The sequence below is a fragment of the Crotalus tigris genome, unplaced genomic scaffold (assembly GCF_016545835.1).
Source record: "Crotalus tigris isolate CLP2741 ecotype Arizona unplaced genomic scaffold, ASM1654583v1 scf7180000017814.3102382, whole genome shotgun sequence".
In the NCBI taxonomy this organism is placed as follows: Eukaryota; Metazoa; Chordata; class Lepidosauria; order Squamata; family Viperidae; genus Crotalus; species Crotalus tigris.
The window spans coordinates 1,909,893-1,963,985 of record NW_024096652.1 but is presented as its reverse complement, the minus strand read 5'-3'; the positions used below and the strand labels follow the sequence as shown (position 1 = coordinate 1,963,985).

The 54,093-nt window shown below is 40.5% G+C and overlaps 1 protein-coding gene across 2 annotated transcripts; it reads left to right on the top strand.

Moving 5' to 3' along the window:
* The first annotated feature begins 7,180 nt into the window (after positions 1-7,180).
* FDXR (ferredoxin reductase) lies at positions 7,181-52,924 on the top strand. 2 transcript variants are annotated; one of them, XM_039342885.1, is made up of 12 exons: positions 7,184-7,339; positions 16,132-16,226; positions 27,763-27,858; positions 28,831-28,953; positions 31,292-31,405; positions 32,468-32,569; positions 33,759-33,866; positions 35,432-35,516; positions 39,381-39,580; positions 40,221-40,392; positions 40,754-40,927; positions 51,938-52,924. In XM_039342885.1, exons 1-12 carry the CDS (start codon positions 7,261-7,263, stop codon positions 52,063-52,065), a joined length of 1,476 nt encoding a protein of 491 aa, XP_039198819.1. In that variant the 5' UTR covers positions 7,184-7,260; the 3' UTR covers positions 52,066-52,924. The 2 variants fall into 2 exon arrangements, with proteins under 2 accessions (XP_039198820.1, XP_039198819.1); XM_039342886.1 differs by lacking the exon at positions 40,754-40,927 and having other exon boundaries at positions 7,181-7,339.
* The last annotated feature ends 1,169 nt before the right edge of the window (positions 52,925-54,093 follow it).

Sequence of the window (54,093 nt, the reverse complement as noted above, 5' to 3'; positions counted from 1 at the left end):
CCAAAACTTACCTGCATTAAAAAATGACAACTATAAATTATCATGTCTTTTCCTTGCTGACTGAGGTGGAGTTAAGGTAGCTTTTCTTGGCAAGCAATCAAACAGAAAAAACAGAACAAAACAGACATTTTTCTCTTCAGGCCTAAAAATCTGGGCAGAATCATATGGGAGAAAGGCACTTTTTCAAATAGTCTCTTTCCAAGTTGTGTAGGGCCTTGTAGATTATAGCTGGCATTTTGAATGTTGCCCTGAAGCAGACAAAATTTGATTACCTAATTACAAACAGTAGTAATCAAAGGTAAAAAAATGCTTCTTATCAGCAACCTTATCTTGACTTTCTGGACGTTCCAAACACTTTTCAAAGACAATTTATCTACAAACTGTGTGTTACTAAAAATCCAAGCAGTTGTATGTATGCGCTAAAATGGCTAGAGCTTCAGGAACAGGCCTAGCTAAGGCAGAGGCAGGAACTTTATTTGTATGAATACATTCCTCTAGGGAAATTTTTTGAGAAGAGAAACACACTCAATTCATGAATCTGATTTTTCAAAGAGTGTACAACCCTATTTGATGGAGGCCAAATCCTTTTGCCTGGCCTTCATTTTGCCTGAACAACAACAACTGCTGCTAAAGCAAAGACGCTAATTTTACTATTGCTCAAGTGGACGTTCATAGAATTGCCTTGAAGATCATATTGTTTAACACCGCAAGGTCAAGGTTTTGGGGACAAGGCCAACACCCCGGAACACAGTGCCCTATCTTGAGCATGAACTCTCACATATATAGAGCACACAAGGAGGACTTCAGGGAACTGAACTGTGGAGAAATGAGGGCAGATGCAATATTTCTTTCTCTAGTATAGGGGTAGTTAACCTTGGCTCTTTTATGACTCGTGGACTCTTTTATGACTCAGGAATTCTGGGAGATGAAGTCCATGAGTCATAAAAGAGCCAAGGTTGACTACCTCTATACTAGTACAATTACCGGTAATCTATTGCCAGCGAATACATCAGCAATCAATTCATTATGCAGCATTGTATAAAGCTATTGCTGTCAGCTAGTCCTTCACAAAGGAATCAAAGGAGAACAAAAGCATATCTCAATGTTTCTCAACCTTAGCTGTTTTAAGAGGTGTGGACTTCAACTCCCAGAATTCCCCAGCCGATGCAGTCTGGGAGATTCTGGGAGTTGAAGTCCACATTTCTTAAAGTGGCTAAGATTGAGAAACTCTGGCATAGAATTATCTCACCATATCCTGATTATGGGATTCCCACAAACAGCTTGGTTGCCTGCATGCTACATCAACTAGGTATTTGGATTCATCTAACCTTGTTATGCCAGCAGTCCTTAAGAATGCCAAGGTGCAGTCAGTTTGTGGAGAACTCTTCCTCCATCATTTTAAGGTACATCCATATACAACTAGTCCTTGATTTACAACAATTTAATGACCATTCAAAATGACAAAGTGACTTATGACCATTTGGATACTTGCAACCATTGCAGCATCTCCATGGTCATGTGATCAAAATTGGATGCTTGGCAACTGGCATGTGTTTATGACAGTTGTACTGTCCTGGGGTCATGTGATCACCCTTTGTACATTCTCCAGCCGGCTTCTGACAAGCAAAGTCAATAGGGGAAGCCAGATTTGCTCAATGACCAAATGATTCACTTAACAACTGTGGCAAGAAAGGTGATAAAATGGGGCAAAACTCAGTTAACGTCTTGCTTAGCAATGGTAATTTTGGGCTCAATTGTGGTCTTATGTTGAGGACTACCTGTAATTAAAATTAGTGCTCAGCAGTTATTTGATGACGCCAACATACGTTCAGTGTTTAGCCTTCAGAATTGTTACATTATTGTTGAAAGAATAGAGTCAAGGTGTTTAGGAAGCGGATTGTTTTGCTGCTTATGCACATAATGAAGCAATGACCCCACAGCCACTTTAAAATACAAAATCGCTGCCAACCTTTCATTCCTATGAATTTTGATGGGAAATGTAATTATAACTAATTTCTTGACTTTCTATTATAGTCAGCCTGCATCTATCACATCTAACAATACTGTCAATTTGGTGAGCAATGAAAACAAATATGTGCACAAATCACCTTAAGATTAAATGTCAGTTGAAATCCAAGTTTAATCATACAAGGTATTTGTAGTTTGCAGCACAAAACAGATTGTTTTTAAATAAAAGTCTTCAGTTTTCCCAGCTACTTAATTAAGCAGAAAGCTGACAATGTCAGGGCACCACAAACTGTGGTACATTTTCAATTATTCCTATAGAAGTTATAAATACGCATAATTCTGCAGATCAAAGACCACCAGATGACATATGATGTGGCAACTATGCAATATATTTTTAAAAGATAGTTTACGTAGCCTTGCTTTATTTTTCCATGGATGGCTTATCTAATGGACCTTTTAGGAAGCAGATATTTTTGGCTTCAAGGTCTTTAATAAATAGCTTTTAGAAAAAGCCATAGTCTAGAAAAAAGAATAGTTCTGAGAAGGGTACAATATCCTTCAACATAGGAGCCTTCCCCAAACTGGGGTGCCTCGGAAATCTTCAACTACAACTCCCTGAAACATGGCTGTAAAGGAATGATTGGAACTGCAACCTCATAACCTCCGCAGGGCATCATGCTTGTAAAGATTGATATAACAGATGATTGCCATGTGCTGTTGCCTTATTTTATATTTTTAATTTAAAAACAGAGATGTATTTTCAAAAAAATATAATACCTACAAACGAACAGGTAATTACTGAAGCTATACAATTTACGTTCACTAGAACATCAGCAAGAAGATTCCAAGCAGAATTCATTTTGTTTTCATAATTTGAAAAAATAAGTACACATAAAGGTTCGACCTTCATGCCAAAATTCCCATTACGTTATTACAGGTAGCCCTCGACTTAGTTCTTTGTTTGTACAATAGCACTGATAATAATCACACAGGACTGTTGCAGCATCCCCATGATTCTTCCTGATGTGCTTTGAACTGTTAAAAGAATTTCCAGAATAGAACTGGGAGGGAAATGGTGGAGAGAAGTAAGAAAAAAGCGGAAATCCATTTGTGTGCTGACAAAATTCACAGATAGGTGAATTCTGATATAATATTAAGCCAAGATTTTAAACTACAGCTAGTCCTCGACTTATGACAATTGAGCCCAACATTTCTGTTGCTAAGTGAGACATTTGTTAAATGAGCTTTGCCCCATTTTGTAACCTTCCTTGTCACAGTTATTAAGTGAATCACTGCAGTTGTTGTGTTAGTAACATGGTTAAGTGAATCTGGCTTCTCCATTGACTTTGCTTGTCAGAAGGTCATAAAAGGGATCACATGACCTCGAGACATTGCAACTATCATAAATATGAACCAGTTGCTAAGCTTCTGAATTTTGATCACATGACCATGGGGATGCTGCAACGGTCGTGTGAAAAATGGTTAAAAGTCACTTTTTTTGTGTGCCGTTGTAACTTTGAATGGTCTATTGTAAGTCGAACTATTGAAAGTGGAGCACTATCTGTATTATAATTTGTTGATCAAGCCATAGTGATCCGGTTTACAAATAAAGTTAAGCAAAAACAAATTGCATTATGATTTAGCATTCTGTACAAAGCAGAATATAGAGGCTTCAATCCTTATTGTAGCTAACTCGAAAATAAAATGACAGTTCTTAAGGGAACTCCCAGGTAAATATCAGACTGGACATTTTGATGGATTTAATGAAAGTTACCATTGGCAAGTTTTGTACAATTCTAAGTACAATGGTACCCTGGTACTCAGCTGCTTTGAAACTAATCTAATTTGGTACTCAGTGCATTTTGATGTGAAAATTTTGTCCCGGTACTCATCATTTGTTTGGTATTCAACATGTAAGCTACAACTTGTCAGTGTCAACTGCCTTGTGACGCACTACATTATTCCTTATGGGAAAAATCTGTTTGGTACTTATTGTTTTTGGTACTCATCGCACCTCTTGGAACCAGTTAACAATGAGTACCGAGGTACCACTGTATACTTAAAGTAAACCAAACTATAACTAATGTGAGCTACTTCTGATCAAAGAAATTTGGGAAGAGAAGGAAGTACATTCAAGCAACATTCAGTAGGGTTTGATGTTGTATTACTAAGCTGAAGTAAAATAAGTTGAGCTTGATTTCTGGTATATCTGTCCATGTAGTCTTCTTGACAATAGTAATAAAGTAGCTTGTCACTGTCTTTTGGGATGTTTTAAAATTAGAGCCTACAGCTATAATATTTCTGGTAAGTATTTAAGTATTAACCACGATTAACAGTGCTAAGCTTCTGTCCACAGAAAAGGTGGACTAGGTTCTCCACCTGATGACTAAGGAGAGACTTGATAAGTAGTAAGCTGTTTCTGTATTTTTCATATTTTCAACATTTAATATGGAGATTGGAGCCAAGAGACTCCAATGAAGAATTCACTGAAATCATAAGAATTATAGAATCATAAAGTTCAAAGAAGCCATTTGTTTGGTTAAAGCCAACCTGCTACTAAGTGCAAAAATCCAAACTGAATATAGTTGTCTAGTTCCACTTAAACACATTCAGTGAAAATGAGTCCATCACTTCTCTAGGTAACTGGATCCACTGCTGAACAGTGTTTATTGCTAGGAATAACATTTAACATTCAATCAGACTTGCCTTTCTGTAACTTAAATCCATTATTCCACATCTGGCATTTGGAACTAGGTTATGATCTTTTTTCCATGACATCCTTTCAAGTATTTGAAGACAGCTATCGTCTCACACGGTTCTAACCTTCTCTTCTCAAGGCTAAACTTGCTCAGCTCAATCTTTTTTCACAAGCCTTTTTTTCCTAGTCATCTAGTCTTTCTCCCTGCTGTTCTCTGAATTTATTTCAGTTCATCTGAACCCTTACAGTGTAATGCTCAGAAGTGACTAGATCCAGATGGGATCTAAACAAAGCAGATCTATGTTTTTTATTCAGCCTCAGGGGACTGTCAAACAAAAAGCTTTTGGCACAGTTATATAAAATACAGCTGTTTTTCTTTTGAATAGATTCTCAGAAACATTTTTTTATTTGCACAATTATATTAAATATAGCCTAAGATAGGTTTCTTATCTGGGCATGCTTTCCATGTTTAGCTAAGGTAGAAATAGCAAAGGAAAGAAGGAAAAAAAATAATGCACAAATTGTATGTAAAGTTATGAGAGAGTAGTATGTTGCATCGGACAGAATGTAGCCATGTTCTGGAAAACTGCATACTTTTCCAAGTCACTTTTTTCTTCTGTATTATTCCCACTTGTTAACCACTACTCCCTATCACTAGGTTCACCAAAGCTTACTAGATGTCTGATAAAAGGACACATCTTCTTTTTTGTCCTCATGTCTTCAGTTTGGGAGGCATAGCCTTAAAATTAAATACTCTCTGGCATTTTGAGTGTCTTGGTTTTGCTTTAAATTGGTCTGTTTCATAGCAGAGTCATTCAAACATTCATGTACTGTGACTTTATAAATTATCTGTTCTTTCCTTGTTCACTGACAGATTTGACAGCCTAGATCCATGGTGGCGAACCTATGGCAAGGGTGCCACAGTTGGCACACAGAGCCCTCTCTGTGGGTACCCACACCATTGCCCCAGTCCTAGGCCTTCAGCTGAGTTTTATAAAACCTTTTCGCTTTAGGCCGCTGCATGCAAAAAAAAAAAAAAAGGTTCAATCAATCAATTTCAACTTCTTGCAGGAAAAAAAAATCTCACAAAGTTGGAATTGATTGATTGAACTTTTTAGTCTCACCCAGTCTGCTATTACCACCGAAGCCATGCACACCCAATGGGCCATGCCCACTCAACGGGCCACACCCACCCAATGGGCCACGCCCATCCAGCTCCTGACGATACATAAGTGGGTTTTGGGTTACAGTTTGGGCACTCAGTCTCTAAAAGGTTTGCCATCACTGGCCTAGATTAACCACCTCCCCTCAAATCTATGAACATGGTAGTTTGTAAATCATTATGACTCCTCATACCTTTCCATTCCAGGTGCTACCACAAAGAAGAGGGAGTCAAGCTATTCTCCAAAGCACCTGAAGGCAGGACAAGAAGCAACGGATGGAAACTAACCAAAGAGAGAAGCAACCTAGAACTAAGGAGAAACTTCCTGACAGTTAGAACAATTAACCAGTGGAACAACCTGCCTCCAGAAGCTGTGAATGCTCCAACACTGGAAGTTTTTAAGAAGAGACTGAACAGCCATTTGTCTGAAATGGTATAGGGTTTCCTACCTAAGCAGGGGGGGTGGACTAAAAGACCTCCAAGGTCTCTTCCACCTGTTATTCTATTCCATTCCATTCCATAGTAAAATTTGAAATGTAAGAAAGAAAGCATGTTGCCATTACTTCTATATTGTTAGCAAGTTATTGAGAATAAAAAAACGTTGGGAAACACTGCAGTTGAATAACCAGTAATTTTATATCCATGTAGACCTAACTACATTTCTGGCAACACTTTGCTATAATTTTGGACACAGAACCCAGAAAGGTGAACATACAGTGTGTTCTCCTTTCCCCCATTTATTCTCCTTTCCAATTGTACACGTCCTCCTTTGACATCTGGTAACCCTAAGTCAGGGTTAGGGAACCTTGGCTTGTGACTTGTGGACTTCAATTCCCAGAATTCCTGAGTCAGCATGGCTGGATTAGGAATTCTGGGTATTGAAGTCCACAGGTTATAAAAAAGCCAAGGTTCCCTACCTCTGCCCTAGGTTAACTATCAAAGCCATAGTTTAATATATCATAACTGACTACATATTCATAGCATGTTAGGTTAGTTTATAGTTCAGTTCATTGTGGGAATCTAATAAACATGTTATTAAATCGTTATGGTTTAGCTCCATGTGCAAACCCAGTTTATGCAAATGAAATATCTAAAGTTACTGAACCTACGTTTTATATTAGTTTCATTGAGTGAAGTGAAACACCATAGAATTTAACACCACTACTATCGTAAGAGCAGAGTACATCCTACGTTTTTTTTCGTAGAGCCTTGATTTCTGCATTGCTCAATATGGTTTCACAGCAATCGACGTGATAGGCATTTGACTTGATCGCGGGGCGTGGCAAACAGAAGTTTTCCGGTGACGCGTGGGCGGATCTATGTTAATAAGATATACTTTGCTTTCCGTGATTGGCTCCCTTGCATTCTGATGAAAGCCGGGTAAAGCGGCAGGGTAAGCGCTGTGGTTGGACGCTGTCACGCCGTTCTCACGATGAGCCGTACCGGGGGGATCCTTGGCTGTGCCCGTCTTTCTGCGCTCGGTGTCTTGCAGCCCAAGAGTCCTCTAGCTGGTGAGCGATCTCTCATTTTTCTGCAGATTGTGAATGCAGCTGCGTAGCTGAGGGTTTTGCGGAGAGATTTGGCGATCCAGGAGCAAGCGAAAGGCAGGGAGACTTAAAAACAGTGAGATTCAAAAGGGGCGGAGGAGCGCGGGCTAGAGAACGATAGAAAGATATCGGTGTAATCCCATCTCCTTGTCTCTGCAGAAATATTAAGAAAAGATAATTACAGTAGAAGGAAGGGGTTGAGTCTGGTTTTCGGGAAGACTGCCCAGATCAGTTGCACCGTGTCTCCCATTCCCGCTGGAAAAAGCACTTCTCATTGGCTGGGACCGGTTGGCTGGGACCGGTTGCATTTATAATCCAGTTTATTTGAAGAAGACCAAGTCGAGGAGGTTGGTCCAAATTGGGAAAAAGATAAAGGGGAAGGCCCAATTTAGCGTTTCAGATGATAAAAGGAGAGATGAGCATAAGGTAATGATGATGAGCCCTTGATGAGACAGGCTGCAATATCTGGACAAAAGAGATTTTATAGGATGGTGCTCTCATGAAAAGAAAAGGAGAGTCCCATTTCTCCCTTTAGGCCTTTATACACATTTTCATCTGAGCATTAAAATTTTGTAAACCAGGAGACTGGAAGCATAGCATGGTGCTGCTGCTATGTCTTTTGCACATATGCATTTTTGCAATGTCATTTTTTAAGCAGAATGCTTGTTTGCAAATTAAAATATGCAGCCAGCTATTCAGAGGCTCTGTATTATAATGCCTTCTTCATAATGCTGGCATTATAGTCCTGGGCCAGGATAGTGTTGTCACAGTTATGCAGTGCTGCTGATGAGTATTCATGAAGTTTCTTGCAAAGGTATAATGCAATTTATTCTTTGACAAAGTGACTAAATTAGTAGACCAGCGAAATGCTGTGGACATAGTATATTTAGACTTCAGCAAGGCATTTGGCAAAGTGGACTACAACTTACTTCTTGGTAAGCTAGAAAAATGTGGTAGTGACAGCATTACCCCCAGATGGATTTGTAACTAGCTGACAAATTATACTTAAAGTGTAGTCTTTAATGGTACTACATCCATATGGAGGGAAGTAAGCAATGGAGTACACAAGGTTGTGTCTTAGGCCCAGTATTCTTCAATATTTTCATAAATGACTTAGATGAGGGAATAGAAGGGGATCTCATCAAATTTGCAGATGACACCAATTTGGCAGGAATAGTGAACACCCAGAAGACAAGCTCAGAATCTAAAAAGATCTTGACAAACTTGAACAATGGGCCCTATCTAACAAAATAATATTTATTGTGGAGAAAAGCAAAGTTTTACACCTGGGCAGATACAACCAAAGGTGCAAGTACAGATTAGGCAAAACCTGGCTCCAAAATAGTAACTGTGAGAGGGACCTTGGAGTCCTAATGGACAATCAGTTAAACATGAATCAGCAGTGTGTGGCAGAAGCCAAAAAAGCTAATATAATCCTTGGTTGTATAAAAAGAGGCATAGAATCAAAATCACATGAAATATTAGTAGCACTTTATAAAGCCTTAGTAAGGCCACATCTGGAATACTTCATCCAGTTTTGGTCACCACATTACAAAAAAGATGTTGAGACTTTGGAAAAAGTGCAGAGAAGAGCAACTAAGATGATTAAAGGCCTGGAGACTAAAACATATGAAAATAGGTTGCGGGATTTGGGAATGGTCAATCAAGAGAAAAGAAGGACTAGGGGAGACACGATAGCAGTATTCCAGTATTTGAGAGGCTGCCACCAGGAGGAGGGGGTCAATTTATTTTCCAAAGCACCAGAAGGTAAGGTAAGAAACAATGTATGGAAACTAATCAAGGAGAGAAGCAACCTGGAATTGAGAAACTTCCTATCAGTGAGATAATTAACCAGTGGAACAGCTTGCCTTCAGAAACTGTGGGTGCTCGAGGTTTTTAAGAAGACACTGGACAACCACTTGTCTGAAATGATATAGAGAGTCCTGCTTGAGCAGGGGGTTGGACTAGAAGACCTCCAAGGTCCCTTCCAGCTCTATTCTGATTGATTGAAACAACTGTTCTTTATATACACATTAGTTTCTGAACAGCAGTTAATTTAATAAACCATCAATATAGGTACCCTTAAGATAAAAGAAGAAAAAGCCTAAGAGGCAATGTTGGATTTAGATCAATTTTGTTGACAAAGGTTTGGTAGGAGTCATTTGCACATGATCTAGGTGACTTTCAGATCAGGCACAGTGTAAAGTGATGGTTATGATTACCAAAACCATGGATAAATACAAGAATGTTCAAAGATCACATACTTGCGTTAGACCCTATCAAAAATTCAGGGGCCCTTCTTTCTATATCACTTCTATAGGAAGTATATTTGGAGAATATATAAGAAACGATGACTCTTCTGTGTCTGCACTCTGTGTAAATCTTGCCACGGAATAACATACAGGTAATCCTCGATTTACAACCATAATGGAGCCCAAAATTTTTGTCTTGTTGCTAAGTGAGACAAAACTCATTTAAGTGAGTTTTGCCCCATTTTATGATCTTTCTTGTCACAATTGTTAAGTGAATCTCTGCATTGTTAAGTTGGTATCATGATGGTTAAATGAATTTGGCTTCCCCATTGACTTTGACTGTGAGTAATATAGCAGTGAGAACATCAGGCGTATAATCCCCCATTTGATTAGCTCCTGCCAGTATTTAGCCAGTATTTAATCCTTTCTCTTCTGAAATAATTAGTTTCCTGGGAACTACAGCAGTTGTTGTGCAAACTATCTGAAGGAAACTAATATTGTCCTGTTATTTCCAATACTTTGTGACTCAATGGACATTATTTCTCCAAGATAGTCTGTCAGTAACTCTCTTTTTTAAAATTCCTTTAAAATTCTTTTAAATTCCTGCTTGTGAGTTCACTGATTGTACCCAGTCATCTAATCTTCTCTCAGCCTTCCATTTTTCAGAAGTACCAGGAGTCTTCTCCAATGACTTTAGTATTGCCTTTGCATCATGCGTCTAAAATATTTAAACTTGAGCTTCATTCTAGTGCTTCCAGCAAGCAGTTTGGATTTACTTTGTCTATCATGGAATAATATGTTTTTCTTGCAGCCCAAGTTTTTCTCAATACTTTTCTCCCACCAACATAAAGGTGAATGAAAGTTCTAAAAGGAGAGAGACTGAAAAGATTCTTAACCTAATTTATACATTCAGATCAAAATGGTTTTTTTTTTTACCAAAGAGACAAATTAAAAATAAGAGTAAAAATGGATGTATTAAACTATTATGAGTTACATCCAGGGAAACAATTGGCACTAATATTTTTAGATGCCAAAAAGGCATTTGATAATGTTTCCTGGCAATTTATGATTCAACAATTACAAATAATGAACTTTGGACAAAACTTTATAAATATGATTAAAACAATATACAATAAACAAACAGCAAAAGTGATTGTGAATGGAGATTATACAGAGAACTTTGAGATAAGAAAAGGTACAAGGCAAGGATGTCCATTATCTCCATTGTTATTTATTCTGACCTTGGAAGTTTTAAATAGAAATATTAGACAAGATACAGAAATTAAAGGACTAGAAATAAAATGTGAAACATACAAGTTACAAGCATTTGCTGATGATTTGGTATTTATCATAATAATATAATAATAATAAAGTTGGAAGGGACCTTGGAGGTCATCAAGTCCAACCCCCTGCTCAGGCAGGAACCCTACACCATTTCAGACAAATGGCTGTCCAGTCTCTTCTTAAAAACTTCCAGTGTTGGAGCATTCAGCGCTTCTGGAGGCAGGTTGTTCCATTGGTTAATTGTTCTAACTGTCAGGAAGTTTCTCCTTAGTTCTAAGTTGCTTCTCTCCTTGATCAGTTTCCATCCGTTGCTTCTTGTGCTGCCTTCAGGCACCTTGGAGAATAGCTTGACTCCCTCTGAGATATTGGAACACTGCTATCATATCCCCCCTCGTCCTTCTCTTCGTTAAACTAGACATACCCAATTCCAGCAACTGTTCCTTATATGTTTTAGCCTCCACTCCCCTAATCATCTTTGTTGCTCTTCTCTGTACTCTTTCTAGAGTCTCAGCATCTTTTTTACATCTTGGTGACCAAAACTGGATGCAGTATTCCAAGTGTGGCCTTACTAAGGGATTGTAAAGTGATATTAATACTTCACGTGATCTTGATTCTATCCCTCTGTTATTACAGCCCAGCACTGTGTTGGCTTTTTTAGCAGCTGCAGCATACTGCTGGCTCATATTTAAGTGATTGTCCTTTGGAGATGATTCCTAAACTACTGGGAAAGATAGAACAGTATGGAGAAATAAAAGGGTAGAAAATAAACAGAGAAAAAACTAAAGTAATAGTAAAAAAATCTTTCAGATAAAAAAAAACACCCAAATGCTGTTAAGTATATTCCCAGTATATCTGGGAATATACGTAACAGCAAGATGTTCAATGATAAAAGAAGATAACTATACAAAACTATTGAATCAAATAAGAGTGGATTTGGAAAAATGGAAAAAACTTGCAATTGTCACTATTAGGAAGAATTGTTACAGTGAAAATGAATATATTACTGAAAATGTTATTTTTATTCCAAACAATACCTATAAAACTTGAGAAAAAATTCTTTGAAGATTTAAATTCATTAATTTTGAAATTTTTTGGGCAAGGAAAGAAAGCTAGAATTAAGATGAAAATGTTACAAGATGCCAAGGAAAATGGAGGTTTGGGTTTACCAGAATGGGTTTCATATTACCAAGCATCTGTATTAACATGGGTAAAAGAATGGATAAGTCTTAGAAACAAAAGGTTGTTATATCTGGAGGGACATGATTTACAGTTGGGGTGGCAAGCTTTCTTATGATATGGGAAAAATAAAATTCATAAATACTTCCAAAATCACCATATAAGAAATGCATTATTAACAACATGGGAAAAAATAAAATGTAAAATATATCTGAAAATTCCGTGGTGGTTGTCAACAATGGAAACATTTGTACACCCAAATTTAGTTGACTTTGAAAACATCTGGGCATATAGAGATATTTTAAACTCTGAAGGGAGTTTAAAATCTAAACAAGAAATGGAAAATCAGGGTATTAATTTATCATGGTGGGCACATTTAGAAATGCAAACTAGATTTGATAAAGATGTTAAATTGTATGGTTTTTATAAGGAGCAAACCTTGTTTGATAAAATATTGTTAACTTCTGATGAGAAACTAATTAAGAAAATTTATAATTTTTAATTAACTTTGAAAATAGAAAGCGAACAAGTTAAAGAAAAAATGATAAGATGGGCAAATTTTTTTGGATATAATATAGAATTAGAAAAATGGCAAAATTTATGGGAAAGAAATTATAAACTGACAATGTCAACTTCCTACAAAGAAAATTTATATAAAATGTTTTATAGATGGCACTTGCAAAAATGTTTAAAAACATGTCAGATAGATATTGGAAATGCAAACAGAAGTCAGGCACTTATTACAATGTTTGGTGGACATGTGCCAAAGCAAAGAGTTGTTGGAAAAAGATCCATGCTTGGCTAGAAAAGATGTTGGGAGAACACGTAGATTTTAAACTTAAACTTTTTTTATTAGGTATAATGCCAGAAAAGACTGGTAAACCTATATTTGACTTTGCATGTTACAACAGCAGCAAGAATTATATTTGTGCAATATTGGAAAAATGAAGGAATACCATCAGATGAAGAAATAATTAAAAAAATATTAGAATGTGCGGAGATGCATAGACTAACTCTGAGACTGAAAGAAAAAGAAGAAACGGAATATTATCAAACTTGGGACTTATTTTATTGATGGCTAGAGGAAAGAATAAAGGATTAGGAACTAAATATGTATTAGCGAATGTAAACTCAGACAGCATGTTTGTTGAATAAATACTACTGAATGTATGGAAAAAATCAATAAAAACCTTTTTTTTTTTAAAAAAAGAAAGTTCTAAAAGGACTTAAGCTCAAGTAACAAGTAAAGATTATATGTGAACTATTTTTTTCTCCCATGACATCATCAATTTGATACTCAGAGCCAGAGAATGAACAATAGAAGGAGTATTTGTAAGATTCTTTTTTTAGCAACATATTTGGACAGTTGTTTTTTTTTTAAAAGAAAGTTCTAAAAGGACTTAAGTCCAAGTAACAAATAAAGATTATATGTGAACTATTCTTTTCTCCCATGGCATCATCAATTTCTTGATACTCAGAGCCAGAGAATGAACAATAGAAGGAGTATTTGTAAGATTCTTTTTTTAGCAACATACTTGGACATTTCTTTGCATGTTATAGTAAAAAAAAACCTCAATAAATGTCAAGGTTGTTGCACTGGAAAAAAAGGCTGTCATGTTTAGACCTTCACTTCTCTGATTAACTCAATGATTTCTGGCCTCTGGATTTTTTTTTTTTTTTTTTTTTTTTGCTATAATGATTGAAAGATTTTATACCAGAGTAGTATTAGTGTTAAAGTATACCATAAGGAGTATGATTATGAATGAATTTATTGTCATAGATAAGCACATTGCCAAGGAATTTGCAGTGCATTAGATAATGTAAACACCAGAGTGTAGTCATGCAATGATACAAAATAGTAAGATGATCATTCAGATGGATTTCATAACAGTTAAGTAGCAATTGGTGTTCCAAACTTGTGCTAACATTTTATTTAAATGTGTAGATAGCATTTTTAGAGATCTTAGATTGTATATTTTGATTTATATTTTATAATTCAGAACTTTCATAATGATTTAAAATGAACCAGCTGACATTTTTATCCTATCTTTCTGTTTCTTATCTTTTTCATTTCTTGTTTATAATATAAAACTATGCAGAAATATAAATGCATTTCAAAAGTCAAACCAATAGCTAAATATTACATGATGGGAGAAAAAGAGCAGTATGGAATTGACTCTCATTTACTTATTGCAGGAATTGTTTCAAGGCTGTATTGGCAATCACTAAAAATAATACAAAAGCAAGAATTATTATATAAGATGTGATTTTTAGAAAAATCAAAAGTAGTATTAAAAGAAAAATCTGCTGAACTAAGGTCTGTTAGGTCACAAAGTTGCAAACAACTGAGCAACAATTGCCAGAAGACAGCTGCACAGATAGTTCTTGGGAGCCCCAGGCTGCTGCCACCCAGATCTGAGGCCAGGGGACACTTCCATGGCCCGATCCGGGTTTGGTGGCCCATTTCCGGGTAGCAGCAGCCTGGAAAAGGCCTCCAGAGCCTGGATCAGGCCTCGGGGAGGGGGGCTGCAGAAGTGTCCCCCGGCCTTAGATCTGTGTGGCAGCAGCTTGGAAAAGGCCTCTGGAGCCCAGATTGGGCTGTGGGGGGCCACGGAAGCGTCCCCCGGCCTCAGATCCTAGCGGCAGCAGGAACCACAGCAGAGAGGAGACAGATCTTTTCCAGGTGAGTCTGGGAAGGTGAAGCATGAGGTATCTTAGTGGATCAGGGAGGCCTTGGGGGCCTTTTCCATCACTAGGCCCTCCATGGCCTTCCCTACTCTGAGATACCTCATGTTCACTTAACGAGCCACATGCATTTTAATGAGCAAGGGAATGATCTGTTCGAGGTAGAAGTTTTTGAGTTAATGAGTGGAATGGGCAGGCTCCATTACACTTGTAACTTGAGGACTACACCTATGAATCCTAGCATTCATAAGAATTATTTTCCTGGTGGTAAAAATTTACCAGGTAATAAGAACAGAATTGTAACTGCTCTGATCTGATGCTTTTCTCTTAAGATACCAGTTTCACATCACCACAGTCAGTCTAAACTTGTATTATAACAACAGGTATATCAGTAGTCCCTGCAGATAAGATGGCAAAAGTTTTTTTTGGGGGGGGGGGAACCTAAGTCAGTCACAACATCTGTCCCATTCTAATTGGAACTGTTGAGACACTCAAAATAATATCATTTGAAACAACAAAGTTTTATTTCATGCTTGGTTCAGACTTTGAAACATCCTTGAAATACATGTTTTGGCGTCATGCTCAATAATGCTCAAAAGGAACCATTTCACATAGAAGCATCTTTATATTTTTAATGTTAAAGCCAAATCATAGAAAATCATGTCTGATGCATTAAGCAGACCAAAGACCATGTTATCTTATGATGGCAAGATAGATAAGATAATCTTTATTGCCTTTTTTTTACTGTGGGCACATTGGCTTGTACCATACTAGTTTTTTCAGTTCAAGAAACTTAGAGAATCAGAGGCAGTGGGCCATTGTTTTAAAGATATCTTCTTCCTGGCTTACTCTTTTATCTCATTCTCTCAGACTTTATCTTATTTTTCTGGTAGATTATTCCAGCAGCTTCCAGACTGAACCTGGAGGACTACAGGTGTCCTTGATTTACGACCACGATAGAGCCCAAAATTTCTGTTGCTAAGCAAGATAGTAAAGTTAGTTTTGCCCCATTTTACGACCTTTCTTGCCACAGAGGTTAAGTGAATCACTGCAGTTGTTAAAGTTAGTAACAGTGTTGTTGTTAAGTGAATCTGGCTCCATTGACTTTTTGTCAGAAGGTCACAAAAGATTGTGCAACGAGGTCAGCGCAACCATCATAAATATGAAGTAAATTGCCAAGGTTCCAAATTTTGATTATGTGACTGTGGGGATGCTGCAATGGTCATGTAAGTGTGAAAAATGGTCATACGTCACTTTTTTTTCCAGTGCTGCTATAACTTCAAACGGTCACTAAACAAAATGTCAGTCAAGGACTACCTGTATGTAATGTCTTCTCTTTTTTTGCAAATCTGTTCTCAGGTATCAAGCGGCTTTCCACAGCTGAGTTCAGACCTCGAATATGTATTGTAGGCAGTGGACCAGCTGGATTCTACACAGCACAGCATCTCCTGAAGGTAATGGGCACATTTATAAGGACAAACACCTGGGTTCTTATCTGCCTGCTAGTTTAGAGCCATTGAGAGCCTGCAATGAGTTTTGGAAGACAAAGTTTCCTTAATGTAGGTCTAAGCAAGTTTTGACTTCCGTCACTCCTGTCATTATGGAAGTGCAAAGAATTCTTAGAGATACAATCCACATTCACTGTTTATGTCTTTTTGTGTGCTTTAATAGAATTTAGACATGACCGGAGATTCTTGAATTATGCCACAATCAATCATTGGCATTAAAAAAACTGGTTCCAAGGCTGAATATTAATAGTAACATCTTATTTAAATTTGGATGCCTCCCCCCCAAAAAAGCCTTCAAGACTTGGTTCTTCCCTGGGCATTGGGCCAAGGTGTTGGATGAGCCCATCTTGCAATGGTTTGGGAACATAAAAAAATATTATGTTTTGGTTCAGGTGCATTTATTGTTTTTACTGGTGTTGGTTCTTTTTTTGTTCTCTTAAAGTAAACCTTTTGCAAGTTGCCCAGAATGGCAACTGTGAGTTGGGTGGCCACAGAAACATCTTGAATGAATGAATGAATGAATGAATGAATCAATCAATCAATCAATCAATCATATCAATCAATCTCTATTTCCAGGAACCAGAGTACCCCAGAGAGATAGGGTTTGATAAAGGAAATGAAAACAAAATACTTTCACTTGATAATCAACATTAATATGGCAGATTTTGAGGGAATATTAGAGCTGTACACTAGACTGGGAAATTGAAAAAAGACACACAGACCCAAAAGAGCAGCAAAGCACTTGTGCATTGCGGCCATTTTAAATTTGGGTGCCAGCATAAAGGATCCTGGTGAGAATAGAATGCCTTTGCATCCTGCTCCTATCTATCCTTGGATTTCCCTGTTTTTATCCCAGAAGAAGCATAGTTTGTGTGCATATCCTTTTAAAATGAACAACAAACAGATCCCTCCTTATCAATCAGCAAAAGTCCAGTAAGGGCTAACAGAAATATTCATTTAAGCAGATTCCCTCTGACCCGTCTCTTCAAATAATCAAAATCCAATTACAATTTTTTAAAAATTTTATTAATTTATTTGTTTATTTGTATTTATTGTATTTGTATTGTATTTATTTGTATTGTATTGTATTTATTTGTATTCTACCTTTGTTTTTTTTACAAGTAACTCAAGGCAGCAAGGGCTAGTCCAGTAAGGGCTAACCTTCCTCCTTTTATTTTCCCCACGATAACAACCCCATGAAGTGGGTTGGGTTGTGAGAGGATGACTGGCCCAAAATCACAGAGTTGGCTTTCATGGCTAAGGTGAGACTTGAACTCACCCCCATTTTCTAGCTTGCTATTACACAAAACAGCCTTACAATTTAATCCATTGCATCCAATTAAACATTACCAAAAATAACTATCATTATGTAATTCCAGTAAAAAAAAACACTTCTTGATTATATACCATAGATAGTTAGCCATTATTTTAACTGTAATCAAATAAATCAATGTTTTTTCTTTTTTCTGCTACCAATCTTTAAGTCCCACAAATAACATTCTAACTTCTGCTTTCTCTTTTCTCAAAATTCTTGCCATGTTTATCAAAGTCCTTTTGTAGTTCTAGTGAAGTAGTATAGCTCCAGAAAATGCCTTATAGTCCGTTATATTTAAAAGAAAATCCACATGATTCTTTGGTTTATTATTTGCATACCTTTTTTTACATTTTTAAGTTCATGATTCAATTCCATTTGAAAATCCAATATCTACCTGTCTTTCGTGTTAGTTGAAAATTTTAAATTCACCTTAAAATCTTAAAAAGCCGGGCTTTTTCCTCTTTAATAACTTTTTATTCTATTATCAAGTTCAATAACTTGAGATACTCTTGTACCCAGGTGTTAAACTTTTCATTTAAATTAGTTATTGGTGCTCTCTCTCTGTTGAGAGGAGAGGGGATAGTTCTACACACATGGCGGGCAAACACACGTGTGCAGTTCCATTTGCCTAAATGGCATGCATGCACACCCACCACTCACACAAATGGAGCGCACACGTGCTCGCTCACTGCTTCCAATAGTGGCTCAAGGCCACGGCCCAGGGGTTGCGGACCCCTGCTTTAATCTGAATTTTAAAATGTTCTAAAATCCACACTGTAATTGCTCTTTTTGTTGTACATTGTGAAAAAGAAACTCTTAAAAGTATCTATATAAATGTAAATGTTCGTTTGTTCAAAATCTTAAATCTCCGAAAGTTCTTCACCGATTGCTTTGAAATTTTGACACAATGTTGCATTCGAATACACGTGTGTTTTTATATACCTATATTATATAGATGTCACACCTGTGACAGGTAAAAACATGCTTTTTTTGAAAATCAGCGCCATCTGTTGGACATAAAAGCAACACACGCTACGATTTCAGACAATTTCTATATCTGTACAGACAATGGAACAACAAAAAATATTGTATACCCACAAGCATTGTGAAATTAAACATATTACAAATGTGCGCTTTCTCTTTTCTTTCTTTTCCATTTAACCAGACTGAGCCACAGCAATGCGTGGCTGGATACAGCTAGTAGATGTATACATTTCTCTAGAGATGTAAATGGCTTGAAGAGAAACTCCCCACAGAGTGCCAGATGTGTGGTTCTGAAGGTCTGTCAATCTGTGACAAACATTTAAGAAACAAAAGTAAGCTCCCAAATGATTTAAAAAATGAAGTTTTGTTGAATTTTGAGTCTCCCTCCACCCCAAAGGCTACATTAATGGCTCAGAGCATAATGGAATCCCACAACGCCCAGCTGACCGCAAAAATATCAGTTTCTGCCATGTATTTCAAGCAGCTGTCCAAAGTACCTTTTGGTGATCTCAAGATCTCTCCTTCATCGGGAGGGTTTTGGCAGTCTGGATCCAATAGCCAACCGTAATGTCTTCTTTGATTTACAGCAGTGTTTCCCAAACTTGACAATTTTAAGGCATGTGGACTTCAGCATTGCTGGCTGTGGAATTCTGGGAGTTGAAGTCCTCATGCCTTAAAATTGTCAAGTTTGGGAAACACTGATTTACAGGATATCATTTCATCATTCCTCACTGAAAGTGATTTCATAACTTTATTTTGTTCAATACCCCACAACCTTTCAAAACAATGTTTTCCCAGGCAGGCTTACAGTGGTCTAAAATGACATTTTTTTTAAAAAAAAAAAACCCTAAAACAATGTTTTAAGTTTGCAACATACAATAGATTTGAAAGCTGAATTGAGTTGGGTTGGCATCTTTTGAGATTTTTAATAAAGGGGCCCCATCCAGGGTTTTCTTCGGGAGGTGGTGGTGGTACATTTTATGATTAGGCTCAATTATGGCCATAATCCACGGACTACCTGTATAAAGAAATGTGCAAGTCATGCCCTTCAGGTTTGTGTGATGGCAGAGGTCCAAGTTTCAGAATAAGAGAGAGGAGAGTTGGAAGGAACCTTGGAGGTCTTCTAGTCCAACCCCCTGCTCAGGCAGGAAACCTTATACCATTTCAGACAAATGGAGCATTCACAACTTCTGGAGGCAGGTTGTTCCATTGATTAATTGTTCTAACCTCTGAGTTCTAGGTTGCTTCTCTCCTTCTCTCCCTCTTCTTTATGGCAACCCCTGATACAAAAGAACACATAGAATTTCCAGACTTAATTCTGGATGGGAAGTCTATGTTCCATCCCATGAGACTGCAGGGATTGAAAGAGAAGGATGATGACATAGCCAGTGTCAAAACCAGCAAATAGAGATCTAGAGCCAAAGGCTTAGACAAGTTGCGCCATGGATCTGAAGCTAAGAAGCACTGCGTAATAGAGAAGATTAGAAGAATAGTGAAGATCTAAGTTAAGCTTGATGTATCCAAGAAAGCAGTTCAGTCACAGGTTGACACAGGTGAGGTTGGAAGACAGGTTAAAATGTATATTGTCCCCAGCCTGATTATGTTTTATAAAGTTTCCAAAAGTTTACTGCCATGCCCACTTCCCACCTCGGCTAGCGTTCTTCATAATTCTGATGCTTCGGAAAACCTGATTCTGCAGTTTGCCAGTCCTTTTACCCTTCAAAGTACTCAACTGCTAATATACTGCTTGGGATTCAGAGGCTACAGATCAGAGACTGGATCTGCAAAGTCTGAAGGTGTTGAAAGGAATCGATCTCTTGCTTCTTCCATGTGAGCTCTTGGGCCAGTGACTGGGCAAGATAGAATTTATGGCTCTAGTGCAGAGGTCTTCAGACTTGGCCCTTTTATGATTTGTGGACTTCAACTCCCAGAATTCCTCTGCCAGGCACACTGGCAGAGGAATTCTGGGAGTGGAAGTCCACAAGTCATAAAAGGGCCAAGTTTGAAGACCCCTGCTCTAGTGCATTTGGAGAGAGCCAGATTGTGGAAAAAGGACTGAAAGAAAAGGAAGGAAGAAGCCGATGTCTGAAACGTGCAGCATGTAAACATTTGTTTTGATAATGGTGAGGAACAATTTGGTCTGCTTTCAGGGAGTAAAATATCTTGGGAATTATAATTAATATAGCAGAGAGTAACAGGCTAGGAAAAGCCGCTTTAATAGAATTTCCCTCAAGAATGACAATTCTGTGAAAAGTTAATATTAATGAAAGTTCTATCATTGGCAGGAAAACATTTTTCTCCTTATATTTTACCAAAGGATGTGGTGTTGTTCAATTAGGATCTCTCTCTTCTTCTTTTCTCTTCTCTTTTTGAATTTCAAAGCTCGACCTTGGTTCTAGCAGGGAAGATGGTATTGCTGTTGCTGATTGTAGAGAGCCATGACAGATAATCCTGAAAGAAACAGGCTGATACTAGGGAAGGAAATGGATGTTGTGGCTCTTCTCCAGCTTTCAAGGACATTGTATTCTTTGCTCAGGGGGGGAAAAAAAACCCTGCAACATGGTTTTTTTCCCCTTATTGTTAGTTTGTCATCCCTTTGTAGAGCATTTACAAAGTTCTCTGCATGCACAACCATACATGACTTAAAACATGAATATCTGATGGAGTGCTGAACTCTTATGTATCTGCCCATCAATTAAAGATTCAATGGACAAGCTCCCTTGAGACTAATACATCTGCCAGAAGTGCTCTGCTCAGCCAAAGAGACTACAAGCTCATTTCCATCTCCCTGGCTGTGGAATTTCCTTCAGCCGGCCCTGAGCTTTATCAGCTTTCAATGCCAACAAATATCCCTTCGCCCAGATCCCTGTCCAGGCTGAAGTTGCTGAGCCATCTATTCAATCAATCTGTTCCAATTTATCATAAATGGCTTTTTAATGGTTCCCTGGGGATGTGCCTTTAATGAGGAAAGAAGACAGAATATGTTACAAATGTAAACAATGAAGGCCTGCCCTGGTGTTTGAAATCATCTTCCCCCACATTTTTGTTCAAGAAGGATCTGGAGGCCTCATGTTTTATGGTGCATCTTTCAAGATGGAATGATTCAAAATAGACCTGGGTACATCTGCATTCAAAAGGTCACATTTTGAAAACCAAATAAATCTATTCATAATAGAAAAAAGCTAACTATTTTAAATGCTGAAGGTTAACTTCCACTAAAGTAACACAGAACAAACATAGAAAAGAGAAAGAGAAGCCAAACCTTAGACACATACAAGTAAAAACAATCATAATAAAAGAAATAATACTAATGAACCCCCTCCCCATTACCATACCCCAGCTTCCAGCTAAATGAGTATAAGCTTGCCTTTCCTCTCCATAGTTGTCTATGGAGGGAGAATAATGATGAAAGCTATATTTTTGCAGTATTTTTTTTTTTACAAAAAATAGCTATATATTGTCCATCCTGTACAAACTTCAGATCTTATTGCTGGATTTGCTGGATCCAGACAAATAAACATTGTTTTGTGTTTTTATCTATCTGTCTATCTGTCTGTTTCTCTCTCTCTCTGTCTGTCTCTTTCACACAAACACACACATGTTATATGACAGCTAGTTTGGTGTAGGGGTTAAGTCAACAGGCTAGAAATCAACAGACATTGAGTTCTACTCTTGTCTTAGGCAGTGGGTGATTTTGAGCCAGTCACTGTTTTTCAGACCTAGGAAGCAGGCAAACCACTTCTGAAATCTCGCCAAGAATAGGGCAAAGACCAGTCCAAACAGTTTCCAGGGTTCGAGGCTGACTCAAAGGCATGGGAAAAAAAAAGGTATGTGGATAACTGATATAGTTTAAGCATACTGACAGTACAAAAATTTTCTTTGGACAGCTTTTTACTGCAGAAGGCCTGCCTGTCTTCTGAATAGTCAGGAAAAAAAAATATCTGAGAATGATGGGGACTCTGTATTAAGCTCCCTATGTTCACAAGCTCATTAAAGGAAATCTTTCTTTGTTATACATTTCAAGAGCTTAACAGTAAACACCCGAGGTTCTTACAATTCTGTGAAAAAAATATGCCCCTTTTTGAATTTTCTGAATTCTTGAACACCTTTGCTATTTTGGTTCATTGATACTTGTTTGGACCCATGCCCAGAACGAAACAACCTTGTGTCATTTGAAGTACAACTTCTCATACAGATTTGAGCAGGGATTTCCTGAAAGCTGTTTCACACAGACAACATTTTGCCTATCCCTGATTTTGGTACTTCCCTTATTGCTACCCATAATAAATTGTAGGGAGTTCCAAATAGAAGGAAATAAAGGCATTGATTAATGGGTGTAAGTCTAAACTGGCTTATTTTGTTTCAGGAAGTTCTAATGTCATCCATTCAACTGATAAAAAGGAATTCTGTTTTGCAGTTGCCGTTTTATCAATATCAGCCAATCAAGAAGTTTTATACCCCTAATTTTGTTAAACTGACAAATAGTGCATTCTTTAAAAATATCATGCTTGTGTAATGTCTCTGCTTCATGAGCTGCACTGGTTGCCAGTCTTTGTTCGCAGGTTCAATTCAGATGCTGGTGATGTAGCTATGCTGCTAAAGGCATAGGGCATGTTACTCGGAGGACTCCTCTTTCCCAAATTTGTGTTGGGCTGGCGAGTACCAGCAGAGGTGGTGCACTCCAGGTCTATCCAGTTAAACAATGTTCATTCATTCATTCATTCATTCATGAGCCATGGTGGCGCAGTGGTTAGAATGCAGTACTGCAGGCTATTTCTGCTGACTGCCGGCTGACTGCAGTTCGCCAGTTTGGTTCTCACTGGCTCAAGGTTGACTCAACCTTCTACCCTTCTGAGGTTGGTAAAATGAGGACCCAGATTGTTGGGGGCAATATGCTGACTCTGTAAACCACTTAGAGAGGGCTGTAAAGCATGATGAAGCTGTATATAAATCTAACTTCTGTTGCTATTGCTATTGCTATTCATTCATTCATTCATTTGTTTGTTTGTTTATTCGTTCACTCATTCATGTCCATGCAGTTTCCTTGGCAAGTCATTTTGGAAGTGACTTGCCACTGCTTCCTTATTAGGGCTGAGAGAGTAATTAATCCAAGATCACCCAGCTAACTTTGTTTCTCATCAGGACTAGAATTCACAGACTTCTGACATCTAGACTGGTGCCATAACCAAAGTATCTCTCAGCATCTTTTATTGATACCTTAGAATTGTGTCTTCTCTGTTATGGTCCCTGACATTCAGAATGAGATCCTCCTGAAATCTATGTGGCTCCCACTATGTTGGTGTTTTGTAAATATTGAAGACCTGATTGATCTCCCAGGATGAGACAAATGGGGCCCCTGGATGTTTTTTTTAAAAAAATTTGTTTTCTGTTTATATATTGTGCCCAGATGCCATTATGCTTTTGGTTGTTATTGGTTTTTACAATGTTATTTGTGAACTGCCCAGTCTCGGTTAGAGTCAGGCAATGTCCAAATATAATTAAATAAATAATCTTAAATATTTCATATATTTGAAGATGCAAAGACAATAGGAAAAATGTAATAAAGTATTGATAGAACTGAATGCTAGAATGTTTTATTTAGAATGCCAATTCTATAAACCTTGCAGAAGAGTCATTTATGTGAGATGGGGGACAAAGTAAATAGATTGAATAAAATAAATAGTCCACTTAAATAATTCAGTATAATATGAAATTATATCAAAACAATGGTACAATTGTACTGTCATATTCTTTCCATATAGTAATCCTGTCTTGATGATATGAAAGAGATTTGGTTGATGTGTAACACCGAGGTCACCTAAAGGCTGTGAAATCTTATGAGGGTCAACTGTCTCCATTACTGTATGCTTGAATTGTGTAAGAGAGCAAGTTAGTAGAGAGCATTTTTTATTTCTGTCTGGTTCTTAAAGAACAAGTCTCTGCAGTTTTCCTGGAAAAGTTTTTTGGAAGTGGTTTGCCATTGCTTCCCTCCTGGGCTGAGAGAAAGGGACTGGCCCAAGGTTACACAGTTGGCTTCATATCAAAGGTGGTCTAGATATCACAGTCTTTTGGTTTCTTGCCTGATGCCTTATTCAGAACACACAACTAGTTGTCCTGAGATCATGTAATCATAATTAAAAGTAAAGAGGCCCTGAAATTGGGGATTTATTTATTTATTTGTACTTCCTTATCTAGCTTACAGTCTTAGGCTATCGTCTTCCTTAGTAGTTACCTTGTTTAGCCTCAGCAAACGTTGCCCAGATTTTGACCACTGCAATGATTACCGTGTTAACATTAGCAGACTCCCAATCATGAAGGTTTAAAGAACTGAAACATTATCTATTATGGTGCAAAATGCAGGTGGTCTTTGACTTACAACCATTCATTTAGCAGTAGTTTGAAGTTACAGTGGCACTGAAAAAATGACTTACGACTGATCCTCACACATTCCCATGGTCACGAGATCAAAACTTGGATGCTTGGCAACCAACATATGTTTATGACCCTTGCAGCACTCCGTGGTTACGTGATCATCATTTGCAAACTTCCCATCTGACTTCCGACAAGCAAAGTCGGTGGGGTAAACCAGATTAGCTTAACAACCATGTGAGTCACTTAACAACCAGGCCATAAAAAGGACATAAAATCGGGTGCGAGTCACTTAACAACCACCTGGCTTAGCAATGGAAGTTCCAGTCTCAAATGTGGCAATAGGTTGAAGATTACCTATAATGTACATTTATTTCCCTCTCTTCTTTCAGAAGGACCCAGTCCGAAAATTTCATTTCTATTTTCTATCTACTACATGTTCCAAACCTGGGCAAATTATCTATGGATATTTCTGAGGGACCAATTAAAAATTCTAAACTTGGTTTATCGCCTTGGTTTAGTTTCCGGAGCTATAATTAATGCAAATCACACAATCAGGTTCACAGCAATAAATAATTGATAGTTAAAATGGTCATAAAGCTTGTGATTTCTTTCTCATAGCTGCAACAAGGGAGCAGGTAGGGAGAACACCTGCAGCTATTAATTGATTGATTGATTGATTGATTAATTCAGCCGATCATCTTCTAACCAACTCTGCGCAGCTCCCAATCAACAGTTTAAACAACAAATGAAACCATATTAAAACTATAAATCTGAACACATTAAAACATTAAAAACAACAAAAAACAGCTTCTAATGTGCTGTCATCCAATCTTATCCCAGCACTTGGGGGGGAAAGCCAGGTCTTGAAAAGAAGGCTAAGAGGGTAGAGACCTGCCTAATGTTCAGGCAATACTGGACATTTACCACAACATCTAAACTAGATTGCAGTCATTTTGCTTTTGTAATAGGGATCAATAGAGACGGAAGCGTTTGGTAATTCATAGTTCACATCACTGTTGCACACTTGTCCTATTTAATACTATGATTTTGTTAATGTAAATTCAGTTACCTTCCTAAAATGCATTGAACAAAACATGTACACCAGGTCCAACAGGATGGGTATGTTTCTCTCTTTACGCACTTTTGCCTTGTTGAATCCTGTATAAGTGTGGATTTGGACCATATTTTGGTTAAAAATGGGGGTGATTTCCCGGGCAGTGACTTAATGACGCTGGAACTGCTGGCCAAAAATGGTCTACACTTCAGTGGTTCAAGCTCGGCTCCGTGAGATGGAGTGAGCTCCCGTCGTTCGATCCCTAGCTCCTGCCCACCCAGCAATTCGAAAGCATGCAATGTTGCGAGTAGATCAATGGGTACCACTTTGGTGGGGGAAAAAACCTAGCTGCATTTGTGTGTGCAGAGAGTGGAAGCCAGTGCTGGACCTGACCAGAGATAAGGCATCATGACACGAGGCAAGGTGAGGTGAGACTGATGGAGGAGACTGGAAGAGCCAGCAACCTGAGTTCCACTAGTTAATTGGTGTAAAGCTAGGTTGCCCCCCCCCCAGTGCATCAAGGATAGACATACAAGTTCCAAACGGAACGAACTAGCAATCTAGGTTGTCAGGAATGCATTGTATCTGACATTGTATGCCATTATGAGCCGAGGTGGCGCAACAGTTAGAGTGCAGTACTGCAGGCCACTTTAGCTGACTGTGTTCAGCAGGTCAGCGGTTCAAATCTCACCGGCTCAAGGATGACTCAGCCTTCCATCCTCCGAGGTAGGTAAAATGAGGACCCAGATTGTTGGGGGCAATGTAAATATATATATACATTGCTTACTGGTGTACACCGCTTAGAGAGTGCTTGCACTTAAAGTGGTATATAAGTCTCATAAATAAATAAATAAATGTGCTAAATAAATAAATGCTACCCACTAGCAGGAAGTTCAGCAATTACCATATTTTCCGGTGTATAAGACGACTTTCTAACCATGCAAATCTTCTCCAAAGTCAGGGGTCATCTTATACGCCGAGTCGTCCTATATGCCGGAAAATACGGTACTCCTTTTATGCTCTGCATCTTCTTGAGGGCTCCGTTGCTCTGCAATTGTGGCTGCCACAGATGTATTGATTTAATATATGTGCATGAGTGCTTTTTATTCATTTATTTGAAGTATACTTATACAACTTTTCTGTGTATTTTTTAAAATGAGAGAGAGAGAGAGAGCCAGGCGAAGGGAAAGTAGAGGCAAATGTTACATTTTTTCTAAAAGCTGGATCCAGAAATTTAGAATCTCAAATAAGCCTCAAATAATTTCTCTTTGTCTTTTAATGTAAGAAATATCTCTTGGTTTCAGCAGAAAAGTTAGATTTGAGATAATCCTTGACTGTGATAAAAGAGCATAATATTCAGGAAAGTATTAAGTGTAAAAAATATATTGATTTCCAACACAGGTTTCTGCTTTGATAGGGCATCAAATTCAGTGATTGCGTGAATGCTAAAATTGTGGAGAATCTGCTGTGTGGAGAGGATGTAGAGCAGGGGTTTTCAAACGTGGCCCTTTTATCACTTGTGGACTTCAGCTCCCAGAATTCCTCAGCCAGCGTGCCTGATGTGGAGATACCTTCCAGTCCATTTGTGAATATATGCAGCTGTGGCAAAATGATAGTCCTGCATTCCCTTTTCAATTGTTTGAAACTTGGAGAGTTAGATTTAAAGGAGGGTTTCATTGTTGTTAAATGACCCAATTCAACACATTCTTTTTATTTTTCCTTAAATGCATTATAATGATTTGGGATGTCTTCTCCAGCATCACAAACAGACTCAGGTGGATATTTATGAGAAGTTGCCAGTTCCATTTGGCTTGGTTCGTTTTGGAGTGGCTCCTGATCACCCAGAAGTCAAGGTTGGTACTAACTTTCTTTTCGGTATTAGCAGTCACAAAAGGGATCTACTAAAGTGGGGGCAGGGGAGGAGCTCCTGAAATTATTTCCTTTCTTCTTCTCGCCACCTTCTTTTCATTCCATTTTTGTCTTGCCTTTTGATCTCATATAACCTTTAGAAAATATGAGATATCTTGTGGGGGATAACAGCATGCTATGTAAGCAAGATTTGGAAATACGTACTAGGGGTGTGCAAAGCATTCAGAAGAGGTGTTTTATGATGCACAGTACTATGAAAGAAACGCTCTCTGAATTGTGAAAGCAGACGTGCCTTTTGCCCACTTTGTGCAGCTGCTTCCAAAGCTGTCTTCTTTTCTCCCAGTACAATATACTTGTGTGCCTACAGCCACTTTGCTTCATGGGTGGCCTCAACAGAAGCTTACACAGACCTCAAGGAACAGTTTTGGAAGACACCAAAAGAGTCTTCCAAAAGACACGGCTGCTTTAACAGTTTGAAAAGAGGAACGTTATTTGCCTTAACATTTTTTTTTTGCAAAGCACCTCTTTTGAACACAGCCCTAATATTTCATGGCATTCTGTGGATGGGGTTTTTTTAATACCTGATGTCTTGCTTTTGTCAGATGGAATGGACCAGTAATTAAGATCACTTGAGTTTGGACAGGTAAACCTGATGATAATGCACGGTGTTTTCCCGTAAGCAAGATATGACCTTGTCTACAACTAGAATGTCCACCGCTGGCAATAGGCCATATTACCTTCTTCCCGTGACTGTATCTGGAAGAAAAATGTGCTGTTTTAATGGAGCTGACTGGCCTGGTGCCAGCCTGAATCGCAAAGTGAGATGCTGCTCGAGATGCTGCAAAGTCATCAGACCTGGCCTCGTTCTTTTTGCTGTAGCCTCCTGCTTGGGCGCTTAGCCACTGGGGACAAGGAGATGGCTTTCAGATGGAACCTCTTTTGACCTCTCTCCCCAGAATGTGATCAACACATTTACCCAGACAGCCCACTCCGACCGCTGCTCCTTTTCTGGGAATGTGACTGTGGGGAGGGATGTAACGGTGGCGGAGCTGCAGAAGGCCTATCACGCAGTGGTCCTGGTAAGTATGTTCTTGTCTGTGATTTTAATAGGCTCAAGAGAAGGAATAGCATTTGTGAGGACAGGAAGGTATGTCAGGAGTGATACATCAGAGCATATGTTGTTTTTCTTTATATAGCAGTCCTCAACTTGCAACATTTGGTTAATGACTGTTCAAAGTTACGACACTAAAAAAAGTGACTTATGACCATTTTTCACACTTATGGCCCTTGCGGTATCTCCATGGTCACGTGATCAAAATTAGGACGCTTAGCAACTGGCATGTATTTATGACGGCTGCAGTGTCCCAGAGTCATCTGATCACCTTTTGCGACCTTCTGTCAGGCAAAGTCAATGAGGAAGCCAGATTCACTTAGCAGCCGCGTTACTAACAACTGCAATGATTCACTTAATAACTGTGGCAAAAAGGTCGTAAAACTCAGTTAACGACTGTCTCGCTTAGCAATGGAAATTTTGGGCTCGATTGTAGACATAAGTTGAGGACTACCTATATTCCAGGAACAGCTGGAATATATTTCTGTCCACATATTGGGGCCACTATCATAGGTAGTACAAGAAATCAGTTGTATTAGGTTTAGCTTGTTATGCTTTGTTCATGGTTTTGGGGTTTTTTCCTTTTCTGCCACCCATTAGGATTAGGCACGTTAGCAATGTTGTTAAATAAATACATACACCAGGATTGTAAAATCCTGGACCATCTTCCCATGAGATGTCAGACTGAGTTATTCACCTCCTTTGAATTCTGATGTTTGGATTTGGCCGAAATGGGCCTACTAAGCCTGGTTCACATATCCTGCTAAGCTGTGATGTGTTTAATTTGATTTAGGCTTGAGTTGCTTTGTCCTTGAATTGTTGGCTGAGCTCACAGATTTTGCCTAAATGTAATTTTTTTCACTAATGTTTCTTCACCAACTCGTAAGGGATATGTTCACATATGTTGCTAAATCATTAACAGAGGGATTCATACATTACTCTGTACAACAACCAAATCTCATCGGGGCTTAGAATGAGATATGAATGCAGCAGTGGACCATGGCTTGTTTCAGTCAAAGCTTGTTTGAACAAATCCTTGTGACATGACACATAGAGACACAAGTCCCGATAAACAAACTACAATTGCTGAAGTTGTACATTATATTGAGGCAGATCTAAACCGTTGTACATTATACTGAGGCAGATCTAAAACTGCGTGAGCCAAGTGGCTGTGCATGGGCAGCTTGTGCAGAGGCAGGTAGAGACAGCTTTCAGAGCAGCCTTGTGAAACAAAAGATATGGCTGCTTTAATAATTCAAAGACAGGTGTGTTCTTCTTGTGAAGAAGTTGCAAAGTACCTCCTCTCGAGGCTTAACAGAGATGCACCATTTTGCAATATGAAAATGAAATTCCTGGCACAATCCCTATGTAGCAGGTTCTAATGACCTCTGTTGTAACTTGCCATTTCAAAGGTGTAAGGTTTTTTGAAAAAAAAAAGTTCTGTCTCTGTATTTCGTCTACATCTTACATAATGCATCCAGAGTCCCTCGTGATTGAAAATACCTCCTGTGATAGGAGCAACTAAATGATTAAACAAGGGAAAGGGAAGGGGGGGAAAGCGTATAGATGCCAGGACTCTGATCTGCATCAGAAGAGTTAAAGCACATCTTTTCGGAAGGGCAGCCAACTACAAAAGGCGATGGAGTTCCTGCATTCTGTAGCTGCAAATCAATATGGCTTGTTCCTCTCCAGAAAAAAATATTCAAGGTGTTGGACTCAGGACCAGCAAGTTGTTAATAGCATCAATAAGCCCACCGTCTACCTTTGTTGCTATTGCCTTTATTGCATCCCCCCCCCCAAAAAAGCCTCATAAGCCTGGGCTTATGGTTTCCCACCTTTGCTGTGGCCAAAGAGGCAGGCCTAGCTGCTTGATCCCCACTCCGCTTCCTGCAATATAGAGGCATCCCTCCTGAACCCCGCCAAAAATTGTCCAGTTCATTGTCTTATACCACCTTGGCTCAGCCCTGTCAATCAAAAAGCCAAGAATAGTGAACAGTATTATAACTCCTCTACCCATTTGCTTCAGAGAGCAGTATCTGTAATAACATAACCAACGTTAATAGTGGCATATAAAATCTCTGAGAGTTTTGCAATCAGGAGACTGACCTTGAATTGAGAGACATAATAAATGGCAACACTCCTGGGGATTTTCAACTATAAAGGAAACCATTTCTGACCTTTCATTCTGCCACAGTTATTTAATCATTGGAGGGGGGAAAAAAAGCTGCCCCAGAAAATAGGCCATATAATATGTATTTGAGCCACTGATTTGCTTGCTGTAAAGCTTATTTCCCTTCTTCTCGCAGTGTTATGGTGCTGAGGACAATCGGACCCTTGGAATTCCTGGGGAAGACCTTGAAGGCGTCTACACGGCGAGAGCCTTTGTAGGATGGTACAATGGCTTGCCAGAGAACAGAAATGTAAGAATTTTAATGTTGCCCTTCTTCCACCTCTCTAAGGTTGCCACCTGCTCAAGCATCCAAGGGAGAGACCTGCAGTTGGAAAAGAACACATAGATACCAGGAAGATTTCAGGAAATTTTCAAGAAGAGCCTAGACAATCACCTGTCTGAGATGCTATAGGTACTCCTGCTTGAGCAGGGGGCTGGACTAGAAGACCTCCAAGGTCCCTTCCAGCTTCTATTCCTATCCTGTCATGTTCTATTCTATTCTATTACCCCTCTCTTTCATGTGCCATGAGAAGGCTAGAAGAGAAGCTCTGGGGCTTGAGAAAAAAAGAAAAATAGAGATGGCGTGGAGGAGTGTTTGCCATCAGGTGTGGAACATGGGAACAGCAGCTTTTGTGATGGACATGATTATGTTCCCTCCACTTTTGCTAAGCAACTTCATTTGTGAATAGTTGTCACTGTAAAATAGAAGCCGCTTAGCAGTTTTGGCTCTTCGGTGCTCTTCAAATAAGTAGTATTGGCATAAACTCAGAAATTACTGGGAAAGGGTATTTCCTTATTAAATAGGGCATCCCACAAGTGATAAACATGGAGGGAAAATAGCCTTGCTCTTGCAACTTTTCCTTGTCTTACAACAGTCTTTCCCTGCAAGAAGTCTTTTGAAAGTAGACATGTTTTCCTGTGTGTTCTGTGTGATTGGACAGAATCTGTATCATTGTGCATCTTAAAGGCTATGGAAAAGCTTTCAGAGTCTCAAGCTGGTCCTAAATTTATAAGGAAGAAATTCTGGTGGCTGACTGCCTTGGATGAAAGACTGGGAATGAAGCCAGGCTAGCATGAGTTGAAGGCTTACTGCAGTGGTCTCCAACCCCCAGTCCATGGACCAGTACCGGGCTGCGGCATGCCAGCAACCAGTCTGCACAAACAAGCAAAGTCCCATCTAAGGGATGCAGGCAGCACACAGAACCATGCACTCTCCAATCCATGGAAAAACCTCTCTCCATGGAACCGGTCCCCGGTGCTCAAAAGGTTGGGGACCTCTGGCTTACTGTGAAACGTCTCTTTGTTGTTCTAGCTGAAACCAGACTTGAACAGTGAGACGGCGGTCATCCTAGGTCATGGGAATGTGGCGTTGGACGTTGCACGGATTCTCCTGTCACCTCTTGAAATTCTTCGGGTAAGTTGAAACGAGCCCTAGCTCGTTTGATCATGCTGGGGAGCCAAACAGTGAGGTCTGCTATCGACCTGCTAGAAAATACCCTTTCAGCTAATGAAGGCTGTGGGCAGGATCCCTGATTCAAAAACCTATCTATCTGCAGCCATCCTGGAGTCTTGCATTTCAGGTGAACACTTGTCTGTTTTATTGGAGGGGACAGGGGTACATCCTGCATCTGCTGCTGCAGGAATGGGGTTGCTGCATGTGAAGTGTTCTTCCAAAGTCTTCCAGGAGAAGGCTTCCGGTTTGCTTTGCGTTCTGCTGCCTTCCTTACTTTGGGGGCATGACCCTTTCCTCTTTCCCTGCTTCTCAACCTTCCCCAATTCTCTCTATTGCCTTAAGGCAGTGTTTCCCAAACTTGACAATTTTAAGGCATGTGGACTTCAACTCCCAGAATTCCACAGCCAGCAACGCTGGCTGTGGAATAATGGGAGTTGAAGTCCTCATGCCTTAAAATTGTCAAGTTTGGGAAACACTGCCTTAAGGTGATGGGGCAGTTTTTGCTTCTCTTTCTCCTTCTGGAGCAGTGAACAGTTTTTGGCTTTAGGAAGGGCCACCACGAGCTCCCAAGATTCTTATACCTTCAAGTAGAGGGGGGCAAAACTGCATACTAAGGCCAGGTTGATCCTCCAACTTTGTCTATTTCTTCCCAGACGTGCTGTTTCTTAGGCTTTGGAGGCAGAAAACACACAAAAGCTATTGCCTTGAAGTTTTGGAAGTATCTCTTTACTGAGACTTAAAATGTTGGTTTTAAGTCTGCTTTTTGTATGTTGCTGGCTGCTTGAATTCTTTTTTAAAAAGGAAAATGAGATTAAAATATTGGTAATCAATGCATCGGGGTTCAATGTGCTGTTATTTGTGTGTTCTAATGCCTTTTTTCTCACATTAGTAATTCCCATCAGTGTTGCCTCTCTCCCTTCCTGCTCTCCTCTTCTCAGCCTTTTCCCTTTCCATCACAGTGTTGATGTGTTGTCAGCAGATGCAGCATTGTGAAAAATGGCCCAAAATGATGCATGCTGTCCTACCAAACTGCTCCATTACTATGGCATTAACCCGAGAGAAGGTCTTTGCATTGAATGCAATTTATTTGAACAGATGGCTGCTTGTTCCAGGTTGCCTGCCTTAATCCGTGTTCTTCCTTCCCCCTTAGAAAACCGACATCACTGAAGAGTCCTTCTCAGCCTTGGCCAGCAGTAAAGTCAAACGGGTGTATCTTATTGGCAGAAGGGGTCCCCTCCAGGTGGCTTTCACCATAAAGGTAAAACAAAAAAAAAAAAGGGGGGGAGGGAGGGAGGGCAGTTCTTCTAGCAAGGTTGTTTGTGCTACAAAGACAAGTTCACCCGAAGATAGATACGTGTAAGAAGGCCACTGAAAAGCCCTCCCAACTCTGAAGCCTTGAGTGCAACCCTTAAGCCCTCTGCAAAACTGCTGCTGACTGATACTGCAATTGACAATATAAACATTGCGAAATACTTAGGGAAGAAGCATATGCATGTATGTCAGCCCAACAAGATAGAACAAACTAGGAATTAGATACAGTTCAGACCTACATTTATTGCTAACAGACTCCGCAAGTCTGAATGTGCTTCCCCTGTTTTCCCCCCCCCCTCCACTTTATCTTTCTGTGTGAACTAGGAAGAGGTTTTCTCATATTACTTTTTTGGCTGAGCTCAAGATCCTTTTATCAGACTGTGGCATTGATAGCTGCTCTCCCTCCTATTACTCATAGTCATTCCCTATATCTTCTACAATGTATGACTGTTCATTATTTTCACTTTTTTAAAAAAAAATATTAAATTCATATGCCACCCATCTCACTGCCTAAAGCAGTGGTTCTCAACCTTTTTAATGCCATGACCCCCAACCGGACGTAAGTCGAAAACTACTCAACTGGTTGTAAGTTGAGGACTACTCAACTGGTGCAGCACCGTTTGCAGAATGGGACTTTTGGCGGGCTCAGCAGGGCAGAGACAGCCTGGACAATTCCTATTGGCTTTTGAAAGCCAATAGAATTAGACTCTATTCAGAGAGTCTATTCTATTGGCTTTCAAAAGCCAATAGAATAAAAGGGAGTAGCACAGCTAAGGAAAAGGGGGGGGGGGGAAATGGCAGACTGCGTTGTTTGGCGACCCCCGTGAAATGGTCGTTCGACCCCAAATGGGGTCCTGACCCACAGGTTGAGAACCACTGGCCTAAAGCTACTCTTTTTGGTTCTTTTTCCTCTCATTTTGGGGGAGAGCAAGTGTAGCGTACCAGTCAAAAGGTCAAAAGAAGCGTCCACATTGTGGTCCATGTTAAGATCAGTCACTGACTATGGTTTGGAAATTGAAGTAGCCCCATCATGTTGGATGCTTAAGCAGGAAGTGAATGTACTGCTCTGAATCTAATGAAACTGCATCCGGTTCATGGTTCTGAAGGAGGAAGGGATGCCCAAGGTTCATCTCACGCTTGTTGATGTGATAGGAGTGCACTGTTCTTCTCAGGGTTGTTTCATGGCACCTGTGCATCAACATACCTAATCAAAATCATGTGATATGCTTTCTATGAGTATCATCTTGATTTGCTTGTAAATGTCAGCTTTGCTTTTGAAGTTTTGGTTGCAGCTGCAAGGATTAAGCAGAGTTAGGAAAGCTTTAGATATAGGCACACTATAATTCTCAGGAGTTTTTGTTTTACTCTCAATAATACCTGCCCAGGTGACAGTGCCTAGCCAGTTTTGGCTGATTTTTGAAAACAAAACCCATTACTGTCTCTGTGTTTGAATGTCAGTCTTCCTACCATCACCTACATTTTTGCCTGTGTTTCTGTGTCTGAAACCTTCAGGAACTGCGGGAAATGATCAACCTACCCAGTGTTAGACCTTTCCTGGATCCTGCAGATTTTAGAGATCTTGGGGATGCCATTAAAGGTGAGGATCAGCCAGATACTTGTTGATAAAACTAGCACAAACTAACAGATGAATATCTGACATCAGCTAAATCTTCAGTTCTTGCTTAACAACAGCAATTGGAACCGAAATTTTCATCGCTAAGCAATGCAGTTGTAAAGTGTAACAGCACATGACTGCATCACTTATAGTGACAACAATTTCAACAGGCCCTGTTGCTGTTATGAACTGAGGATTGTGGATCATTAAGTGAGGACCTCCTCACAACTTCCTGCTGGCTTCCCACAAGTGAAGTCAATGGGAAAGCTGGCGGGAAGTTTCAAATCTTAGGTGGGTGCTGGGTGAGGGTAGGTATGCAGGCTGCCATCATGGCACTGAGTGAGACTGATGCCAGGTCAGTGAAGAACCTCATACACCATAGGCAGATTCCTCAAAAGAAAAAGCCACATTGGTGTGAGCAATTTACAGGAGCAACTTGCAACCTTTTCTTCTGATTTCCCTGTTGACTTTAGTTGTGGGAAGCCACTAGGGAAGGTTGCAACTGGCAATCACATGACTGTAAATACTACAACTGTCATAAATATGAGCCACTTGCCAAGCACGCAGATTGTGATCACAGGACCATGGGCTAGAACGTCAAAAACTCGTCGTAAGTACCACTCATTCAGTACCATCATAACTTTGGACAGTAAGTAAATGAATGGTTGTTAATAAGGACACATGGTCCAAATTCTCTAAATGGGAATTTTAGTTCAAAAACTAGGTGGGCTTTCCCTTTTTTCTTCTACTGGGTTGTTCTCATCTAGATTGGTTTCACTAACATTTATCATTATTTTTATTCACAATTCTTTATTCATGGTAAAGTGCCAGGAAGGGCTGAAAGACAAATAATTGCCATAAATTAATTATGGGAACAAAAGTTTTAGGCCAGTGGTTCTCAACCTGTGGGTCGGGACCCCATTTGGGGTCGAACGACCATTTCACGGGGGTCGCCAAACAAGGCTGTCCGCCATTTTTTCCCCTTGTCTTTGGCCACGCCCCTGGCACCCGGTGATGTATAAGTGGTTGGGGGTCATCACAACATGGGGAACTGTATTATGGGGTTGCGGCTTTAGAAAGGTTGAGAACCACTGTTTTAGGCTTTTCTAACTGAGACTGGTATGATAGATGGCTTAGCCCAACACATCTGGAGCAGGCCAGATTAGGGAACAGAAATGACATTATATCATATCTAAAGAATTAGGTGGTTTATTAAAATAGAATTAGAAAGGCACAATGTTGACACTGAGCATTTTAAAAATTGTTGTGGCCAATTTTTAAAGCTAGGATTTTGATCAGTTACAAAAAGTTAAGCTTTCTAGTTTGTACTTCTAACCTGACTTATCACAGTGGTTTAAAGAATAGCCAGTGAAGGGAAGAGAGAGAGACACACATTCAGAAAGAAAAGCAAACAGGGCATATAAACACTTTCAGTTGCGGAAATGGTCAAAGAGACAGACAGAAAGGAGGAGATACTTCCTCTGGTCCAAGTGACTGGAAATTCATTCCACAGATTTGCATGGGAAGAAAATCTTCTTTGCTTAAAATTCAATGGTGGTGGGGGGGATAAAAACTACTCACTACTCATAGAGATATCTCCGTTCACCCATCCGGCAGAACTGGGAAATTGTCTGGCAATCTCCTCAAAGTAGTCTCCTGTCATACAATGTATGACTGTCTTTGGGCCTACCTTTATCACCCCAGAGGTATAGCATGAGGAGAAACAAAACCCCAAAATACTGTGAAGATGCAAAGAGGAGCTAGGTTCCATGAATGAAGCAATTTGGGTTTGGATTATGTGAATTATGGTAGGTTTCTGTAGGCTTCCAGATGTTACTGAACCACAAATCCCAGAATCCTTCTCCCCCAACCATTTATCATGTAGTTGCTAGGTGTACATTGGAGAATAAAGGTGCTCTACCCTAATATGGTTCTGATTTTCTCTTAATATGATTCTGATTTCCTCCTCGCCCATTTCTGTGCTTGAACAAGTCAGCAGGAACCTTAGATGGGTCATCTAAATGGCAATTACTAATGTCTTGAGGTAATTCAGTAGCCGGGCCTTGAATAACTTGGATATTTTATAATGTAATAGTTGGCCAAAATGATCCAGGCCAAATGAAAGCAATTATGAGTCATAATCATTAGGAATAATGATTGAGGCCAGACAGAAGCTCATTTTAAATCCCTGGAAAATTGAATCCAGTTGTCTCCTTCCTCAAATTCCATGTGAATTGTTATGAAGGGACAAATTTGTACAGCAGCCATCTTTTGAAATGGTTTAGTGCTCCGTGTTTTCAGTGAGCCAGATGCATCTCCTAGTTTTCTCTCATTTTCCATCAGAACATCTCTTTATAATAATAATAAACGGCCACCTGTGTTGCCTGGTTGAACTGCAGTGTTTTGAACATGCAGTATGCTTTGTAACTCTGGGAGAGAGCTGGGACCATTCCCTGGCTGAGATTTCTCCAGAAAGAAGCCCCATAAAAGGAGGGGGTTTTTTTGAGAGAGAAAAAAGCAGAGAAGTATGTGACAAAAAGTGCAATTGAACAATGTAAATTAGAAAAAAGTGTAGGTGGAATGTTTTTTTCAGGAAGGTTAGATAAATTCTCTGCTCAGATTTCTATTTCAACACTGAGCTGGCCTAAATTGCCTTTCTTCTTATATCAGTAGAGTTTGTGCTGAAACGTTTCCCCTAATTTCTAATTTCAAAAACCAGGCGTCTTCTCTTTGCTTTACATACTAAGAGAACATCTTTTTGTGGATTCTCGGCTGGTAATAAATTGCCAGTTTACATGGCTTTGACCGAGAGAGGGTAATCTGGGATTTTTTTTTATCATACCACCTCAGTGGACTTTCATTCATGGTGACCATTCATTTTTGTATTCAGGACACATTCATTCAGCATGCATTTGCCTTCTTAAATAATTACTACCTAATGAATCCAATTTTCATACTTGTCCTGATGCCCCTATTGCAAAATAGAGAATAATGAACTGATATACGTGGCCGTTTTCCTCCTTTCCACAACAAACCACACATTAGCCCTACCTTTCTCGATTGACAACACGGAATGTTCTGCAAATAAATGCACACATTCATATTGCCAGTCAAGCCAGCTCTAACTTCACCACAAGCATTTCTTTTTAAACAAACAAACAAAATTCATTAAGTTTCAACAATTAAAAAGTTAAAATACAAAATTGCAACACAAAAGGAAAAGTGGCAGGGAGAGGACAACAGGGAAAGTTTAAAAAGTGACATAAAAAAACACACCAAAAATAACATAAGAAAAGAAAGTGTGTGTATGTGAGAGAGAATGAAAATCAGTGTCAGATCTGCCTCAGCTTGAACTTCTTAAATAAGAACGATCCTTAACTCCATTTGTTGAGAAAAGCAAAGTTTACTAAAAGTAATGTAAATTACAGTAATGCATCGCCAGAATTCGCGCGCCAAAATCCCCAAACCTAATTTTTCCCTCCCTTACTTGCCTCCCATCACTGCCCCCCATGTCCAATCAAATTCAGACAAGGGGTTTTTAGAATGGCCACTTCAGATGTAGGTTTGGTATGCAGCTGTGTTCCATTCCCAGCTGGTTTGACCCTGAAGCCCATCTCCCAGTGAAGATACAGTGAAGTTTCGTTTCCCCTCAAAGCATCCCCCTGCTTCCTGTGAAGCCCCCCTTGAGTTCATGGCAGCTGATACTGAATGGTTGTGAAGCGCAGGCATGAGGTGACAGCTGACAATCAGGTTTCTTTTTCCAGGTTATTCTTTTCAGCATCTCACAGGGGCAAACTCCGTCCCCTGGAAAAATCCCTTGTTTCCCAATGCTTTTGTAACTTTCAGACCTCCCAAGACCAAAGAAGCGCCTGACTGAGCTGATGATCAAAACAGCTCTGGAAGAACCTCCAGAGGAGGTGGGTGGCCGCTGGGCTTCCGCATCCAAAGAGTGGAGGTTGAAGTTTCAGCGCAGTCCGCTGGAAGTGTTGCCCACCATGGATGGAAAGAGAGCAAGAGCGATCCAGTTAGCTGTCAACAGGTTGGAAGTACGATCTCAAACCTTTTCTTTTCTGGCCCTTCAACCCTCTTAACTTTCCCCCTGTCCTTAATTTATCCCTTTAAGGTTGGCCACAACCTCCCCACTTTTAGCAATAAGTTACCGGTAAATATAGTTTTATTTTCCCACTCTACTTAGAAGAATCAGGGTAACTGCCTACTCTCTGCTTAAAAGGTAGGCTTTCAGTAAGCCACTATGCGTGTCTCCAAGGATTCATGTTCTGTGTAGCACTGTGGAAAGAACTCTTGTTTGTTTTGTATTGATGCCTGTGATAGGAGGCTGTCCTGGAAAGAAAACTGATTACCCAGCCATCTAGGACAGGGGTTCTCAAACTTGGCAACTTTAAGATTTGTGGACTTCAAGTCCCAGAATTCCTCAGCCAGCCAATTCTGGGAGTTGAAGTCTACAAGTCTTAAAGTTGCCAAGGTTGAGAACCCCTGATCTAGGAGGAGAATTGGCTAAGAACTGAATTACAGCTTTTTTTTTTTTTTGTTAGACCCCATAGCATCTTAAGATGGGCTCCCATCCCATTCACACTTCCTCAAATACTGTTTGAACCATGCAACTGGTTTATAGGATGGTCGCTCTAACATTGTTTTTCTCCGTTTTCCTGTTCCTGGACTGTGCAGGCTGCAGGGGATGCCGTGAAAGCAGTTCCCACTGGAGAGATCGAGGAACTAAGGTCTGGCCTGGTTTTTAGCAGCATTGGATACAAAAGCCTTCCAATTGATCCCGCAGTACCCTTTGACAGCAAGCGAGGTGTTATTCCCAACAATTCAGGCAGAGTTCTTGGGGCACCAGGTTAGTAGAACTTGTGCTGTGCTCCATAGAACAAATTGGTGTGATAAAAGACAAATGGGGAATCAGACAGTTCAGCTCCAAGGCTGAACAATGAATGGTCAGCGTGAATTATTGGGACTCAGATTACATATGCACGCCTATGCTATCCACTAAAAAAAAAAGAAGAAGAATTGAGCTTTTCCAGACCTCATCTTGTATTGGTCTTGAATGGATAGTGCAAGCATATCTTCTCCCTGGCATTAGCAGGAGACTTTGAATGAATGTACCACTAGAAGTCACTGCAGATTCGTGGCCATTGCTTGGATCTGTTCAAAACAAAGCATTGGATCTCAATTGCCTGGTTGGGCATTATGTTTTTCAGGGCTCTATTGCAGTGGTTGGGTAAAAAGGGGACCCACAGGTGTTATCATCACAACTATGAACGACAGTTTTGACACAGCCCAGTCTGTTCTGGAAGATCTGCAGTCTGGTGCCTTGCAACTCTCCAGTGCCAAGGAAGGCTTTGATTTAGTAAGCCACATCCTTCAATCCCGAGGTATGTGGCGTATTTTTGCAATTGCCTCTTAGTCTCCCATATACCCTGTTTTCCAATCTTTTTTTTTACATATTTATTTCTTACCTTCAAAGATAAAATACAAAACAAAGAAAAAGAGAAGACAAACAAACAACAAAAACCATGTGTGTAGGGAAAAAACAGATATTGAATACATCATTGACAACTAATATTAAACATTAAAAAATCCACCCTGCTGAATGCTGACAAATATATCAAAAATCTGATATATTCTCCTCCCCTCACATAACAGGTTTGCAAACAGTTATAAACTTTCCCATCTATATTTAATAAAAATATATTACATAAACAGATCTCCCTTATATATATTTATATTTTTGTTTTCTGAGGTTTTCGCAGGTGTTTGTATGTAGGTCTTTGGTTATTCAGGTTTTCTCCCGCGTAAAATTGGAAGTGTCTTGGCGACGTTTCGACGAAGTCCCATTCGTCATCTTCAGGCTGGTGTTTTCAGCTTTGAGCTCCTCGAAGCACGAAGCTGAAAACACCAGCCTGAAGATGACGAATGGGACTTCGTTGAAATGTCGCCAAGACACTTCCAATTTTACACGGGAGAAAACCCGAATAACCAAAGACCTACATACAAATACCCGCGAAAACCTCAGAAAACATATATATATATATATATATATATATGTATATATATATATATATATATATATTAATTATTGTTTTCCAATCTTGTCAACTTTAAGATGTGTGATGTCAACTCCCAGAATCCTCCAGCTTTTATGCATAGATGAGGAATCTATGGCCAGCAGAATACTACTAAAATAAATCACTAAGTAGCCCTCACCATTGTCTCTGCTGGTGGAAGCTCTTGAGTTTATATAACAACTGGAATGTGAAAAATTGCCCACTTTGTATTAGTACTCTTATGACAACTTGGACTACTCCATCTAAGGAATGTATTTTAATGAACTGTAAAACTGAATGGCACCACGTTTGCATGGCTATCTTCTTTTTTATTATTATTAATTTTTTATTTTTTAAACCAACAAAACAAAACATAACACACATACACACACAGTATATACTCCTCCCTCTTTTTTAACAGCGATTTTGTAACGGTAATCTATTATTTACATTTCCCCCACCCCTTATTCTTCTTTAGAATATTTGTCCATGTTGTCCCGTTGTTTCTTATTTGCATTTTTCTTCCTTCATACTATACTTCATACTAAGAATAATACATATTATTATTACTATACATTATTATACACACATTTTCCACTTTTGACCTTTCCACATTTATTCTCCTCTATTATTTCTAGTCTCCAACCAGTCATACCACTTGTTCCATATTAGATAGTACTCTGTGTCTTCCTTTTCTTTTATCTCTTTTGTTAATTTGTCCATCTCAGCACAGTCCAGGATTTTTCTTATCACTTCTTCTGATAGTATATTCTCATTTTTCCAGAACTGTGCGTATGCTATTCTTGCTGCCGTTGTTATATGTCAAATTAAATACCGTATTTCTTTACTATATTTTCTGTTTAAAATACCCAGTAAAAAAATCTCTGGTTTCCAGTCTAAGGGTTGGTCTATTATTTCTTCGATCCATCTTCTTATTGTAGTTCAGTATTTTTTCGCAACTGGGCATGTCCACCATAAATGAGAATATGTTCCATGTACTTTTTTACGTTTCCAACATGTTGGCGAATTGTTCTGGAACATCTTGGCAAGCTTTGCTGGTGGAAGATGCCATCTGTAAAACATCTTCAACTGGTTTTCCTTGAATGCCACTGACATTTGCATGGCTATCTTCAATTCACCTTTTCTAGAACCCAAATCCCTATCTTAAATGTTTTGGCCGGAATCTCCTAGTGTTGTGACAAATGTCTTTGCAATCTTAGTCTATGCCACGGGCCAGCAACCCCTGGCTCCGGAGCCGCATGCGGCTCTTTCAGCCATCTCCTGCGGCTCTGTCCTCAGCCACCATGTGCACTCTGAAAAAAAAAAGTGGGACTAAAAAAGTTCAACCAATCAATTCAAACTTCTCATGAAGTTTGAATTGATTGGTTGAACTTCTTTGGTTTGTGGGACTGCCCACAAATCTCTTTCCTTCTTCAGACTGCACGTGGTGGCAGCGGAGGAAGAGCCGGGAGGATTGCTGGAAAGGTGGCAGAACCTAGGTAAGGAGCCGCGGCTGGCCAGTCTCGGGATGCCTCTTCCCTCACCCTGCTCTGCCGCCGCCTCTGTTAGTCCGGGAGGGGTCGCCGGGGGTCTCGGTAGCTTACCCTCTCCACCCATGCCTTTCGGCCATCTCGCAGGCAGCGGATCTTCATGACGTCTCTCGAGACATACCCCCGCGGTGCCTGCCCAGCCCTTTCCTCACCTGCGTGACGCCTCTTGGCTGTTTCCCCGCTGCCACCTCTGCCCATCGCGCTGGGTGAGCCCGGAGAGGAGGCGGCAGGGCAGCTGTGCCCCTTTGCCGTCCTCCCGCTGTCGCTGCCACCGCTGCTGCACTACCAGTCAATGCTGAGTGAGGCCGGAGAGGCGGCGGTAACTGGGCAGCCGCGCTTATTCACCGTCCTCCCGCTGCCGCCGCCACTGCCGGTCACGCTGAGTGAGGCCAGAGAGGCGGTGGCGACAGGGCAGCTATGCCCCTTTGCTATCCTCCCGCTGCCGTGGGGCTCTCCACCACCTTGCCCCCATTGGTGGCGCCTTCCTTGACCACTTTCGGGGAGCCACTGCTGCCCTCAGTGTTGCAGGAGGAGGAGACCTTGGGCTGCGAGGCCGGCATCGGGTTGGGACCCCCCTCATCCCCGCGGCAGCACTCCCCGTTGCTGGCGCGGCCGCCCATGATGCACCCGCGCTGCAGGGAGAGCAGCATCCCCTTGACGCCCTCCTCTTGCAACGGCGAAATGGCTGAGGATGTGGTGGGGGCAACAGCCGGGGCGGCGATGGCGGGGACCCCCAACGATGTTGCAGTGGCTGCTGCCGTGCCACCACCCAAGCCACTGCCTCCTGTCCTGCTCCCCCTCCCTGCCCCTTCAGCGCCGTCTGCCTTTCGTTCTCTCTCCTAACCTGGAGAGAAAGAGAGAAAGTGAGAGAGGAAAGAGAGAAAGAGGAAAGAGAGAGAGAGAGAGGAGAGAGAGAGAGAGGAAAGAAAATAAGAGAGAAAGAGAAAGAGGAAAGAGAGAGAAAGAGGAAAGAGGGAGAGAAAGAGGGAGAGGAAAAAGAAAGAGGAAAGAGAAAGAGGGGGAGAGGAAAGAGAAAAAAGGAAAGAGGGAGAGGAACAGGAAAGAGAAAAGGGAGAGGAAAGAGAGAGGAAAGAAAGGAAAGAGAGGAAAGAGGGAGAGAAAGAAAGAGGAAAGAGAAAGGGAAAAGGAAAGAGAAAGAGAAGAAAGAGAAAGAGAGGAAAGAGAAAGAGGAGAGGGAGAGACAGGAAAGAGAGAGGAAAGAGACAGTAAAAAGAATATCTGCAGTGTTATCTGCAGTGTTATCTTCATTTTAAATGTGAAAAGAGTCTCTATCTCTCTCTTTCCTCTCTTTCTCTTTCCTTTCTCACTTTCTCTCTTTCTCTCTCGTCTTCCTCTCCATTTCTCTTTCCTCTCTTTCCTCTTTTTCCTCTCCCCTTTCTCTTTCCTCCCCCCCTCTTTTTCTTTCTTTCCTCTCTCTCTCTCTTTCCTCTCCCTCTCTTTCTCCTTCTTTCCTCTCACTTTCCTCTCCCACTCTCTTTTTCTCTTTCTCTCTTTCCTCTCTCTCTTTCCTCTCCCCCTCTCTTTCTTTCCTCTCTCCCTCTCTTTCCTTTCTCTTTTTCCTCTCCCTCTTTCTCTCCCTCTTTCCTCTCTCTTTCCTCTCTTTCTCTTTCTTTCCTCTCTCACTTTCTCTTTTCTCTCTCTCTTTCCTCTTCCTCTCTCTTCCCTCTCCCTCTCTTTTTCTCTCTTTTCCTCTTTTCCTCTTTTCTTTCCCCCTTTCTTTCCTCTCCCCCTCTCTTTCTCTTTCTCTCTTTCCTCTTTTTCCTCTCCCTCTTTCTCTCCCTCTTTCCTCTCTCTCTCTGTCTCTTTCCTCTCTCTCTTTCTCTTTTTCCTCTCCCTCTCTTTCCCTCTTTCTCACCCTCTCTTTCCTCTCTTTCTCTCTCTCTTTCTCTCTTTCCTCTCTCTCTCTTTCCCCTCTTTCTCTCTTTCCTCTTTCTCTTTTTTCTCTCCCTCTCTTTCATCTCTGTCTCTTTCCTCTCTTTCTCTTTCCTCTCTCTCTCTTTCTCTTTGTCTCTTTCCTCTCTCTTTTTTCTCTCCCTCTCTTTCGTCTCTGTCTCTTTCCTCTCTTTCTCTTTCCTCTCTCTCTCTTTCTCTTTGTCTCATTCCTCTCTCTTTCTCCTCTCCCTCTTTCTCTCTCTCTTTCCTCTCTTTCTCTCTCTCTCTTTCCTCTCTTTCTCTTTCTCTCTTTCCTCTCTTTCTCTTTCCTCTCTCTCTCTTTCTCTTTGTCTCTTTCCTCTCTTTCTCTTTTTTCTCTCCCTCTCTTTCGTCTCTGTCTCTTTCCTCTCTTTCTCTTTCCTCTCTCTTTCTCTTTGTCTCTTTCCTCTCTCTTTCTCCTCTCCCTCTTTCTCTCTCTCTTTCCTCTCTTTCTCTCTCTCTCTTTCCTCTCTTTCTCTTTCTCTCTTTCCTCTCTTTCTCTTTCCTCTCTCTCTCTTTCGTCTCTGTCTCTTTCCTCTCTTTCTCTTTCCTCTCTCTCTCTTTCTCTTTGTCTCTTTCCTCTCTCTTTCTCCTCTCCCTCTTTCTCTCTCTCTTTCCTCTCTTTCTCTCTCTCTCTTTCCTCTCTTTCTCTTTTTCTCTTTCCTCTCTCACTTACTCTTTGTTTCCCCTCTCTCTTTTTCTCTCTTTCCTCTCCCCCCTCTCTTTCTCTTTCTTTCTTTCCTCTTTTTCTCTTTTTTCTCTCCTTCTTTTCTCTTTCTCTCTCTCTTTCCCCTCTTTCTCTTTCTTTCCTGTCTCTTTCCTCTCTCTCTCTTTCCTCTCACTTTCCCTCTTTCCTCTCTCTCTTTCCTCTCCCCTCTCTCTTTCTCTTTCCTCTCTTTCTCTTTTTTCTCTTCCTCTTTCCTCTCTTTCCTTTCTCTTTCTCTCTTTCCTCTCTCTTTCCTCTCTTTCTCTTTCCTCTCTGTTTCTCTCCTTCCTCTTTCCTCTCCCCCTCTCTTTCTCTTTCTCTCTTTCCTCTTTTTCCTCTCCCTCTCTTTCTCTCCCTCTTTCTCTCCCTCTTTCCTCTCTCTCTCTGTCTCTTTCCTCTCTCTCTTTCTCTTTTTCCTCTCCCTCTCTTTCCCTCTTTCTCACCCTCTCTTTCCTCTCTTTCTCTCTCTCTTTCTCTCTTTCCTCTCTCTCTCTTTCCCCTCTTTCTCTCTTTCCTCTTTCTCTTTTTTCTCTCCCTCTCTTTCATCTCTGTCTCTTTCCTCTCTTTCTCTTTCCTCTCTCTCTCTTTCTCTTTGTCTCTTTCCTCTCTCTTTTTTCTCTCCCTCTCTTTCGTCTCTGTCTCTTTCCTCTCTTTCTCTTTCCTCTCTCTCTCTTTCTCTTTGTCTCATTCCTCTCTCTTTCTCCTCTCCCTCTTTCTCTCTCTCTTTCCTCTCTTTCTCTCTCTCTCTTTCCTCTCTTTCTCTTTCTCTCTTTCCTCTCTTTCTCTTTCCTCTCTCTCTCTTTCTCTTTGTCTCTTTCCTCTCTTTCTCTTTTTTCTCTCCCTCTCTCGTCTCTGTCTCTTTCCTCTCTTTCTCTTTCCTCTCTCTTTCTCTTTGTCTCTTTCCTCTCTCTTTCTCCTCTCCCTCTTTCTCTCTCTCTTTCCTCTCTTTCTCTCTCTCTCTTTCCTCTCTTTCTCTTTCTCTCTTTCCTCTCTTTCTCTTTCCTCTCTCTCTCTTTCGTCTCTGTCTCTTTCCTCTCTTTCTCTTTCCTCTCTCTCTCTTTCTCTTTGTCTCTTTCCTCTCTCTTTCTCCTCTCCCTCTTTCTCTCTCTCTTTCCTCTCTTTCTCTCTCTCTCTTTCCTCTCTTTCTCTTTCTCTCTTTCCTCTCTTTCTCTTTCCTCTCTCACTTACTCTTTGTTTCCCCTCTCTCTTTTTCTCTCTTTCCTCTCCCCCCTCTCTTTCTCTTTCTTTCTTTCCTCTTTTTCTCTTTTTTCTCTCCTTCTTTTCTCTTTCTCTCTTTCCCCTCTTTCTCTTTCTTTCCTGTCTCTTTCCTCTCTCTCTCTTTCCTCTCACTTTCCCTCTTTCCTCTCTCTCTTTCCTCTCCCCTCTCTCTTTCTCTTTCCTCTCTTTCTCTTTTTTCTCTTCCTCTTTCCTCTCTTTCCTTTCTCTTTCTCTCTTTCCTCTCTCTTTCCTCTCTTTCTCTTTCCTCTCTGTTTCTCTCCTTCCTCTTTCCTCTCCCCCTCTCTTTCTCTTTCTCTCTTTCCTCTTTTTCCTCTCCCTCTCTTTCTCTCCCTCTTTCTCTCCCTCTTTCCTCTCTCTCTCTGTCTCTTTCCTCTCTCTCTTTCTCTTTTTCCTCTCCCTCTCTTTCCCTCTTTCTCACCCTCTCTTTCCTCTCTTTCTCTCTCTCTTTCTCTCTTTCCTCTCTCTCTCTTTCCCCTCTTTCTCTCTTTCCTCTTTCTTTCCTCTCTCTCTCTTTCTCTTTGTCTCTTTCCTCTCTCTTTTTTCTCTCCCTCTCTTTCGTCTCTGTCTCTTTCCTCTCTTTCTCTTTCCTCTCTCTCTCTTTCTCTTTGTCTCATTCCTCTCTCTTTCTCCTCTCCCTCTTTCTCTCTCTCTTTCCTCTCTTTCTCTCTCTCTCTTTCCTCTCTTTCTCTTTCTCTCTTTCCTCTCTTTCTCTTTCCTCTCTCTCTCTTTCTCTTTGTCTTTCCTCTCTTTCTCTTTTTTCTCTCCCTCTTTCGTCTCTGTCTCTTTCCTCTCTTTCTCTTTCCTCTCTCTTTCTCTTTGTCTCTTTCCTCTCTCTTTCTCCTCTCCCTCTTTCTCTCTCTCTTTCCTCTCTTTCTCTCTCTCTCTTTCCTCTCTTTCTCTTTCTCTCTTTCCTCTCTTTCTCTTTCCTCTCTCTCTCTTTCGTCTCTGTCTCTTTCCTCTCTTTCTCTTTCCTCTCTCTCTCTTTCTCTTTGTCTCTTTCCTCTCTCTTTCTCCTCTCCCTCTTTCTCTCTCTCTTTCCTCTCTTTCTCTCTCTCTCTTTCCTCTCTTTCTCTTTTTCTCTTTCCTCTCTCACTTACTCTTTGTTTCCCCTCTCTCTTTTTCTCTCTTTCCTCTCCCCCCTCTCTTTCTCTTTCTTTCTTTCCTCTTTTTCTCTTTTTTCTCTCCTTCTTTTCTCTTTCTCTCTCTCTTTCCCCTCTTTCTCTTTCTTTCCTGTCTCTTTCCTCTCTCTCTCTTTCCTCTCACTTTCCCTCTTTCCTCTCTCTCTTTCCTCTCCCCTCTCTCTTTCTCTTTCCTCTCTTTCTCTTTTTTCTCTTCCTCTTTCCTCTCTTTCCTTTCTCTTTCTCTCTTTCCTCTCTCTTTCCTCTCTTTCTCTTTCCTCTCTGTTTCTCTCCTTCCTCTTTCCTCTCCCCCTCTCTTTCTCTTTCTCTCTTTCCTCTTTTTCCTCTCCCTCTCTTTCTCTCCCTCTTTCTCTCCCTCTTTCCTCTCTCTCTCTGTCTCTTTCCTCTCTCTCTTTCTCTTTTTCCTCTCCCTCTCTTTCCCTCTTTCTCACCCTCTCTTTCCTCTCTTTCTCTCTCTCTTTCTCTCTTTCCTCTCTCTCTCTTTCCCCTCTTTCTCTCTTTCCTCTTTCTCTTTTTTCTCTCCCTCTCTTTCATCTCTGTCTCTTTCCTCTCTTTCTCTTTCCTCTCTCTCTCTTTCTCTTTGTCTCTTTCCTCTCTCTTTCTCCTCTCCCTCTTTCTCTCTCTCTTTCCTCTCTTTCTCTCTCTCTCTTTCCTCTCTTTCTCTTTCTCTCTTTCCTCTCTTTCTCTTTCCTCTCTCTCTCTTTCTCTTTGTCTCTTTCCTCTCTTTCTCTTTTTTCTCTCCCTCTTTCGTCTCTGTCTCTTTCCTCTCTTTCTCTTTCCTCTCTCTTTCTCTTTGTCTCTTTCCTCTCTCTTTCTCCTCTCCCTTTCTCTCTCTCTTTCCTCTCTTTCTCTCTCTCTCTTTCCTCTCTTTCTCTTTCTCTCTTTCCTCTCTTTCTCTTTCCTCTCTCTCTCTTTCGTCTCTGTCTCTTTCCTCTCTTTCTCTTTCCTCTCTCTCTCTTTCTCTTTGTCTCTTTCCTCTCTCTTTCTCCTCTCCCTCTTTCTCTCTTTCCTCTCTTTCTCTCTCTCTCTTTCCTCTCTTTCTCTTTCTCTCTTTCCTCTCTTTCTCTTTCCTCTCTCACTTACTCTTTGTTTCCCCTCTCTCTTTTTCTCTCTTTCCTCTCCCCCCTCTCTTTCTCTTTCTTTCTTTCCTCTTTTTCTCTTTTTTCTCTCCTTCTTTTCTCTTTCTCTCTTTCCCCTCTTTCTCTTTCTTTCCTGTCTCTTTCCTCTCTCTCTCTTTCCTCTCACTTTCCCTCTTTCCTCTCTCTCTTTCCTCTCCCCTCTCTCTTTCTCTTTCCTCTCTTTCTCTTTTTTCTCTTCCTCTTTCCTCTCTTTCCTTTCTCTTTCTCTCTTTCCTCTCTCTTTCCTCTCTTTCTCTTTCCTCTCTGTTTCTCTCCTTCCTCTTTCCTCTCCCCCTCTTTCCTCTTTCCTCTCTCTCCCTCTCTTTCATCTCTCTTTCCTCTCTCACTCTCCTCTCCCTCTCTTTCTCTTTCCTCTCCCCCTCTCTTTCTTTCCTCTCCCCCTCTTTCTCTTTCCTACCTCTTTCTCTCTGTGTTCTCTTTCTCTTTGCTCTCCCTCTTTTTCACTTTCCTCTCCCTCTTTCTCTCTTTCTTCTCTTTCTCTCTCTCTTTGCTCTTTCTCTTTACTCTCTCTCTCTTTTCTTTCCTCTCTCTTTCTCTTTCCTCTCTCTTTTTCTGTTTCCTCTTCCTCTCCCTCTCTTTCACTTTCCTCTCTCTCTCACTCTTTCCTCTCCCCCTCTCTCTTTCTCTTTCTCTCTTTCCTCTCTTTTTGCTCTCCCTTTCTTTATCTCTTTCTCTCTCTTTCCTCTCTCTCTTTCTTTCCTTTCTCGCTTTCTCTCTCTCGTCTTCCTCTCTCTTTCCTCTCCCTCTTTCTCTTTCCTCTCCCCCTCTTTCTTTCCTCTCTTTTTCTTTCCTCTTCCTCTCTCTTTCCTTTCTCTCTTTCCTCTCTTTCTCTCTTTCGTCTCTCTTTCTCTCTTTCTTCTCCCTCTCTCTTTCTCTCTCTTTATTCTCTCTCAGTCTTTCCTCTCCCCCTCTCTCTTTCCTTTTCTCTCTTTCCTCTCTCTTTCTCTCTTTCCTCTCTTTCTCTCCCTCTTTCCTCTCTCTTTCTCTCTTTCCTCTCTCTCTCTCTTTCGCTTTCCTCTTTCTCTTTCCTCTCACTTTCTCTCTTTCCTCTCTCTTTCGCCACTGCCTCTCTGGCCTCGCCAAGCGCGACTGGCAGAGGTGGCAGCGTGAGGACGGTCAAGAGGCGCTGCGCAGCAGGTGGGGAAAGGGCCGGGCAAGCGCCACAGAGGAATCTCTTGAAAGAGGCCACGGAGATCCACTGCCCGCTATACGGCTGAAAGGCGCGGGCGGAGAGGGGAAGCTATTGATACCCCCGGCGACCCCCCCCCCCGGACTAACAGAGGTGGTGGTGGAGCAGGGCAAGGAGAGACCCGCTGGGCAGGGAAGACGTATCCTGAGACTGGCCACCATGGCTCCTTACCCAGGTTCTGCCACCTTTCCAGCAATCCTCCCAACTCTTCCTTCACTGCCACCACATGCAGTCCGAAGATGGAAAGAAGTTTGTGGGCAGTCCCACAAACCAAAGAAGTTCAACCAATCAATTCAAACTTCCTGAGGTTTTTTTTTTCAGACTGCACATGGTGGCTGAGGACAGGGAGCCACAGGAGATGGCTGAAAGAGCCCCATGCGGCTGCGGAGCCGCGGGTTGCCGACCCGTGATATATATAGTGCTTTAAAAAAAAAAAGATGCCGGAATTCACACACGTCATACAACCCACCTTGCCTACCCTACAAGGTTCCATCCAAAAATGGTGCTGGAACTCTGTTCTGGGCATTCTATGAGAAAAAAAGCCCTGTATACACACACACACACACACACACACACACACACACACACACACACACTAAAGGTAAAAAAAGGATATATGCAGTGTTATCTCCATTTTAGATATCAAAAGGGTTATGCGGCTCCCAGTGTTTTTTTTTCCTGTGGGAAACAAGTCCAAGTGGCTCTTTAAGTGTTTTGGGTTGCCTACCCTTGTACTAGAGGGACAAAGAGTCCCTCAGAGCGCATAGTTGATATTGCTACTTAGGTAAAAAACAGCAGAAAGGAATTGGCAGTGACAGAGACTCCGTAGCACATGGCAGATTTTCTACCCAAGTCTTTATTTTCTTGCTTTTTTATATATAGGAGGGCACGGAAGTAGTGTATTACTGTGAGAAATAGGTCTATATAAAGCAGCAATTTTGATAGGCTTAGAAATGTAAGCAGATTGTCCTCCAGAAAACCCTGGGTTTGATAATTTCACAGTGACATGTGAAACCTGGACAAAGCTCAAAGGAATAGACTCTCTTTTTTATGATGTGGTTGAATTTGAATCAATTTTGCTGTGGCCCTTTCCTAATATATCTGGAAAAGCATTTAAAAACCCAACTGGTTTTTTTATTGTCATTTTATTTAAATGCTTTCAATTAGTGTGTTCCCTCTAAATTGATTCAAATGTTTAAATGAACCAAAGGCAATTTGTCCCTGAAGATAGAGTGATACTATTATAAGAAACCTCCCAGAAACGGCAAAGTAATTTGATTTGGTTGGGACTCTTGGGTCTGCCTAGTCCTTCGTGTGGAGAGCATGTCTTTAATTCAGAATTTGATTCTGAAGAAGCCTCTGCGTATGTGAGGGCTTCTGAGGTTTGTGTGTGTGGTTAATTTGGATTTTGATCTGTACTTCCCCTTTCTCTGCCGATTAACAGCGGTCCACCCTGTTTCCTTTTCGGGTTGGGAGAAGATTGATGCTGTTGAAGTGACAAGAGGCAAACTGGCCGGAAAGCCTCGGGAGAAAATAGTCGATCAGGAGGAAATGCTAGAATTGATTGGATAATAAGATTGGACTTGCCCAAGATTATCAACACAATACTCCTGCACAATTCAAAGGTTGCAACAGATTGTGCAATTCCCTTTCCTTGCTCTACAGATACGCCACTAACAATATCTGGTGGTTTTGTATATCTGCATTGGTTGGAGGTACCAAAAGTTTGTTGCTGTCCTCAGTGATGGATTTCATACAGTCTGGTGGATCCATTGTGCTTTTTCAATAGGGAGCTCTCCATTACTCTGAAGATGCTCTAAGCAGCTCCCAAACAGGAGCAGTTCTTGGTCTTGGTCCCTGTAGAAAAGGGGAGGGGAGCAGATAAAGTCTTTCAGAGTTTCATTTTTAGGGATTTATCAATTGGTGTAAGTGCCTTATCTGCCTGTGCAAAGATTTGAGATTTGTTTTGTAGGGTAGAGTGGGGGTTTGAGAGCGGTGGTCCCATTTTGCTTTATCCTGATCTCAACTCCACATATACAGACCAGATGAAGAAACTGCTGGACATGATTTCCACCACAATCCCTCTTGTCCCTGCATTTCTACTGGACTGTTGTCATTAGATCTGATGCCATGTCACAATTAAATTCACACAGCCTTACAAAGGCTTGAAGTAAATTAAATAAATGAATACAGTTTGTAGATTGCTTTGAACATTCTGGATGTAAAGGTAAAATCAGTTTTGCTCTAAAGGAAAGGGGGAGATAAATTGGGATTTAGTAATCATGAGAATAAGCCAAAGAGGAAAGTCAATGTCAGTCCCTTTTCCTATTAGCTCTGAATATTTTTCCTGCTCATATCCTGACTTTGCTGTCCAATTGTGTATTGTATAATCTTTTTTAAAAATAAAGCTCTTTCCCAAATGGTGAACCTGGGTCACCAGCCTCGACTTCAGTTTGTTGCCAATCATAAATCTTTTAGTCACAGCATATCCTGATTGCAATTTAAGCAGCTAGAAAATGCAGAGCTCAGCTTCACATAGTTGACTGATTCTTGCCAGATTCTGGTGCATGCTAATTTTTGATAAGTCCTGGGAAATCGAGGGAAATAGCTTCTTTTTTCCTAGAAGTTCAAACTGAAGTCGGGCTACTGTTAACAGATAAAGTAGCATACATGTGTATTTAATAAGCCCACTCCTAAGGAATAGCACCAGAGGAAATTCACATAAACTATAACTGAGCCAACCAGTCCGTTCCATTACTGTAAACGTGAACTTAAAAGTTGTAAACGTTTTGAAATGTAAGTGCAGAGAGTATGGTGTAACATCTTTCCCCACTTCTTATTTGTCTAAAAAATGGTTCCACATCAAGAAGCAACAATTTCCATCCTTTCTAGTTCAGCTACTTCTTAGTTGCAGTGATTAAAATTGAAAAACGTGGCAGATTATTTTTTTATTTATTCATATTGGAAATTTAATTTGAAGTTTGAGATTAATGCTCATGCTGAAAGCAGTACTGAGGGCAATCAGCTTTGCACATTTGAGACAGCTGAATACCATATAAGCCCACTATATGGACTTAATACCTTTGAACTGCTCTTATATTACTAGTTGGGGCCCATGGTCATCCAAAAACCTGGGTGTCCTCTCCTTCCAAGATGAAATTCCTATGGTCCATCAACTTTCTTGTCCTGAAATGTTCATTAGGTGGCGCCATGAGGCCACACTATTACTTAACAGCCAACAAGAAAGCTAGATGGCTTCTAAAAAGTTTGTGGGAATTTCTGAAGTTTACTTCAAAGTCTACCTTCCTGCAACCTGGTGTTCTCCAGATGTCTTGGACTTCTAACTTCCATAACTTCTGGTTAGTATGATTTTTGGAACCAGGAGGGCACATATTTGAGAACTGATTGACCTATTATAGTTTTGAAAAATCCAGCTTGGCTGTTAAGGGCAAAGTTTGGCCTTCAAGCTGCTTTCCAATTACAGTTCGTGATACCGGAATGAGGATTCTGCTTTCCTTATCTGCTGCCATATCAAAGGTGCTTCTAGCTTCCTGAAAAAACAATAGCGTACCAAATTGAAAAAGCAAAGGTAAAGAAGAT

Bases quoted from the DNA above. Each gene is read 5' to 3' on its own strand.
- FDXR (XM_039342885.1), top strand. From the start codon at position 7,261: ATGAGCCGTACCGGGGGGATCCTTGGCTGTGCCCGTCTTTCTGCGCTC. The intron at 33,867-35,431 runs GTAAAACAAAAA...TGAAACCTTCAG, and splicing joins AGGTGGCTTTCACCATAAAG to GAACTGCGGGAAATGATCAA. The intron at 40,928-51,937 runs GTATGTGGCGTA...GCCGATTAACAG, and splicing joins CCACATCCTTCAATCCCGAG to CGGTCCACCCTGTTTCCTTT.